Genomic DNA, 63,446 nt, shown 5'->3' on the forward strand with positions numbered 1-63,446 from the left:
CGCAGGGAGTGCTATCTAAAGGAGAGCACTATGCGGGTGCAGGCAGGGGCGTAGCTGGGGGGGGGGAGTTTAGGATGATTCCAAGGGCCCAGCACTGGGGGGGGGGGGCCCAGAGAACACTATTATTATCTTTTTATTAATATGGTTTTATTATTATCCTAAAGTAAGTTAATGTAAATGACTCAAAAGTATAATTGCCTGTATTAAAAAAAAACGTCCCAAAAGAAACAAACAGGTGCTTGTTACTCTGTTTGACAGAATGAGCACCCCTCCCTTCATTCATTGCATGGTATGGGCGCCTGAGCAATGGAGCAAGCGGAGCAGGTGCATCCCCACAATTGACCTTGGGGGAGCAAACGTGTGCTTTTGCACCCCCACTTTTTGATCATATGAAAAATATGACATTTCCCCCCCAATATATCACTGTAAACATAAGTGTGTAATTTCAATCGAATTAATAATACGCAATGAAAGAACTTGTGCTGATTATAGACACTTAATAGCGAGTTTTTAAGTTTCCAAAGATTGTGACCCCCCCCCGCATTTCGCTCACAATGGTTTGATCAACTGCCTCCCACCCACAGCAGTCCTGATGCAGGTAGGCTGAGTGTAAATCACCGCGAACAGTCTGTCATTGGTGGCAGACCTTTTCAGTAAGTTGTTCAAACAAAGAATATGTTAGACATGTCTTTACTTCTACCACTCAATACAATAAAACACATTTATAATCATCACCTTCTCTTCATTTTCGCTGCATTGAATTACAGGTCACTCTTTATGTTAGCTAGCGGTTAGCTGACGTTTGCTAGCTAGCTAGTAACATCAACCAGTGTGTGTGTTTGACTAGCTAGCTACCTGGTAGATCGAAGCCCATTAGAGTTTGAGTTTATTAGGATCCCCATTAGCTGTTGCATGACAACAACTAGTCTTCCTGGGGTCCACACAAAACATAAAACATTGCATTCGACAAGACTTTTACAGAACAGTAAATACAAAATAAAAAACTTTTCCGAAGTCCATTTTCCTTCAAGCATTGACTTTCATATTTTCCATCATATACCACTTATTTTCTGATTTCATTTCATTGGAAAGAAAATAATGATAATAAAATAAGAATAAAGTACTTATATCTATCTGCATTTACAGATGCCAGCCTTCAATTCTCTTAAGGTACAACTACCTGAAATGAAAATAAAAGAAGAATGAATTATAGAATGATAGAAGATAATATGATAGATAGCCCATCTCCTACTGTAACTAACCTGCACACTGTGTGTGTGTGTGTGTGTGTGTGTGTGTGTGTGTGTGTGTGTGTGTGTGTGTGTGTGTGTGTGTGTGTGTGTGTGTGTGTGTGTGTGTGTGTGTGTGTGTGTGTGTGTGTGTGTGTGTGTGTGTGTGTGTGTGTGTGTGTGTGTGTGTGTGTGTGTGTGTGTGTGTGTGTGTGTGTGTGTGTGTGTGTGTGTGTGTGTGTGTGTGTGTGTGTGTGTGTGTGTGTGTGTGTGTGTGTGTGTGTGTGTGTGTGTGTGTGTGTGTGTAGCCAGCCAGCCAACCAGGTAGAACATGGCAGAAAAAATAAAAAATCATGTATTCAACCCAGTTCAGTGTATTCATACGTGTATTGCTCTCCTGTGTAGAATGATGTGGTGGTGACAGTGCAGACTCAGGGAGGAGGCAGAGAAGGAGAGAAAGAGACACAAGAGTTACAGGTAATGGAAATATCAGTCAGCTTAAAGTGTAGGATAACATAACAAATTAAGACACAAATACTTGGATAATATATTCCCCCCTCTCTCCCTTTCTTTACAGACTAGCATAAAGATTGTGTATTCAAACCAGTTCAGTGTACTCATAAGTGTATTGCTCTCCTTAATGTAGAATGATGTGGTGACTGTGCAGACTCAGGGAGGAGGCAGAGGAAGTGAGAAAGAGACCTAGGATAACATCCCTAGTCAAAAAATGCTATAGGAATCTCTATACGTTTTTGGAACCCTATAGGAATCCTTTAGGATCCCATAGGATTTTGAGACAGTTCTGTGCTCTATATTGCAGGAAATTGCACGTACAGGTGTTCATTAAATTAAAACAATTCTGCCATGGAGGTGGTCGTGCCTGACCCACTCCAAACCACCCCTTGCCTGCCAGTTACTAATCTTGCACCCCCACTTTCAACTATAACTAGGCGGCACAGCAGTGCACCAGCAGCTTGCAGCTTGAACAGACTGACAGGAAAATGTCCTCTACAGCTCATGAATCAGGATCTCAGAAACGAAAGAAAAAACGTCAGCAAGAGGAAAATAATAAAAGAGGTCGACAGATAGTCACCAAGTATTTTCACAAGAAAGGTATTTATTCACAGAACTTGTTTTGAAGCCCATAACAGCTTAGCCAACATTTTGTGGCTGACGTTAGCTACCTGTTGCTATCAAACATTAGATGAGTGTCGATGAGCCCAGTGAATTTGTATCCAGCAGCTATGCCCTTTTGCTATGGCTAGCTAACCTAACCTGTATAATGTTACATGCTAATCACATCTGCTCTAATGCACAGATGCGGCTTCAGGATCAGTACCCCTTCCCTCAGGCCGGTTCCCAGTTGAAGGAGAGGGAGGTAAAGCAGCAGGGCTTGGGGTTAACAAACAGATTTTAAATATGCTTACCATGCATTGAATACAACTTTAGGTAATATTCACATTTAGTTACTCTAGTTCTTCCAGTAATTGCAATACCATTGACCACTGGCACATTAAATTGAGGTTGTTACAGTAGCTATAGCTAGATTTGAGCAATTGAAAAATATCTATACAAATGATTATTATTATTATTATTATTATTATTATTATTATTATAACAATTAAGAGATAGCTCGAGCTGTACTGTGTTATTACTATTATAGGGCATTTTATAAATTATGTACACTATGGATACTCTAGAGCCAGGGCCTTCGAGCAAGGCAGCCAACGAGGAGAGCAGAGGTGAAGAGGCAGAGGTACCAGTACAAGAAGAGGTCGAGGACCATGAAAGCAGCACAGATGAGGAGGAAGCAGCTATGGACAGTCAATGTCAGGGACAAAGTGAGGCTCCGACACAGGATGCCACAGATACTGAGCCACCTGTAGTGGTGTCTGAGGTAGAAGATCTGCTATCACTTGACCCAGGGTTGTTCCCAGCTAGGATGAGTGACAAGGACAGGGCAACTATTGTAAAGAAATTAGCAATGCGAGAAACAGATCAAGAAATTCCACATGATTCAAAGGGAAAGAGATTTCCAGATTACTTGAAATACACCAAAGCAGATAAGGGTAGGGGAAAAGTGAAAAGGGACTGGTTGATTCACAGTGAAAGTGCAAATGCACTGTTCTGCATACCATGTGTTCTTTTCTCCAAGGAGCAAAAAATACCCTCTCTTAGTGCTTTGAGTAGTGACCAGGGATACAAGATGTGTGACGTCGAGTGGCGTCGCATGTATGATAAATTCCCAAGCCATGAAACAAGTAGGAATCACAGGGACTGTTATTTGCGATGGAAACACCTACAGTGTTCGGTTATGACTGCATGTGGCGTTGATCATCAGTTGCAGAGAGAGCTACAGTCTGAAATTGAGAAAAACAAAGCTATCTTGCAGAGACTCCTTGATGTCACTCTGCACTTGGCAACGAGGAATTTAGCTTTCCGAGGTAAAACGCATGCTTTGGGCGATGTCCACAATGGAAATTTTGTAGGTACGCTAGAACTTTTGTCACGATATGATCCACTCTTGAAAGACCACTTAGACAAAATCAGGACATCCAAAAAAGGAAGCCAGCTAACTCATTATCTGAGCCCAGACATCCAGAACGAGTTTATTGAATTGTGTGGGGGAAAGGTTTTAAAAACCATTCTGACGGAAAGGGAGGATGCCATATACTATGGAATCATTTGTGATGCAACGCCTGACATTTCCCACACCGAGCAAAATGTTGTGCTCATAAGATATGTACATTATAATGAAGACACAGGCGAATGGGAGATCACTGAAAGATTTATTGAATTCAAAGATTTCAACGGAAAAACAGGATGTGAAATAGCAGGCATGATGGAGAGTGTGCTTCTGGATCTAGGGATAGACATTAGTGATTGCAGGGGGCAAGGGTATGATAATGGGGCGAATATGTCAGGGAAAATCAAGGGAGTCCAAGCACAAATACTGAAAAAGAATAATCTTGCTACTTTCTCACCTTGTGCCTCCCACACGTTGAATCTGGTAGGCGTGCATGCTGCAGAATCGAGCCCTGAAGTATCCAACTTTTTTGGTTACATTAACCGCCTCTACACATTTGTAAGTGCCAGTCCATCTCGTTGGTCTATATACAAAAAGAAAACAGGTTGCTCTGTACATAGGCTATCTGACACTCGCTGGAGTGCGAGAATTGATGCTGTGAAACCTGTAGCAAAGCACCTACCTGGTGTCATTGAAGCCCTTGCTACCATACTGAGCTCATGCAGTCTCACAGGTGAGGCCAGATCTGAAGCTGTTGGTCTGAGGAACTACCTCATGTCATTTGATGCCATTGTCCTTCTCACCATTTGGGTGAAAGTATTGCAATCTATTGATGACAGAAATGTGATACTCCAGTCAGGGAAAATATCAATAGAGGTGGAGGCAGGTAATGTTGCTGCACTAAGAGATGAGATGCAGACTCTCAGAAATGGATGGGATGCTATTCTGTCTGAGGCATCAATGGTAGCTAAGGAAATGGAGGTTCCACCTCATTTCAAAAAAGAACTTTGCCGTGAGAGGAGGAGGAAGAGGTTTCATGATGAAACTGCTGAAGGAACAGGTCAGGAGGATAGGCCAGAAACAACATTCCGTAACACTGTGTTTCTCACTGCCATGGACCAGATCATAAGTGACTTGGACACTCGGTTCCAAACAACAGCAAATATTGTTGAAGAATTTGCTGCCATACTTAAAATTGGGAAGTTGAGTGACAGTGTCATGGCTTCTGTGTGTCAGCCACTGAGGGAGAAATACTCACAGGATCTCACAGATCAGTTTGAGAGTGAGATAAGGCATCTCAATAAAATATTTTCTGCCACTTTCCCCCCTGATTGTAGCTCTCTTGATCTACTGAATGCAATATACAAGATGGAACTCCAGAGCATTTTTGGAGACGTTTGCATTGCCCTCAGAATTTTCTTGACGCTCCCAGTTACCGTAGCTGGTGGTGAAAGATCATTTAGTAAGTTGAAACTTATCAAGAGCTATTTAAGATCTACCATGTCGCAAGAGAGGTTGAACAGCCTTGCAATGTTATCGATTGAAAGCAAGCTGGCTCTGTCACTTGATTTCAAAGAGCTCGTAAAAGATTTTGCCACCAAGAAGGTCCGGCGATTGGCGTTCGGGATTTAGGAATAAAAATCCAGTCTATGACAGGATTGTGGGATGTTTCCCTATAGTAAGCTGACAGGCTACAGCCCACATTGTGAACAATTACTATCTGATGCATAGTCCTCTCGCACTACATTTTTCATTGTTTGCTGTAAGTGTGTTCATGTCCTGAGAGTTTATTGTTTTATAATTATGTTCAAATCTTCAGTTAATTTATACTTTTGTCCTTGTGTTGTTCAAATCTTAATTTAATAAGTCAAAGAATGTTGAGATTTTTTGTTTGTTCATTCCTGTATTGGGTGTAATTTTCAATTAAATAGACAGAAGATAAAGTTGATAGTCAGTGCATGTTAATTTCTTGCAGTCCATTACAGTTCATTAACTTCAACAGGGTTTTCGAGGTTGGGTTTCATCGTGTCGTTTTGGGGGTGGACGCAAGGTTCTGACCCCACCAGTATCCAAGAATCCTGAATTGTCCTCACCAATAACTCAACACTTGTCACTCGCGCCTCCTCGAATTACTTGCGCGTGTAACAGGTAGGGCTTTAGCACTCTGCTGAGAAAGGCAGCAACCCGGCCGCTACAGCAAAAAAGCTAGTGCTCTGCCCGCGACAGTTCAAAATCTGCTTCGTAAAAGGTATATCCAAGCAGGGAACGATTGTATACTACAGAGCACATCAAAATGTAAGTGTCTGTCAACCTAATAGTGTGCTTGAGTAGACTATTTGTGTTGGAGATGGGATTACAGAGAGACAGGACAAGTAACAGCTTTTGTATGTTGAGTATCAGAAAACATTGTCACAAGAATAGGGGAAAATATGCCTAGCTAGTGCAACTCAAGGTTGTTTGGTAGACTATTGCATTGGTCCATTCATTGAAGATGAACGCAATGCGACATCCTGAACTGGTGCTGAACTGCTGATCCGAATGTATAGGTAAAAACCATATTATGCGTTTTCATCAATAAATAAATGGCCACATTTTTTTTAGCGTGCGCGCTAATGCGCACTCGCATGGATTGGGGGCCCACAAATAGATTCTTTCATGGGGCCCAGAATTTCCAGCTACGCCCCTGGGTGCAGGGACATTATGGCCGGCGTATTGCTGTCAGAGAACACACTACGCCTAGAGCAAAGACCCCAATTAATGCATTTTTCCATAGTGGTAAAGGCTGCATTATGGCGGAGCCCGCACTCACACAAGAGCGCGTGGCGTTGCGTTCAGGGACCTCTGTAGAACACACTACGCCTATAAAGACTCCCATTAAATGCTGTTTACCGTAGTGGTAAAACAGCATTATGGTGGAGCGCGCGCTCACACAAGACTCGAGCGCACGGTGGTGCGTTCAGGGACCTCAGTAAATAATCGGCCCTTTCTGTGTTGACCCTCCATGGGCAAATCTTCCCTTCACGGGGAGTTTTGCGGCGTAACGGGTCACCAGAGAGCAGTGTTGGGCAAGTTACTTCCAAAATGTAATATATTACATATTACTTATTACTCTCTTTTGAAAGTAATAAGTTACATTACAATATTACTGTCTCTGAAATGTAATGAGTTACACTACTTTAGTTACTTTTTAGTTACTTTCACCAAAATAACCGCAAAAGAATGGCTAGGTATTTTAAATGCTAAAATGTAGTTATTGTACATCCAGTGAAGGGCAATGTGGTATAGCATAACAACTGTAGGTCCTTAAGGCTACTAACAACTTGTATTACACGGCTTAGTTGAATACTCGATTCTGATTCTAAATTCTTAACATGTGACACGTTGTTAATACAGCAGTGCAGACCACTATCAAGGACTATAATGAAGATTTCTAAGGAGGATCAAGAAAGAGAAAGGAAAAGAGGTTAAAAGACGAAGCGCTGGACGTCAGATAAATCACCAGAAGAAGGCAGACAGGAAGTAAACCATAACAGGACACGGAATGGGCTCTGTAGTTTGTTTAGTATATGGCCGTGTACAGGCCCGGTTCCAGAACAAAATGACTCAGGGTGCCTCTGAGATTACAGGGGCGCAGCAGTAGTAGGTTTACATGAGCAATAGTGGCCGGCAACAGCAATGAAAAATAGCATTGATGGTCCCCAATGAACATATTATGGCCTTTGTTATGTTTTGAAAGCAAGCAAGTGAGAACATTTCAAGTGAGTTAAAAGAGCAATCCTGAAATATTTCATATAGTCTAAAGCTTCAAAGTGGTACTGATAAAACAAATGAGAACATATTGTAAATCAAGGCAAATATTATTTGAACCAGCTCATGGTTTGAAATGGCAAACATTGAAAAGCAAAAGTATTATTAAAACCATGTACTACATCATCACCTTGGTCCCATCTCTGGGAAGAGGATATTTACTGTGCTTAAAAACTGGTATCACATCATCATGTGAGGTTGACTTTGTGACCTGGAGAACATTTCAGCTGCAACATCAGCTCGTTGATGAGCTTAGGATATGAGATCTTTTTGTAGCCATTCGTGGTGAAGGCATCTGTGCTATTGTCTGCATTATGTTTGACCCAACATTTCTACAGGCATGGCAGAATATGGCTCTATTTTCACATGAATATTCCATTGTCCATTTTTATACCACGAGCTGCAAAATGACTTGGTGCATAACATTCAACTGCCCCGAAGATCCCGACGCGAAGCCTGAAGGGTAAACACACCAGGTTTACTAATCTACCCGCACAATTTGTCTGGTGTCGGAATGTCTCGCTATTTTAGTACATTCAACAAAACACCATTTAATTTCGGGTTAAAATGTGTTGTAACTGAGTTACTGAGCATTGTAACGGGTAATATATTACCCAAATTTCATTAGTAATGCGTTACATTACTTCGTTACAGCAAAAAGTAATATATTACTGTAACTCCGTTACTTTTGTAATGCGTTACACCCAACACTGCCAGAGAGTATCACAGCTTCATAGCTGCGGCCCCACAGCTGAGGGCTTTCCATTAACACAATGTTATGGGGAATGGAAACTCAGCTGTGTGCTAACAAAGTTGATGGAGAGGATGCTGAAACAGGGCTATTCACTCCAGTTTTGCAGCGTCCCACCTCCTTTTATGGGCATGCGAGAGGAAATCTGTCTTCCCAGGAGGAGATTGGTTTCCTCTCAGCAGAGATTCAGGCTCTGGTGCAGAAATAGGCTGTGTCTGTTATGAACCCTCAGCACAGAGAAAATGGTCTTTATTCCATGTACTTCCTGGTTCTCAGGAAGACAGGGGAATTCAGATCTATTCTAGATCTCAGCAGCCCGAATCGCTACATTACCTGCAGAAAATTCTGCATGTTAACTATAAAACAGTTAATGGGGCTAGTGCAAACCGGGCGATTGGTTGACCACCATCGACCTGAAAGACGCATACTTTCATGTGGAAATTGCTCCGGAGCACAGAAAGTGTCTGCGTTTTGCCTTCCAGGGAATAGCTTACGAGTACAGCAGATTATCGTTCGGCTACTCCCTATCCCCATGCACATTCAGAATGTGTGGCCACTGCACTTCAACCGCTGCGCGCCCACGGCATGAGAGTTTTTCTTTTACCTAGACGACCTCATAGTATGGGTCTCATGGCGGCTGCTCACATTTTGGTCCCGCTGGGGTTACTGCATATGCGCCGCCTGCACAGATGGTTCTCCAGCCTGCGTTTGGATCCCAAGAGGCACAAACGGCGGCTGGTGACCATCCCCCCCTCAGTGGAGGGCAACCTCTGGTTCTGGGGGTCTCCCGGGCGCCTCCGGAGGGGGTCTCCACTGGGACGGGTAACCTCCTACATCACAGTGTTCACAGGAACAAGATGGGGAGGGACCTGCCTGAAGAGGGCTATAGGTGGGCGCTGGTCTCTAACAGAAACACGACACAGCAACCTCCTAGAGCTACGGGCGGTACTGTTAGTCCTCCAGCATTTCATGCCCCTAATTCAAGGGAGACATGTAATGGTCAGGAGAGACAACAGCACCACAGTGGCTTATATCAACAGGCAGGGCGGAGTAAGCTCCGTCACCTTGTTGGCCACAGCGGAGAGGCTGTGGTTATGGGCTTCAGAGGTGGTGTTATCTCTGAGAGCCCTCAATATCCCGGGACTGGAGAACAGGGGGGCCGACTTCATGTTGCCAGGCGAATGGACACTTCACCCAGAGGTGGTGAAGCAGATCTGGGCCCAGTTCGGGAAAGCGGAAGTGGATCTGTTCGCCAGCCGGCGCAACAGCCACTGTGCTGTGCCCTGCGGTTCTCCATGGCCCTGAGCGACGACCCGCCTTTAGGGGTGGGCGCGTTTGCACACGAGTCATGGCCAAGGAAGCTGCTATACGCCTTTCCACCGCTGCGTCTCATTCTCCCTCTCCTGGGGAGAGTGAGGCGAGAACGTCTGGCAGTCATTCTGGTAGCGCCGGATCGCGTCGGGGCTCCGTGGTACTCAGAGATGACACAGATGAAGGTGGGCCAGCCCTGGGCAATTCCCCAGTTCTGGGGGGCGATATCTCAAGAGGCAGGTGCAATCTGGTCACAGAGCCATTTGAGCCTCTAGAGCTCTCCTCCCTGAAAGCACTTTCGTGGAAGACAGCGTTGCTACTTGCCTTAACGTCAGCCAAAAGAGTGTCCGAGTTAACCGCTCTGTCGGTGCACCCGAGCTGTTCACTGATTCGGGGTGACCGGAGCGGGGCGACACTCAGACCGAACCCCTCCTTTGTGCCCAAGAGCCTGAAGTCTGCGTTGTGGCTGAGGTAAAGTGTCAGTGGGGGTGGGGTGGGGGGGGGGGGGGGCCTTGTTGAGGTGGCGAGTGGTTTTGGTCCTGATGGAGCGCGGAGGGGAGGGGGGTGAACAGTTTGTGTCCAGGGTGGGAGGGGTCGGCCACTATCTTTCCGCCTCAGGGTTCTGGAGGCGTGCAGGTGGTGGAGGGATGGCAGATTACAGCCGATCACCTTCTCTGCAGAGCGGATGACACACTGCAGCCTGCCCTTATCCTTGGCTGTGGCTGCAGCATACCAGATGGTGATGGAGTATCCTCGGCTGTGCTATTTTGGTGAGGGAGCAGATGTTCTGCTCCCGTTTGAGGTCCTGGGCGATGATGGTGCCCAGGAAGCGGAAAGACTCCACAGCAGTTACTGGGGAGTCACACAGAGTGATGGGGGCGGGTGGGGCTGCGTTCTTCCTAAAGTCCACAACCATCTCCACTGTCTTGAGAGCGTTGAGCTCCAGGTGGTTGTCCCTACACCAGGTCACCAGATGGTCCATCTCCCACCTGTAGGCAGACTCGTCCCCACCAGAGATGAGTCCGATGAGGGTGGTGTCGTCTGCGAATTTCAGTAGCTTGACAGACTGGTGACTGGAGGTGCAGCTGTTGGTGTACAGGGAGAAGAGCAGAGGGGAGAAGAGCAGAGGGGAAAGAACGCAGCCTTGAGGGGAACCAGTGCTGATGGTCCGGGGGTCAGAGACGTGTTTCCCCAGCCTCACGTGCTGCTTCCTGTCAGACAGGAAGTCTGTGATCCACCTGCAGGTGGAGTCGGGCACGTGCAGCTGGGAGAACTTGTCCTGCAGCAGAGCCGGGATGATCGTGATGAAGGCGGAGCTGAAGACCACAAACAGGATCCTGGCGTAGGTTCCTGCTGTGTCCAGGTGCTGGAGGAGGAAGTGAAGTGATTAGTAAACCATAATGATGGATGTTATTATCAGCAGCTGCCAATAGATCCCCTACATCTTGTATGATGGACCTTTGAAGCAGGGTTACACAAAACACACACACACACACAAAATTGTAAAACAGCTATTGAGAGCATCCCAAGGGCATTGATCCTATGCTAAACCTTCCAGAACACCAACTTTCTAATACCTTAGAAACGACAACTAGCCGTTGGCACGAATGTAATGCTTCAGCTTCCTACAACTTTAAAGCTGTGTGGACGTGGCTCTATGAAGAGTCGTTCATATTTTTCTCATTATTTCATACGTTTAGAAGGGGGGAACATAGTCTAACAACAGTTACCTTTTGTTCATTTTACCTCGAGCCAAACTTGTGCGACTTGTTTCTGAAATCCCTTTCTCTTAAAGTGAATACATAAAATAAAACAACAGTGGAGCTTACCCTAAAACGAACCACTGGATTGCTTGTCTAACATGACCTTGTCCATAAATGTGTTACGGGTGGGAACCATTAAACGCACCCTCCCAAGCACTGCGTGTTAGCGAAGTACAACTGGGATTTCGAAGAGGAAGATATGCTAGGTCAATTCTTAATAAAAAAGAAAAACCAACAAATGGAGCACTTGAGTTTTCATTAGCAGCGCCTAGCTACAGCTGCGGAGCTTCGGTCAATACCACTAACAGTCTATTTCCTTAAAATGGTACATATCGCTGAATCTATATTTTCATCTTCAGGTGATTAGATCTGCATAATGTCCCTGTACAATAAGATTCGAGCATTTTGTAATCCAGTGAGGAAATTCAAGACCAGTAAATATTGATTGATTAAACAACACTAAATAACATTTTAGGGTTTTCTTCAAACTCAGACTCTCTGCTGCTTGTCTGATGATCTTTGTTGAACAAGGTCTGATTGTCCTGTACATGTACAATGTGGGGTATTTTGAAATACTTTACTAAACCACATTCAGTGCTTCCCCTACCATAGTCTTGGAGGGGATCTGCGCCCCGCCAATGGAGCCCCGCGGCCCCCTCCCTGAAATTCAAGGTGTTTAAAAAAAAAATTATATATATTTTTTTATTATTATTATTATTATTTTTATATATATATAGCGCGAAATTGCAACTAATCTATATCTACGGTCACTTTTCACATTGAACATGAGCTCTTTTATTAAATAAACTAAACGCTTTCATTTTAAGTTGAGTTTAGTGTTTTTGACCCTAAGAAACACTGATGCATTAATCAATAACAATAATCCACAGCTCCTCTCTCTGCTCCAGAGGATTTAAAGAATATATCAGCAGTAAACCTAGGGGAAACACTTACATTCAATATTATGTTAGACACAAGTTAGTTATTACTCACATATCAAAGTCTTTTCATCTGCAAGATGGAAGAATAGCCGGGTGCTGCCTGGAGAGACTGATGAGGAGTCACTGGCCGGCTTCAGCAGCTTTCCACACAAAGCCATCACATCTGCTGTTCGATAGTCTTCAGTGTCCACTGGTGCTCTGTCAAAAGAGTGAACATCACAGCTGTCATGGTAACCCTTTGTTACACAACATACAACCAACATGCGTCAAAAGTGACCCGAATTAGTTTAAATTGTAAATATGTTTGCAATAAATTACTTCCAGGAATTCCTCAATTAACCTGTTTTTGATCAACACCAATTCTAATTTTCATTTTAACTTTCTTACTTTTTTTAATAAAAATCATGTTTGTATCACTACACTTCTAAAGGCACAACATGGGTAAAAAAGTACCCGTATTATTTTCCTATGTTATTTCACGCATGGCTGAGTGTTTCTTTAAATACATTGTTTTTGATTACCACAAATCATTATTTTAATTTTCCCGCTCTTATTGATGAACTAAAATAGTTTATGCCAAGTGTGATACAAATGCAAAAAAATAAAGATACTTTAATGATCATTTTGTTAAAAATAATAATTTTAGCAGAGATTTGGACCAAGCATGTATGATGTAGTAATACAACAACTATTTTAGTTCACACAGTGTGACATTAGCTAGTCATGTTAGCTTGTAATATATAGAGCAAGTTAGCCAAACGTTAGTGGTTAGCAGTTTATGCTATGCTAGCTGTTGGCTACTGAACATTAACAAACTGGATTCCGCAGTAAAAAAGCTGTGCAACTTTACAATAAGATTGGCGACAACACTGTGACACCCTGCTGCACGTTTATGTGTAATCGTCCCGCGTTGGAGACGAGAGGGTGGCGGCAGCACTGCAATAAGCTGTAAGCTAACGTTAGCAGCCACCTTGTTAACCTGTATAGCCCGATTGTCCCGCCGGTGGGACATCTTGCAAGAAACAGCATCTCAGGACTTCTTAAAATGTAACAACCTATTAATGATGCTTACCCACTTAACGGGAAGAAACTCAGCTAACTGACGATATTAACAATTTTTAACTAAACAAAACACAAGTCTAACGGCTAACGGAGCTAACGCTACTTTAGCACATAACTGGCAAAAGTCTTTTTTTTACTTCATGCTATCTGCACAAACGTATCACATGAAAGCTGAGATTCCACAGATTTCCTTAAAGTATGTCTCATCACTCAAAACTCACTGAACTAGAAGACGAAACGTAACCTTAAATACACAATTAAACATTCACAAACTAAGGATTATCTAAATACATGTTTAACTCCATTAAAGTTGCAGGACTCACCAGATCTCAAGTCTTCTGTTCTCTGTTGACGTCCCGATGCTCATATTTAACGTGTAGATGTAAAACTATCCCGATATTAGTCCATAAACTCTCGAGAAGACACACAGACAGCTTTAGCTCCAGCAGGAGGAGACGGAGACCCGCTCAAACTGACGCGGAAGTTTCAAATAGGATTGAAAGGCGCAGACAGTGCTCATTGGCAGGTTTTGTCGATGACGTTTATATCAACCAATCAGGAGTGTTGTGGACTCATTCCAATCCTGCTTGTCTTGTCTGCCGTTGTATGGCTGGATTCCATTTCAAGTGCCGTAGCTTTTTACATACATTTAACGTTTTTTTTATTTGCTTTTAACTATTTTAGTATACTATGAAAACTACTTTATTTACACAAAATCATTTTTGGGTATTTATGCAATAATATTACATTTTTTGTGAAGATGTATACATTTATTTAATATTTTAGAGATGCTTTATAATAAGATTTATTTGTATTCTACAACAGTACAGAATACAGTTATTTTTTTGTTTTTTTACATTTTGTTAAATTAAATTTAAGGTTTTACTGCAACAAAAAAAAGAAAGTTGCCTTCATTTTGAATCCGTGTATCTACCGTCCAATTGTTTTTCTTTATTAAACACGTAAACGGAAGAGCGTTCGAGAGGCCTTTTTGCTTTTTACCTTACTAAATGCTCTAATGGTCATTGGAGCAAGGGGCGGGGCGAAACTCACGGAAGTGATTTCAAAACAAAAGCACTCGTTTGCTAAAATCACACTTTGAATCACTACAGTATCCTGCTGAAGGACCGGTGATTATTATAAACAAGGGGAATTTAGCGATCACAGCGAAAACATCCAAGACACTTATTGAGCCCAGAAAATGAATGTTATTAAGGTCTGTAAATATAATAGGCCTTTGTCTAAAATGGACAACATTGTTAGGAGATTTAAACTGTACAGCGATTCTGCACTGCGGTCACTCAGCCGTCTCTCGCGTTTGTTTTTTCAAATCAGCTGCTCTTCATTATTCCTGCTATATTTGACGAGTGATACAAATATTTGTTACCACAAGTTCCAGTGTCTCCTTGACTCCCCTCCTCGACTCCTATCCTCAAGACTTAGTCCCGCCCACAGGAGATGCGAGTCGAGGAGCCGAGGAGGGGAGCCGAGGAGAGAGGAGGGGAAGCAGCAGGCGGTTAGAGAAATGAGAACTCCTCTCCTCTGAGCGGTCATTTTAAAGAGACGTCCATCAATGATGACAGGAGGCACAGCAGCCCTCTGTCTGATGGACAGATGTGTTCATGACCACTTATTTATTTACTTTGATTCATTCACAGTGCGGTATAATGAGACAATAACAGGCTGCAGATGCGGACACACACACACACACACACACACACACACACACACACATATATATATATATATATATATATACATATATACAGAATCAAACAGATCACTCTCATAATAACGTAACACTATCAGAGACTGGATATATCCCCCGTCCCCGTCCCCCGTCCCTCTCCCCTCTCTGGTCGCTACAATGAGGAACAGTGGCGGCCGGCTCATAGGGGCGCTAGGGGCGCCGCCCCCCCTCTTCCCACATGTTTGATAGTCATTATTTTTTATTTAATTTTTAATGAACAAGGTAAATATTATATAGTTGGTATCAGTAAAATGTATAATCTACAATAAAATCTTGTTTAAAATTGTTTTACGATGTCTAAAGTTACTGATACGTCACATGTTTCCTGCCTGGCCGCAGCGTGTATCATTACCCTCTCTCGTCCGGGCGGTAAGAACCCCACCCAAAATATTTTCCACCAGCCGCCACTGATGAGGAAAATAAATGAGGGGCCAACATTTTATTTACAAGTATTAAAAGTAAGCAGAGGACACCAAACCAACTGAGACCTGTCTGTCCGCCACATCTACGCACACACTGTACCGCACACACCTACACCACACACAGGCACAGCTCATAAAACAGGCTACAGCCGTTATGTATTTTATCATGTGAAGCACTAAATGGTTCTAGAAAAATATCGACTCTTTGTTTGTAGATATCTACTAAACTAAAGCAAACAGAGAGTAGGCCTGTTACACTGATTGATATATATTATACACACTGGTCTGCTTTCTGCACGGACCTCACAGCTGTTCACTGTAAACATTGTGTCCCGATGAAAGCAGTTAATAAAATAATATCCAGGGGATGCATGCAGAGCAAGAGATAAGTCCGGCCGTGTGTCACGACTCTTTGAAACATCTCTGTTCCCGGAAATGCATCCACGAAGGAGACGCGAAGGACCGTGGAGGACCCATCAGTGTATCCTCGGTTATAGCTCCTCCAGAGAGCTTCCTCGACGCTCGATCCTCGGTCCTCGAAGTGCATTTAGAGAAGTGAGATGTCCTTCAACATGGCGCGCTGAAATTCATTTACGGGTCACTACCGGAGGACCGAGGAGTCGAGGAGTCGAGGAGGGGGATTTGATGAAATGAGAAAGGGCCCTTGTTTCCCCTTGTTCATAATATTATCACCGTTCCAAGCAAACGAGGGCTTTTGTTTTGAAATCACTTCCGCGTGCCTTCCCGCGGAAGTTGAGTGTGAAGACTGAGAGCGTGTAGCTCCCGTAGCAAACTTTTTGAGAAATCAGGTTATGATCAGATGAGCAAGTTGATCACTCAAAGTTTATAGCGGAATATGATGTGGGGAATGTAATGCCACCGAATAAATCAAACAAAAAGGCTAAAGTGCAATTGAATGAGAGCAGCGGTCTTTCGGGAGTGAGTGACACACAAGCAGCAGAGGAGAACGCCATGGAGAGCAGGGCCTCGCAGGTGAACCACTCGGAGCGGTCGGTACCAATACGCTCCATAATAAGAGAGGAGATAGGGGCTGCTTTCGAGAAATTCCAGTCGCAGCTTGATGCTTTAAAGGGAGAACTTGACTCATGTTGTCAGAAGCTCGGTGATATGGAGGAGGGGATAACCAACATGGATTGTAGGGGTGCTATACTCGAAACCGCAAATGGCAATCTAATGAAGGAAAACAAAGAGTTCAAAGACAAAATAGAGAGGATGGAGATTCAATGCAGAAAGTTTAATCTACGTGTGATTGGACTGAAAACGGACATTGAGAAGAGCGATCCCATTGCCTTTGTGACAAACTTTTTAAAGGAGGTGTTCGGAAGTGAGCTCTCATGTGAACCGGCAGTCGAGATTGCATACAGGATTGGGCAGGGGACTGATTTGAGACCCAGACCTATGATTGTCACTATGCAGAGATATCAAGCTAAGGAAGCTATCTTGAAGCTGGCAAGAAGCAAGGGAGAGATTATTTTCCGTGCGAGTGAAGATATTTCCTGATATTACTCCGGATATTGCCAGGAAGAGAGCCCTATTTAATGACGTCAGGATGAAGCTGCGCAAGGCTGAGGTGAGGCATGGACTATTGTTCCCCGCAACGCTCATCGTAACCTTCAATGGACAAACCAAACTTTATCGGGACTGTAGTGAAGCAGAGCATTTCTATAAAACAGTGATAAGCCCGGTTTCAGTTCAAACCAGAAATGAAGGTGGGAAATGACTGATTGACATGACCTGATAGATGGTATGATTATACATATAGGAGAAGAAATTAATTGTATTATGAAAATGGAAATTGTTGCAGTTTTGGTGATTTCCACAATTGGTTTGATTTCTTGTAGGCCAATATTCACTGGTCTATGAGTTATCTACTAATTTATTTGAAGTTATTTACTTCATCATCTGCGAGTATGAATTTATGTTTATTAGATTTTGAATAGAGACAAATTTCAACTTGTCTCTATTGTTGTTCATTCCTCCTGAAATGTAATTTTGATGTATTGATTAGATCTAATGTTGCGAGACATTACCATGAATCTATTTCATACTATTATTTAAAAAATGTGTGGGAGCTACCGGGAGGCTCGTCTAATTGAGTGAGTGTGTATGCACATTTATAGCAATCTATGTGCAGATAAATGTTGGGTTATGTATGTGATGGTGTGTGTGGTTGAAATTGTGTTACATGTATGTTTTAGTTCAGCTCTTATTTTGATAGGAAGTGAAAAAGAGATAACATTTAAATTGCCTTCTTAATGTTGAATAAGTTACCAAGTGAAGGGTTTAAATTGGTTCATATAAATATATGTAGTCTAAGAAATAAAGTGTCTGAGATACAGGAAATATTATCATGTGGTATTCATTTGTTAGCAATATCTGAAACTCAGTTAGATGACACATTTAAAGACGCTGCTGTGGATATTGATGGATATAGAATATTTAGAAAGGACAGGAATGTATATGGAGGTGGGGTGGCAGTATACATTCAATAGCAAATACCAGCTAAAGTGAGATATGATTTGATGTCTGCTGATATGGAAGTACTTTGGTTGCAAATTAATTTACCTCACTTGAAACCTTTGTTGGTAGGATGTTGTTAAAGACCTCCAAATGCAAACTTCATTTATTTAGACAAATTATGTGAAATATTAGACAAAGTTTGTGATCTTGACAGAGAGATTTATTTTATCGGAGATTTAAATATTAACTGGAATATGTTGCACTGTGACCTTAAAAACAAGCTGCAGACAATAATGAATACATGTAACTTGCTACAAATGGTGACTAAACCTACTAGGATATGCATAAAGAAAGATGGGTCAAAAAGTGCTTGTATTGATCATATATTTACTAATTTTAGCCATGTATGTTCTCAGGCAATATCAATTCCAGTAGGGTGTTCTGATCATAATTTAATAATTATTGTGAGAAAGACAAAGGTGCAAAAAGCTGGACCAAAAGTAATTGTGAGGAGATCAATGAAATATTTTAGTGAAGAGTCATTTATACAGGATGTTCAAAAGATATGTAGGAAACATGTTTTTGAGAAAGTCGATCCGGATGATGCTCTTGATGTCTTTAATTTGTTATTTATGCAGGTGATTGATAAACAGGCTCCACTTAGAAAACAGACTGTAAGGAACTTTAGAGCACCCTGGTTAGATGAGGAATTAAGGGATCTAATGAAACAAAGAGATGATGCAACAAATGTAGCTCTCTCATCAAGTTTTGAGTCAGATGGGCAAATGTATAGATGGTTAAGGAATTATGTTACAGCATTAAATAAAAAGAAAAAACAGTTGTATTATGGAAATAAAATTAAAGAGATAAAGGATGACAAGAAGAAACTGTGGAGTTTAGTGAATGGCATGATGGGCCGTAAGCCGAAATCCACCCCAACATATCTTGAGGTGGACATTTTTGACAAAACCAGCACAAATTGCTGATCATCTGAATGATTATTTTCTTGATAAAGTAAAAGATTTGAGGAGAAATATGAATCAAACTATAAATAGTAACTCCATATTTCTAATAAAGGATTTAATTATGAAAAATAAGAAGTGTACATTTAAAATAGAAAAAGTGACAATTACAGATGTTGAATGTCTACTAGGTAAATGTAATGATAAACCACCAGGAGTGGATCAGTTGGTACATTTCTTAGATATGTTGCTAATTTTGTTGCAGAGCCTATCTGTCATATTATAAATTTGAGTATTGATAAATGTATTTACCCACAGGCATGGAAAATAGCAAAAATTATTCCACTTGAAAAAAATCCAGCTGGACCATTTTCTGGTACAAAAAGCCATCCAATAAGTTTATTACCAGCATTAGCAAAGATAATGGAGAGAATAATTTTCAATCAAATACAAAAATACTTTGAAGGTAACAAACTTAATACTGTGTATCAACATGCTTACAGACCTGGCCATTCCACATGCACCGCTTTAACACAAATGACAGATGACTGGAAGGGCGAACTAGATAATAGGAAGTTAGTGGGTGCAGTACTACTTGATTTTAGTTCTGCTTTTGATGTCATTGACCATTCTTTGTTGTTACACAAGCTGTAACAATATGGTTTTAATTTTGAAACGCTGAGGTGGTTAGAAAGTTACCTGACAAATCGAAGTCAAACTGTTTTTTTTAATGGAAGTCTCTCAAAGATGAAAACAGTCACTTGTGGAGTACCTCAGGGTAGTTGTTTGGGACCACTTTTATTTTCTATTTTTACAAATGACCTACCATTAGTGTTAGAAAAAGCTAGAATTTTAATGTATGCAGATGAATCAACAATATATTGTGCAGCATCAACTACAAGAGAGTTGACAAATGTTATGAATAAAGGTCTACTACTGATATCAGAGTGGGACATAAATAATAAGTTGGTACTTAATGCGGGAAAAACAAAATCGTTATTAATAGGATCAAATCATCAGTTAAAAGGTGAACCAAAATTGCAACTACATTTAAACCATATTGAAATTGAACAGGTCAAGGAGACAAAATTGCTAGGTATAACCCTGGATCATAAATTATCTTGGTCTAAACAAATTGATAATGTTGTATGTAAAATGGGAAGGGGTGTGTCAGTTGTAAAAATAATTGTAAAATATTTGCCTATGGATGTCAGTAGACAAGTTTTGGATGCTTCGGTTCTGTCGCAGCTTGATTATTGTTTGGTTATATGGTCGAGTGCTGCTGAAAAAGATTTAAACAAACTACAAGTAGCACACAATAAGGCAGCACGATGTGCACTGCAGTGCTCCTACAGAACCAGAGGCACTGAAATGCTGGAGACATTGAAATGGTTAACTGTCAGACAGAGGTCAACTTATATTTTATTACATTTTGTGAGAAATATTACACTGACTCACTCACCAGATATATTATCACAAAGGTTTATAGCGCAATATGCACAACATAACTATCAAACACGACATACAATAGAAGGAAGGTTTGTATTACCCAAATCTAAATCAAATATGGGACAGAAAACAGTCATGAACAGAGCCATGATCAGCTGGAACTCTTTACCGGTTCACATCATTCAGGAACATTCTCAAATACATTTCAAAAGGTTGCTAAAAAATTATTTAAGTATTATAAAGTAAATTTGAACTGTGCCTGTGGCTGTGCATGCATATATTATGATGTAAACTTATTTGTATTTACTTTTGTTTGGCCTTAGGATGGCGATGATTGGATGACCATTTTAGTTTTCACTTCATTTCACTGTAAATTGCATGCAATGATGAGCTGTTTTGTTTTGTTTTAATTTAATTTTGTTTTAATTTTGTTGTATGTTTATGTATGTTTAGAGTGTGTGAGGACCCCAGGAAGAATAGCCAATGCTCATGCTAGTGCTAATGGGGATCCTAATAAAGACAAAGACTTCCGCGAGTTTCGCCCCGCCCCTCGCTCCAATGACCATTTAGTAAGGTAAAAAACAAAAAGGCCTCTCAGACGCTCTTCCGCTAACTTGTGTAATAAAGAAAAACAAATGGACCGTAGATACACGGATTAGGGCGACACCATCTGGGGCCTGTACTACGAAGCAGGATTTTCGCATAGCCGGCTAACTTCAGGGAAAACTCTGGGTTTCCGGTCCTACGACGCTGGTTCTCTTTTTAGCAGGCTAGATCTCCATGGTAACTTGTGCTGTGCGGCTAAACTGCCCCGGAGCAGGGGCCTATACTACGAATCAAGATTTTCGTTTAGCAAGCTAACTTCAGGGATTTCCGGTCCTACGAAGCTGGTTCCCTTTTTAGCGGGCTCGATAACTTATTCTGAACGGCTAGCCTGCGCCGGAGCAGGATAGGTTCCAGGATAAGTTCCAGGATAAGTGATCAACTTTGCGGAGTTCTTCTTCTTCTTGCCTTATTGGCGAATCGCTTCCACTTGGAGAATATCGCCACTATACTGTTAATTTATTTAATGTATAAACTGCCCATATTGTTCATGCAGAACAATGTCTGCACATTGATTTTATTTATCATTGAATGTAACCATTTCAATAAGGATAAATCTATTCCAGGTTGAGGTAGAAACCATGGTGGAACAGCTGATAACAACAGTGTGCAGAGTTTAAAGCGATCCAAGTCATATTACAGGATAAAGGAAATACAGTTTAAACTGCCGTTGCAGTTCAAATCACCGACTGTGTGAACTTGAAAATGAATAGAATATCACATCCCATCTTCAGAGCAATCTGACTATTATAACATTAGTGTTAAGAAAGCTTACTTAAATATCTGCCACAACATAAGTAACCGGATCAAAGTAACATTACGTAGCCTACAGTCCGTGGCACTGAGTGCAGATATCGATGTGTCCCATTATCATTCATATCACATCATAATGTATCATATATTTCCTTATCTGAGTCAGCCGAGCCGTATCTGGCCGTGCAACACTCACAGTGTCACATACTGTATGCAGAAGTTTTATTTTAAGCAACACATTCAGTTGAGGAAACACTTGAGTCAAATGTAATTAAAGTCAGATCCACTCGTGTCTTAGACGGGGCAGTGATATCATAAACCTGTTAATGTACGCATTCAAACACTTGTTCTGTTACCAGCTGTATTCACCTTGCAGGTGCAGCTATGTGGCTTTGATCCTGGATAAAGTGTTTAAGTCATGGATGTTTAAAGTTTAACTTCTTCATATGTCTAATATTATAGTTTACTTTTCATTCAGGAAGTATGACGATGCGCTGTCAGTACGCTTCTCCATGTTTGTGATTGGTCGAATGCTCCGAATACCACCCCTTGTGAACGCGCACTTAACTAGATAGGACACGGCTGGCTTGAGCGAAGGAGTTGAAAGCCAGCGTCGTAGGACAGTTTAGTGGGAGCGGGTTTATTTTGGATTAGGCCAACCGGCTAACTCACACATATCCAGGTTAGGTTGAACCAGCTTCGTAGTACAGGCCTCTGGTCACAACTTTAAATATTTAACCATGTTTATGTGCAAATGAAGAACTCTCACTGGTTCAGAACCTTTTTCCTTAAGTGAGTCTCTTTTCTTTTCTGACTTTATGGGTATTTGAATTTATATTAAATACATAACAATAAGAGTGCAGAACATCTAATACTCTTCACTCTGAATCCAGAACAATACAACTGCAGGAGTATGGATAAAGCGAGATGTTTGCATGCATTTTGAGCCGATTTGGGCAGAATCCAGCAGAGTGGATCGTGCTGTTCATCCTATGTAATCTATATGTAAAGAAAACAGTCTAAATATTTAACATAAAGCTGTGAAACAGTCTCAATAATTGGCAGCACAAATGTAAGATTTAATTTGAATAAAAGGATACATATTGAGATAGGAAGTTCTAATAACTTAAGAGAAGAGCTTGAATATAAAAAAATACAAACTCTTTTGGCTCCTTCCTGTCTTTCTACTGGGTCTTTCTTGGCTTTGTACTGGCTATCTTCTAGCTCTATTCAGGGTTTTGGATTTTTTTTTCTAGCTCTATCCCTGATCATTTTCAGAACCTGAAGGCTCTATACGGACTCTCTTCTGATTCTCCTCTGGATCCATCCACTATCTCTTGTCTGTCCAGTGAATTACACTTTGTTACTGGAGCAGGTAAAGCATACAACAGATACTTTCAGCATTATCTGAGCACGAAGTGGAAGCTTGGATGAAACACAGCGGACTTCTAAACAATGAACACCCGAAACTTGGAAGAAATAAAGTTGGGTTTTATGCGTTCTAATATTGCAATGCAAACCCATGATGTAATGACAGTAATTCAGAAAAATGTAGTCATTGAATGCTCATTTCAGTAGATTTAATCAAACTAAACATATTGGACATGGCCTCAAGACTGTAACCACATCACATTCTGTTGAAATAGTCAATTACTAGCCATATCTGACACATTGCTGTTTTGAATCATGAATGTGTGGATGACAGTTGAACTGGATGATGTAACATTTATGCCATCTGCTGGAAAGAAGACGTATCGCTCTGTTGGCGTCGTTTAGACAACAAAAACAGAGTGAATCTCTCATTTCATCAACAATCTTTGAGTACAGACACCGTCCTGCAGAGAGCACACAGCCCAACAGCACGTCTTTGGTCTAGCATCACTTTACAAAACGTTTGCATTAAGACACTAAGACTAGCTGGTCCCTTGTATAGGTCAGTCCACCTTAAATGAGCAGTGGGTGATCAGCAGGTGAAAGGCAGGACACGGGAACTTGGTCCTGAGGAGATGTAACGATTATTAAACAAGAAAGTTGTCGAGTCAAGGGGTCAAAGAAATGAACATTTGTGATTATTAGTGAATCGGTTGCAGGTGGGTGAAATCAGGCTTAGGGAGTAACGTATTACATGTAACGGCATTAGGTCATCAGGATACAAAATAGACAAATGTATTCCCTTACAGTTGCAGACGCAGCTGACGGCCAACACACTTGTGTCTTTTGAAACGATTATGCCATTTTAATCTTTTGTCACAAACATTGCAGCTCTAATCTTCCTCTCCTGTGTGGACCCTCATGTGTGCCTTTAAACTTCCACTCTGTGAAAAAGCTTTCTTACAGACTGTACAGCTAAAGGGTTTCTCTCCTGTGTGGACTTTCATGTGTTCCTTTAAACTTCCACTATGTGAAAAAGCTTTCTTACAGACTGTACAGCTGTGTGGTTTCTCTCCTGTGTGGACTCTCATGTGTTCCTTTAAACTTCCACTCAGCGCAAAAGATTTGGTACAAACTGAGCAGCTAAAGGGTTTCTCTCCTGTGTGGACTCTCATGTGTTTATTTAAACTCCCACCCTGTGTAAAATATTTGGTACAAACTGAGCAGCTAAAGGGTTTCTCTCCTGTGTGGACCCTCATGTGTTTATTTAAACTTCCACTCTGTGCAAAATATTTGGTACAAACTGAGCAGCTAAAGGGTTTCTCTCCTGTGTGGACCCTCATGTGTTTATTTAAACTTCCACTCTGTGCAAAATATTTGGTACAAACTGAGCAGCTAAAGGGTTTCTCTCCTGTGTGGACTCTCATGTGTTCCTTTAAACTTCCACTCTGTGCAAAATATTTGGCACAAACTGAGCAGCTAAAGGGTTTCTCTCCTGTGTGGACTCTCATGTGTTCCTTTAAACTTCCACTCTTTGAAAAAGCTTTCTTACAGACTGAGCAGCTGAATGGTTTCTTTTCAGCACTACGTCGTGGATCACTGACAGATTCATGTCTATTTTTCAGTGAGTTTGAGCCTGATGCAGGTTCTCTGGTCTCTTTCCAATCAGCACTGTCTTCAGTGTCAGGTTCAGAAGAGTCTCCAGTGTCGTCCTCAGTCTTTGGTTGTAAACTGCTCTCTGGATCTGAGTTCCTGGCTGGTTCTGGTCCTCGACAGTCATCTCCATCAGCTTCTGTTTCCAGGTGTTCAGTTTGTCTCTGATGAGGCTGAGAGGACTGAGGTTTCTCTTTGTCATCTTCACTCTTCACTGGGTCAGGAGTGAAAGTGGACTTGTTGATATCAGCCTCCTCCACCTCCTCACTGACCCCGAGTTCCTCCTGTTCCTGCTTAATGTGTGGGGGGGGCTCTGGGTCCTCCTGGTCCAGACTGGTGCTCCACTCCTGCTGGTCAGGGAGAAGCTCTTCTTTAACCACCACCAGCTGCTGGACGTCTGCAGGAAACAGGAAACACACAGTAAGAACAAACTGTTAAGTGTTAGCATTTAAAAATCTAATCACCATTACAATGGGAGACATTTTTCAGCCCTAATTAATGCCTTTGTTTTTATATTTTCACATTATCTTTCTTTGTCCCACTTAATATGTATTTTTGTTGTCTCCATTCGACTTATGTAGCCCAGCCCCTTTGAAAATGAAAAAGGGTTTTTTCTTCTGGCGTAGCACTAGCTGCAATAAACAAGGAATTGTATTTGGGATCGTTCACAGATACACTACACCTACAGTATAGAATTAAAATACTCTGTTACAAATTAAAATCCTGCATTCAAACCAAGCGGCAAACTCTGGGCAAGAGCCGGGACGCCAATACGGAAGTGCCACACACTGCAGTTCATCTAGTGGCCAGTAGGAGCAGTCTGCAGAAGGGAGCAATTTCCTTAGACCCCCATGTTAAAATGCCCAACTTTACAGCAGAAATAAACATGTTTACATCGTGGTTCAAAAAACCATATTCTCCGTATAGTTAGATCCCCCCCCTTCGTGAATATGGATTGGGGGGGGGTGAATATTTTCTCAACTCATCTGTTTAATTAATATTAAGCCTTAAAGTTATGCATATATTAGGGTGTGGTCACATTGAGTGACGGCTCTGTCAAGTGACTGCTGCTGCTAGCTTCTTGTCTCTCTGCTAGCTGCTCCGTGAAGCTAGCTACAGGGACTCTGCCTGCTCAGTTCATCCAGGGAACACAACCTGAAGCCGGCCGTGGTTGTTTGTTCTTCATGCTTATATATCGGACTATTGTGACTCGCTCTGCAGTTGAAACAGACGGTGCATGAATGCGGTTTTGCGGTAAGTGAAATTTGAGTACTTTATTTATGTGTTAATGATTTTAATCAGCTACGTAATGAATGTTAAGGCTTGGGTTAGCGTGTAAGCGAGTGGTAGCTACATCGGTGCTAACGATGCTAATAGTAGCCTCCAAGTTAAAATCATAGACGAAAACAGGCAAGTGTTAAGCGTTAAGTGGGATAATACTGTAGAACAGCGGTTTTCAAAGTGTGAGAAGCGCCTCCCCTGGGGGGCGCCAGAGAGCTTCAGGGGAGGCGCAGCGGGAGACACAAAAGAACGAGAAAAAGACGAGTAAAGGGACACTTGCCCACTTGTGGCTGTATGTGGAGACCGAGTTCCCCCACCTCGCCAAAAAGGCTGTAAAAGTGCTCATTCCCTTCACCTCCACCCACCTGTGTGAGTGCAAGTTTACCGCATTGACTTTGATCAAAAGCAAGTACCGGTCATTGTTCCCACTAAAGTAGGGGTGAGTGTAATAAGGAGGCAAAGTTGACGTTCAGTGTGTTACCGGGAGCATATAAGGATTTATCCACCATGTTGAAAATGTAAAAAAAAATATGTCTTGAGAACACGGCGTGTGGAAATATACGGGTCGTGCTGCAGCTAGATGTGCCTGTCCTCTGTAAGAAGGTGTCGGCGACTGACATGCAAGGAAGAACGGCTGTCCACAGGCTGTTCCAACTTTAACAACTGTATTAACTTCCAGGGTAGTGAATTGAACATGCAATTGTAATTGGGTGTGTGGTATATTTTCATGCACAGACACGCATGTTCCACAACACACAAACTGAACAACAATCAATTTCCCGATAGCTACCAGCGTCCTTGCGATCTTGTTATAATAACAAGTGCACGTTACTGATGCAATATGGTTGAGACCATTCGGGCTTATTCTAGAGGGGTGCAAGGAATAGTCCAAGTAGTGGGGGAGTTTTATACAATATGTTTAAAACATAAAAATAAAAAGGTTTAAAAAAGTTATTGTTTAATGTTTTAAGGAGGTGACGCTACTCAGCCAATCAAATCGGTGCAGTCAGCACGATAGATTCAAACACACACACACAGAGAGACACGACAAGAGGAGAGAAACAGTCGGAGTAATTTCAAATGGCGGAAGGTAGACAACAAAAACAGAGCATTTAATTACATTTTCTCTTACTGGACCTCTTTGAAATGCAATCTAATACCCCTGCATTATAGCACCAAGAACAATAATAATAATAACAGCAATAATAATTGGGAGGGGGGGCGCGGCTGTTCTTATGTTCTCTGAGGGGAGGCTCACCTACCCACACTTTGAAAAACCCTGCTGTAGAACAAACGGCTTCTGTTTGAGGTTGATAAAATAAGGTCATCCTTGTAACTTAGAGAGATATTTTATTATGTAGGTAGGAACTGTATGCATCGTTAAGGTTAATTTAAATCGGCTATTCTCAAGTATGGAGACAAGCTAACGTTGAAGTAGTGTATGTGAAATCCACCTCACAATAAGATGTGTGTATATTACAAATAATAATGTCATATTTCAAGATGATTAGTTAGATATTACAATATGGTTGGTTGAGCTGGAGTTCATTATTGAGCTTGCACGCTAACGTCACAGTCATCTGAAGAACAAACCCAAATATTGCGGCAGTAATCTTAAACAAAGTGCCGCGAGGGACTAAACAAGTGAAAAAACACTGGACGCGCAAAAACTCAGTCTTTCCAAAAGTATGCATTTGACCTTTTATTTCCAAAGCAAAAATGCAATATTCCATATCCATATGCGTATATCCTTGTATGCGTGCATGCGGTCAACAAAAAATGTCCTTCTCTAGCTCACTCCCCCATCTATTACCAAGTGCGCGGGTAAAAGCAACCGGATATAAGCACAAACGTCACCACACAAATCCAATGACACACCCACCACCTATAGTGACTCAAAAACCATGTATCGTAACAAACACAGAAATGGCTTCATATGTGGCTCCTACATTCCGGCCCCTAATTATATCAACATAATAATTACACAACTGGAAAATGATGTAGGAGACAATCAAGGATAACAACGTCCTTTGTTAAAGTGTCCTTTTCTTCTTTAGGCAAAAAATAGAAAATAAAATAAAAAATATATAGTTTGTTAGTAAAGATCCTTCATAGGCTATCACTTAGTAAAAAGTTTTCCATCTTCGACGAGCATATATGTCTTCTTTATGAAACAGTCCAGGTGGAAAAGATGGCTTGGTTTTTAGCAGCAAAAGATGGTTAGGGGTTAGTGCTTCCAAGTCATTGGGATCTGTGGAGGCTCTCGTTATGAGACGGCTGTTGATGATGGATTCGGCTTCACAAAGAACAATGTGAAGACGCTCTTCATCAAGGTTCTGTGCCTTCAGGCTGGAATTCAGAACCTTCCTCACAGATCTGATCAACCTTTCCCATACTCCTCCATGATGGGATCCAGTAGGGGGATTGAAAGTCCACTTTATTCCTTTCTGAAGGAGGGTGTTGTTGATTTTTAGCAATATTCAACCTTTCTATTGCCTTTCTCAATTCAGGCTCAGCTCCGACGAAGTTGGTTCCATTATCTGAGCGTAATTCCAATACTTGTCCACGTCTTGCAATGAAGCGTCGAAGAGCATTAACAAAGAAATCTGTATCAGTGGCGTAGCCAGGAATTATTGTGTGGGTGGGCCTGGAGAAATGTAGGTGGGCCAGGGGGAGACATATTAAGCGTGGGGTCTGAGCTGAAACTTCATTAAGGATTTTAATTATTTTGTAATGCACTAATAGAACATAAGCATAAATTAGCAGTGAAAATAAAAACATAGGCACGGCGGCCTCAGAATTTGTGTAAAACTGACAGGGATGGGTATCGTTAAGGTTTTAACTTTTATCGATAGCGCTTATTGATCCGGTCCTTTTAACCAGTGGTGTAGTGGGCGTTGGACGCGGGGGTACGACGTACCCCCACTTATTTGAAGCATGATTTCTTTTTTTAATAGTCTAATACATCTAAAATCATTGCCAGTGTTATCAGTTGCAAGTGTGTGTTTGTTGTATTAATGACGAAAACATAATAGGCAGATTTCACAATAATTATAATAAAAACGTAGCTCAAGCATTTATGCAACTTGATTTGAAGCTTGTGTGTGTGTTAGGGGCAGAACCGTGTGTGTAGGGTGACCAGGTGTCCTGCACTGTGCGGGACTGCACACACAGCATTTTTATTATTTGTCCCGCGTCCCACACATTGAGACTATGTCCCGCATTTGAGTGATAGTCGCACAGAAAGGCCGGATCGGTTCGCCGACAGCCGGCACCGCCCTTTATTATTATATTGTCTAAAGGGCATCATGTAAGTTGCGCTGACAGGCGACACAGAGGTCCCCCAAGCCCCCTTCCCAGTTGACAGTTCACAAGCGTGAGTGTCTCCCGTCCACCCACCACCCCGTCCACCCAGTAAAAAAATCCCCACTACACCACTGCTTTTAACGGTACTTTTATCGGTTCTTTTGGAGAAAAAAATAAGGTAAACTTACTAAACAAATTGTGAACAAAACTAACATTGCTTTTTATTTAAATTAAATACATAATATTTCACATCAAAAGAAACAACAATGTTTTAACAAATCGTATTAAATAATCTGATGACAGAACTGTAAACAGAATAGCTGAAACTTTAACAAAATAAATAACTCAGTTACCTCTAATCATTAACCCATGTTTGTATCATGTAGTTAACTCCGTGTTTGCTGCTAGCATACATAACACCTGACGTGGAAAAGTTACTCGTGGATGGGGCTACAGAGCTACTAGACAGACAGTCGAACCCGGTGCATTCCTCCGTCTGAACGCGGTGCACTTTTGCTAAATGTTTAGACAAATTGCTCGTGTTACCGCCCTTACATGCTAAACTCTTATTGCACTTTTGGTAACGAGCATTGTCCACATCGACACGGCTATAGTTTAACCACACCTCGGAGCGCGTTCTCTCCGCCATCTCCTCCGTGTGTGTGTGTGTGTGTGTTGCATGCATGTACCAGAGCGTGTGTGTAAACCGCCCCGCCCCCTCGCACACAGACGGGGGAGAGAGATCTCTCGTCTGGAAAGATCTAAAAGACGCATGTTGCTGTCTTTTTGCATATTAGAAACGGAGTTGGCAACACTACAACTGCAATGTAATGTTTGTGTAGCAATAATACTTATGACAATATATATATATATTGTCATATATATATCGGCGGCCACAGGTTGTTTATCCTTGACAGTCGCACATGGGCACACACTGAGTGTTTTCATATTCAGCAAATGTGTACACGCTAAACTGCAGACTTGAAGAACAAATAATACTTTCATTCACTAACGGCAAAACTTACTTTACTTACTATAAAAACTAACGGTAAAAAAATGCACTCCCTGTTCCATTGTCATGAAGGTGGAATCTAACTATATCCAGAATAAGTTTTATTGGATCCAGGCTAGAAACATGTTTATTTCTGCTTTAAATTTGGGCATTTTAACATGGGGGTCTATGGGAATCGCTCCTTTCTGCATCCATCCCGTGTCGGCCACTAGATGAACTGCATTTTGTGGCACTTCCTTCTGGGCTTCCCGGCTCTGCGCTATGAAGCGCTGATTGGCTGTGGGTGGGCCAGACGTGCATGTGGGTGGGCCCAGGCCCACCCGGGCCCACCCACAGCTACGCCACTGATCTGTATCCAAGGATGAAGCAACTTCGATGTGGTTGGCTCTTACTGTTAAGCATGTGAAGAGAACACCATACTTTTTAACTGTACTCCTTCCTCGCTTGGCCTCAAAAGGTCCAAAATAGTCAACTCCAACACAAGTGAATGGAGGTTCATCTGGAGAAACTCTGTCTCGAGGTAAATCTGCCATCTAATGCATTCCTGGAGCTCCATTTAGTCGCCGACAAACAATACATTTTGACAGGGTTTTCCTTATAGCCACATTAGCATCAGGAATCCAGTATCTTTGTCGCAGGCTAGATAGCATGTGGTTACAACCACCGTGTCCCACATCTTGGTGTACTTGCCGTAGAATGATGTCAGAAATGTGAAGATCTTTTGCCAATATAGCTGGATGTTTAGATTCTTCAGACATTGCTGCTCTACTGAGACGTCCTCCCACTCTCAGAACACCATCTTCAAGTACTAGGCTGAGCTTGTAGATAGGGATGGGTATCGTTTGAAATGTATCGATTCCGATTCTGCTTATCGATTCCGGTTCTTATCGATTCCCCGTTTCGATTCCAAAATTGTAAAAGAAAGAGGTCAAACGTTTAGATAACAAAAATATCTTTATTCTTTTAAGCTTTAACTGAAATTGTTACAAATGAAAAAAATATACATGAAATACAAATGTATTGCACAATAGATGTGCTTTATTTTAACTGAGCTATGCCTGTGGCAAGCTATTAACAGGCATTACACTGTGCCTTGTCTTTTTCTTTTTTAGTGTAGTGGAGCCTCACTTCAGAGCGTTTACCGTGACCCATCTTTGGTGTTATGAAGTAACTGAGCTCGTGAAATGTCTGCGGGAGGGCGGGGGGAGCCTCGCTGCGGGACAACTGTGGACCTCTGTCGCCTGTCAGCGCAACTTACATGATGCCGTTTAAAAAAAATAAGGGCGGTGCCAGCCGTCAGCGAACCGAGCCGGCCGTCAACGGCCCGCTGAGGAGCGGTCGTTCTGTGATTCTCCAGGTCCGCCCTGTATTCCACCGGGTCACCGCGGCGCCGCGGTGCAGACGGACCCGCTGGAATACAGGGTCTACCGCGTTTAGGAACCGTTAAGCAGAACTGAAATTGTGTATTTTGTATGGGTACTCGGTATTTTGTTATCGGTTCTCATCTGGAACCGAGTTTCGGTTCCCAACCCTACTTGTAGATGTGACTAGTATTTTTCACACCTTCTCCCTTTTGCAAGCCTTTGATTTCATCAGGAAACCTTTTTCTTCGGCAAAAGCAGATAATTTCTTTCGCAGTTTTTCGGAGATCCTCAATAGAAAGAAAACCAGAGACCACCTGAGCCTTGATAGTCTGCATTTCCTTTTTTATCGCTCGGTCTTGTTGTTCCTTATTCAAGCCAGACTGAGCAAGAGTCAGACTCAATTGCTTCCTCTTCCGACTAAGGCACAGCAGCAGGTTTTTCAACCTAAGGATCCAACCAACCGTCTTCTTCAGGTGGATCCAAGAAGATAAGTGATTGATCAATCGGGTTACAGCATCCATCTCTTTTTCAACCTGCACAGCGTTCACATTCAGACTTATCTTGACCTCAGGGTCTTCTGGTGCCATTTCAGAGCCATCAGGGTTCACAGGCCACTGTTCATCAGGTCCAGTGAGAAACTGAGGTCCAGACACCCATGTGTCATCTTTCAGGAGTGTTTCCACTTTGACTCCCCTGGAAGCCCAGGCAGGATTGCTTGCGGTGGGAACATATCTCCACTGAGATGGATTTGATACGCTGCATATTTTTGAAACCCTGTTTGCGACGAAGGTTCGAAACTTTAAGGTCTCATTACTGATGTACTTCAGTACGGAAGTACCATCAGTCCAAAAGATGGAGTCTTTAAGTTGCATTTGCAGCTCCTTCCTACACATCTTGTCCATACGACTTGCAACCACGGCAGCCGTCAATTCCATTCGAGGGATGGTTATTGGTTTTAATGGGGCCACTCTAGCTTTTCCCATAATGAAGACACAGTGAGCTTGTCCTTTGATGTTATGTAATAACAGGTAAGTCACTGTTCCATAGCCGTCTTCACTTGCATCTGCGAAGTGGTGTAGCGGAGCAGAGGTCACTTCCCCAAAATCCACCGACTCAACACACCAATGTACGCCCAATGCTCTTTCCATAGGGAGTGTGTCATTATCCAATTTCAGATCCTTAACTTCTTTCACTCTCTCCATCGAAGGTATAACAGCAAGCATGATACGTCTGTTGCTAATCCACTTTGTGAGATGAAATCCCCCTTGAGCACAAAGTGCACAAAGGTCATGATAGAGTGCCACTGCCTCCTTCTCTGAGACCACAGATGTTAGACAATCATCAACATAGAAATTGTGCAGGACAGTGTTGATTACTTTGGGGCTGAACTGCTCCCGATGGTCCTCTGCACACTTTCTAAGGGCAAAACTAGCACAACTTGGCGACGATGTAGCTCCAAACAGATGTGCAACCATTCTGTGCTCTTCTAAGTTCTGATGATGATCTCCATTTGGCCACCAGAGAAACCTCAGCAGATCTGAATCCTCAGCTGGTACTCGAACCTGATGGAACATGGCTTCAATGTCTGCCATGATTACAACAGGTTCCTTTCTGAATCTTGTCATGACTCCAACCAGTGTGCTGGTAAGATCTGGTCCCTGTAGGAGCTGCGCATTCAGCGATGTTCCCTGGAATGTAGCTGCACAGTCAAATACGACCCTGATCTTTTTCTTCTTTGGGTGGTATACACCATGGTTAGGTATATACCATACCCTGCCGTCACTGCGTTCCAGATCCACAACTGGCACTTTCTCTGCATAGCCCTTCAAAGGATGTCATTCATGAAAGCGGTGCAATCAGCATTAAATGAAACATCTTTATCAAACCTTCTCTTCAGGCTCAGTGTACGTTGTTCTGCTACTCTCCTGTTGTTTGGCATACTAACATCCCTTTTCCTTAAAAGGTAAGCCAATACAGTAATGGCCATCCATCAACTTAGGAGACTTTGTGACGTACTCCATAAAGTGACAGTCCTCTCTTGACGGTCCCATCTGCTCATCCTGACTGCATTCAGGGAAATCAGCCTTTAGCTGCTGCTTCCACAGATCTTCATGGTTTGCAACAGATATCCTATTGACAGTGACATCTGGCTGTCCACAAGTAATTTCACTACTCCTGTCTCCTCTGAGAGGTCCATTGACAGTCCAACCCAGCATAGTTTTGACTGCATATGGGCCCCCGTCTACACTCTGAATAACTTCCCATGGCTCCAGTGCCTCAGGTACATTAGTCCGAATCAACAGGTCCACATCTGAATCAATCTCAGTAATCATTACATGTTTCAGGTGAGGCCATCTCTGGAGGTCTTTCTGCCGAGGAATGTTGCCTCGATGAACTGGCATAGTTTTCTGGGTGTAGGTGTCAGGCAGCTCACAATAATCACTGCTGTCTAATCCAGCCACATGCAGGTCAGAAACAATGTGACTTCCAACTATTTTCACCTGACCCATTGTCTGAAGGAGAATGTCTGTTCTTCTTCCCCTGAGATTCAGTTTGTTCATCAGCCGCTCCGTGCAGAATGATGCTGAGCTCCCAAGATCCAGGAAGGCATATGTTATGAAGGTTTCATGTCCCTTCTTAGACTTTACTTGAATAGGCACTATGGAGAGAGTACAATCTGGCTCACCGGCCCATGTAAGATCACTGGACTGAACGGAGATCAGAGCACTGCTTATAGCTTTTCCTTTAGCTTGCATTGTTTCAGTTTCTTTCTCTTTCTGCAGGGCTCGACATTATAAATGGCCCGCTGGCCCGGAAGCACCATTTAGACCGCCCGGGCCAGCATAACGTACTTTCCACTTGCCTGCTCGGCTCACTAAAAATATTGTTTAAAAAAAAAATGTTTCCTGTGGTATTGGTATTTTGACTAGCAATTTTGTTAAATTGTTTCGTTTATTAACGCTACAACATAGCTTTTCGTGAGTCGCTTGTCGTTGTTGGGTGAAAAGCAAACAGCTGTTTGCTGCGGAGCGCAGCGTGAGTAGGCTCCCGCTCCTTCACTACAGACTGTCGCGCCACCTAACCATTCGCCAAAATGTTTTTAATACCAGCGATAACCGGCCAAGCGCCGGGCAAAAAACTATCTTTAAATAAAAGAAAGTCACCGGAGGAGTTAAAGGAGAGTGACAGGTAGCATGAGAAGAAGAGGGAGAGAAAGTTTCAGCCAGCTTGATCGATGGAGTTGGCTTCTAGTGGTGCAGTGACGCGTCCTAAAACCCTTTATAATCTATCGATTAGATTTATGATTCGAAAATTATAAAAGTAGGGTAGACATGTGGAGATTATCCGGCTGAACAAAACGTGCATTTATCAAACAGGTTTGTTTTCCACAGACCTTATTTCTAGCTATTTTCCAAAATCCTGTGGAGAAATCCCATTGCTTTTTGTCGAGGGAACCAGGGGCTTACTTCCTGGTTTTATGACGGGTCACTGGCTGCACCTCTCAATATGATGCCAATATAAACAAGGTCTTCTGTCGGCTCTGTACATCAATGCCGACCTATGTTGTAGGAAAATGACTAGTAAGTGAAGAGTAGAAAATATAAAAGGTATTGGCTTTAGGGAAATGTCCCAGCAGTTTAGGATAATGAAGGTTCTAATATAATCTATAGCCATTACATTTCTAACTCCTGATGACAGGAAGGCAGAAAGTGCATTATACAAATAATAATAGCAGACATTTTTTAACAATGACCACAATATCATTATTTTAATAAACCAAATATGAACAATTGAGGAAAATTAGGAAGAACTGATGATTCAAATGTTGTAGTACAAGTAGTAATGTAGTTAGTGCATAAATTACTATTGCAACAAATGTGTTCATTTTCTCTTTCTCCACATTAAGTGTTAGACACAAGCTGCAAACTCTGGGGAACAGCCGGGACGCCAATACGGAAGTGCAACACACTGCAGTTCATACATGGGCCACTAGGGACTGACTGCAGAAAGGAGCAATTTCCATAGACCCCCATGTTAAAATGCCCAACTTTACAGCAGAAAAAAACATGTTTCTACCCATGGATGAAATAAATATTATTATCGATATAGTTAGATTCCACCTTCATGATTATGAATCTGTGAGTGAATTGTTTTCTAACACGACCCTTTAATTTATATTAGGTCTTAAAGTCTTTGCATAAATTAGGGCGTGGTCACTTTGATGGACATGTAAATGCCTCACTGTCAGCTAACAGCAACTTGTCCACTCTGCTAGGCTACAACCATAGGCTACAACGTTAGTTAGTTGTAGTTACTGTACTTGACCCTTTAGCTTTAGCCGTGTTCGTGGTGATTGTGCCTTTTAGGGAATATTGTTACAAATACCAGACAATTAAAATGTTGTGCTGTGCGCTTGAATGTACTAACAGAACTTCCAAGAAGTCTAAAATGATAATATTATACATGTTAATCCCGTTCACAGGTGTTTGTGTGCTTGGTAGCTTAGCTTGTTACTTATTAGCCAGCTAAGGACATAACCCTTTATACATACATTTTAGTTTATGATTCAGCCTTGGGTAAGACTTTTATAGTCTATGGCCATGACGCCCATAATGCTAAACAGGAGCAAATGTTAATAGGGGACCCAATTATCCCAGTGGTGGCCGGTGGAGCTAACGGAGCCGCAGGGGGCTAGCTCCAGCCGGCGTCCCGGAGCTAGCCCACTGCGGCTCCGGGACGCCGGCGATGGAGTCTGTCGTTATAGCTGGAGATCAAGGAATGCAGCGAAACGCAGATTTGGTTTGCCTGCTGTAGTATTAGCTAAATAAATGATGTTGAACAAGGCTTATTAAGCTGAACATCGCCACAATTGTTCTGCTATGTATCGGTACTTCTTTTCTTAACGTGTGAATGACAAGCATTAAGAATAACAAAATATAGCTAATTCTCTTGCAGATTGTCTCATTTGATTATGAATGTAACGTTTATATAGGGGAACTACACTGTTAGCAGTGACTTGGTATGCATGTATTTCATGTTAGCTTAGCTTCTTAGCCTGAGCTAACTCTGTTTACTTCCAGTTCGGAGGCAGCAGGTCCCGCCTCGGCAACGCCTCTTTGCCCTTATTTGGAGCAGGCGGGATTAGACTCTGACGTCGCTGTCGAGCCGTTAGTGGCCGACTCCGCCTACTAAGGGCTTCTCGGCAACTCTGCAGAATCCTATGGGTGACGTCACGGACACTACGTCCATTTATATATACAGTCTATGGTTAGACATTAGAATTGACTATTCTTGTCTGTCACATAAGTGGTGCAAGTTGCGCAACTGATGCGGTATTGCGCTAAGGCAGGGGTCGGCAACCCGCGGCCCACGGGCCGCATGCGGCCCTTTAAGCCCTCTGCTCTGGCTCCCTTGAGCTTAGACAAAAATAAGAAGGAAATAAAATAAAAGTATTTGTAGGACTATTTATATTTTGTTGCATGGTTGAAAATGTTTCGTATCTTTTATTTTGAGGTGATACTGTGACACATAAATAAAAAACAAAACGGTTTTAATTAGGTCAACTAAAATGTGCGTCACATCCTGCTACGGTCCCGCGCGAGCGCCTTTTCTTGGAGGCGAATAACCTGACCCCCGGCTCGATGAGCGAACTATGGATAACTCAAAGAAAAGTACCGGAGGAAGACAGGATTTAATTATGTGTGGACAGAGTTATATGCTTTCACAGCAAACGATGCTGGTTTACCGGTATGTTTGATATGTAGAGAGAAGTTGTCAAAGGTGCTGCAGCCTTTAGGTATCGAGGAACAACAAGGGAGAGGAAGACAGCTGACGTTCTTCAGTCATAATTCAATGGGGTATGTAATTTATTTCAGAAAACACTTTTTGTTATATTCCATGGAATGCTCTTAACGTCCCGATAGCAATGAATATATTAAATGCTTTGACAATAAATACTTACAAAAATGTAATCTGTGGAAGCCGTAGCGCTGTAAAAAGCACGACCAATCATTTTAGCCGGCCCGGCTAAAATAACTGGATGGCCTCCCTGCCTGTCAGCCTTCCACCTGTGCACAAACTTATCTCGTGGCCTCATTGATGATGCGCGTTCGTGTGTGTTGGAGGAGGCATATTTTTTCCGGTTGTGTATTTTCAAATTCTAGCGCACTCGAGCTGGTTTCTCCATTCTTACCTACCTAGTCGTTACTTACTCATTACTTACCTAGTCGTAGTCCGGTAATTACCGGCTAACGGGAACTCTCTCACTCTCACACACACACACACACACACACACACACACACACACACACACACACACACACACACACACACACACACACACACACACACACACACACACACACACACACACACACACACACACACACACACACACACACACACACACACACACACACACACACACACACACACACACACACACACACACACACACAGTAATGTTCAGAAGGTTGTTGTGTTTAATATTCATGAGAATATTTGTCATTGTTCAAATGATAATAAACATTTGCATAAAGCATATTTGTCCACTCATATGTTGATAAGAGTATTAAAAACGTATTCCTCTAAGGTACATTTAGAACAGATAAAATATGTGCGATTAATTTGCGATTAAATCGCGATTAACTATTGACAATCATGCGATTAATCGCGATTAAATATTTTAATCGACTGACAGCCCTAATATATATATATATACATATATAGAATATATTATAAATATATGTTGGCAATAATTGATAGAGATTTTACATTAATTTATATTAGCGTTTTAATTACTTAATGACCTTTGTACTAGTTCCCCTATTCTTTATCAAGTAACATTTTAGATGTGTTTAATTTATTATTGAACATATTTATTGATTGATTTATTTATGAATTATTCTCGCGCCATTTCAATTAATCCAAAGTATTTGTTTTTATTTGCTTTTACGCATTTAAAAAGAAAAAGTGAATAAAGAAGCACATTAAAACTAAAGTATGAATGTATGTCACATTTAACCAACTAGTGCCTACATGTATGGGTAATATTTAAATCAGTACATTAAATGGCATATTATTCAATCCATGTATTTTTATAAATATATTTATTTTGGTAGGTTTGCTCTTCCGTAATACATTTTAATTTTTATAATAAACTACATGTGTCTAATAATACTTACATAATTTTACTTAAATAAGATAAACTTAAAGATATGAAATGCTTTAACTTGTAATGGAGGATTTTCACAGTGTGGTGTTTGTACTTTTACTTACCTGCAGCAAGTGCTGCTAAATGGTCTAAAGTGTTATTAATGTGATAATAAAGTGCGACTGAAGAGTGTAAAGTGTTAATTAAGGGTAAAGGGAACAGACCTGCTCTGTGTATCCGAAGCTGAGGCTGTAAAACAGCGTCCAGTAGTTTCTGGAGTCTCTTGTTCTCCTCTTTGGAAAGAGACAGCTCCTCCTCGAGCTCTGCTACTGTTTGTTCAAACAGAGCAAATATCTCTTCAGCAGTGAGTCGCTGCTTCTTCAACGACAGCAGCATTTGGACTTTACTCATGTTTCCTAGATCACCTTTTCCTGCAGACTCCGTTAAACACACCGTTTCTCTCTCCGTCAAACTCTCAATCTGACTAGCGTTGCTAACGTGTTTCCAGCTAGCATGCTAAGCTAGCTCCTATAGTCCGAGGTAAACGCTACAGAAAAAAGAGCACAGAGTCCATTCGGAGGTTTATCCAAACACAGAGATGATGGATCAGTAGAGCTGGAGCTCACACACAGTTTCTCAGGAACACAGAGATGATGGATCAGTAGAGCTGGAGCTCACACACAGTTTCTCAGGAACACAGAGAGAGAGAGAACCGTAGCGACGATACGCCACCTCGATCCAGGTTAGAAAGAGCTGGGAACTTCACTTCCGGTGCGGTTTGAGGACGTCAAAATAAAAGCGGGAAGGATTTCTTCTTTTTGGTTTTAAGAACGATTTGCATCCGGACGTTGCCTTCTTCTTCTTCTTCTTCTTCTTCTTCTTCTTCTTCTTCTTCTTCTTCTTCTTCTTCTTCTTCTTCTTCTTCTTGGCGGATTGCAAACAACTTAAAAGGTGCATACCACCACCTACTGTACATGAGAATGAATCATCACATCATTTCAACTCTTTACCCTATGTTATAATACAAATAAATAAAAATAAATCAATAAAACCATGAAATAAACCAAAAAAAAAATACAAATCTATGTTCTTTCCTGACCTAATGTTAAATTATTTTTCCTACCCCGGTTTCACTCAAGAATGTAAACAGTGCCTTTCTGGTAGCTCTTACTCCCTCTCCTTTTGTTCCCAAAACACCAACCACACTCAGGTATGGTGTTCTTTGAATGCAACTCAGCATTCTTTCTCCTCCAAACACGTCTAGATTGGAGGAGAAAGTTTTAGGCAACGTCAGTATGCCAATCGTTCTTAAAACCAAAAAGAAGAAATCCTTCCCGCTTTTATTTTTGACGTCCTCAAACCGCACCGGAAGTGAAGTTCCCAGCTCTTTCTAACCTCGATCGAGGAGGCGTCTCGTCGCTACGGTTCTCTCTCTCTCTGTTCCTGAGAACGTTTGTGTGAGCTCCAGCACTACTGATCCATCATCTGTGTCTGGATAAACCTCTGAATGGACTCTGTGCTCTTTTTTCTGGAGCGTTTACCTCGGACTATAGGAGCTAGCTTAGCATGCTAGCTGGAAACACGGTAGCAACGCTAGTCAGATTGAGAGTTTGACGGAGAGAGAAACGGTGTGTTTAACGGAGTCTGCAGGAAAAGGTGATCTAGGAAACATGAGTAAAGTCCAAATGCTGCTGTCGTTGAAGAAGCAGCGACTCACTGCTGAAGAGATATTTGCTCTGTTTGAACAAACAATAGCAGAGCTCGAGGAGGAGCTGTCTCTTTCCAAAGAGGAGAACAAGAGACTCCAGAAACTTCTGGACGCTGTTTTACAGCCTCAGCTTCGGATACACAGAGCAGGTCTGTTCCCTTTACCCTTAATTAACACTTTACACTCTTCAGTAGCACTTTATTATCACATTAATAACACTTTAGACCCTTTAGCAGCACTTGCTGCAGGTAAGTAAAAGTACAAACACCACACTGTGAAAACCCTCCATTACAAGTTAAAGCATTTCATATCTTTAAGTTTATCTTATTTAAGTAAAAGTATGTAAGTATTATTAGACACATGTACTTTATTTTAATAATTAAAATGTATTACGGAAGAGCAAACCTACCAAAATAAATATATTTATAAAAATACATGGATTGAATAATATGCCATTTAATGTACTGATTTAAATATTACCCATACATGTAGGCACTAGTTGGTTAAATGTGACATACATTGATACTTTAGTTTTAATGTGCTTCTTTATTCAGCTTTTCTTTTTAAATGTGTAAAAGCAAATAAAAACAAAGAGGTTGGATTAATTGAAATGGCACGAGAATAATTCATAAATAAATAAATAAATAAATATGTTCAATAATAAATTAAACACATCTAAAATGTTACTTGATAAAGAATAGGGGAACTAGTACAAAGGTCATTAAGTAATTAAAACGTTAATATAAATTAATGTAAAATCTCATCAATCAATTATTGCCAACATGTATTTATAATATATTCTGTATATATACAGTGCATGACATTAAGGATTTTGGGAGTGGCCCTGTGGGCCATCTAAGCTAATTAACAGATGGCCCTGAGCCCAATAGAGATTGCCCTGAAAAATGCGCACGGCTGAAGGGTTTGGGGGGCCTCCTAAATCTAAATCTCTTCGGTCAAAATAATTTACCTTTAGCGCAATACAGCTTAAATTGCGCCACTTATGTGACAGACAAGAAGAGTATGTGACAGACAAGAGTAGTCAATTCTAATGTCTAACACTTAATGTGGAGAAAGAGATGTCCTGTATGGGTTGATTGTGCGTTGATCTGTTGGTAATGCCTCGGGGTTCCGGTGGGCATGTAAACAAATGTCGAACCCTGTAAAGTGATGATGGACGGTCGGTCGTTTCTCTTTACTGGGTTGAGTCGTTCTTGCCATGATATGGATTACAACAGCAGTCAAATAGGGCTTTCCACTGTGCACTAACTCTACCTCTGTACAACACAACTGATGGTCTCAATCACATTGTGAAGGCAAGTCCAGTGTTTCCCCTATATACAAATAGTGGCAGCGCTGCTGCTGAAATATGAGCGCGGCTGCTAGGGGGCGCTAGCCAGTTACCAAAAAAAAAAAAAATCTTTTTTTTACTTTTTTTTTTTTTCTTAAAATAATAATAAGTGGCGACCCTTTTTCATTTTTGATTGTTTGTTATGTGGATTTGTAGTATTTGTGTTACTGTATGTTCAATAAAGGTGTATTTTTGCTAAATCTTGAGACTAGGATTGTAGGATGTACTAGGTAGGGCCAATTTCTGGCATAGTGTAAGATAACAATAAAAATGTTATATTAATTCCGATGTCTGGTAGCTTTTACTGGGCGCCAGATCTGGGGGGCGCTGCGCTGGTAGCTCTGGGAGGGAAAAAACATTTTTGACCTTTGGCGCTCATCCAAATGTTCGACCTTGATGTAACAACATTCATAATTAAGTAAATGTAACACCCTTTTCACCCCGGTTACACGTTTAATTTGCCCTGTACGGTAGGTGCTGTAAGTTATGAAAGTGGGGGATGTTGGCTTATCTGGCACCCGCAGCTCACAGCCAAAGTGCGAGCGTGGTAGCGAGAGAGCGAGCAAGGGAGAGGGCGCACCAGTACCGGCGTTGTTGTTATTAGAATCTGGAGTTAGCTGCGCTAACGGATATAAGAAGTAGATTTTTCTACAACCAGGGTGGAGGAGAGCTCTCCTGTCAGACTGAGAGGCTCAGTGAGGTAAAGGACTCTCTGAGTATTTAGATAGTTCACTTTAGTCTCAAACGTTTTGACCACAAATTATGTAAACACATATTTCCAAGGCACTCCTTTATAATTATTAGGATAAATAAAAACAGGTTTGAAATCATTCCAATGTATACTATAGGATAGTTAACCAAAAATATTGTTTAAAGTTGGAGAGATACAAAAATATGCATAAATAAATAAATGTTAACTAGGTAAAATAAGATATGAATGAACAAAAAAAATTAAATAAGCTACATTTATTTGTTATTGGCTATGGTAGGTTATTGGTTATGTTCACATACTTATTTGATTATTAAAATGTAAACCGATCTTTTTCATATGGGGGTTTGTGCCCCCTAAATCAGGTCTCTAGTAATTGTGTGCTCAAAGTGCACCGGATTGAAGCATTTTACTGTAAAATGTTCAAAAAAATATCTTCCCGGGGGGGCATACCCCCGGACCCCCCTAGAGGATGTGACGTCCACCATCCAATTCAAACATGTTCATCTAATACTGAATACATTTGAAGCCATTTTGACGTCTATTACCTATGTCAATAAGTTTCTGTTTTTGCAGTGTATTTGTCTTTTGTAGAGATTTTTCATTTATTCTTTACATATAAAATGTCGGCTAAAATCTCACCTAGGGCAGCAAATTGTCTAGAACCGGCCCTGGTGCTAGGCCTCAATAGCCTTTCTTGTGCTGACACATAGAAACAAATTGGCGGGCACACTTCGCACGCACTAAAAAATTCCACGCGCTCCGCACTCACATTATTCTTGTCCCACGTGCCTTAGCACCGCTGCTATGACTCCATCCTAGGGGAAACACTGATCCACACATTGACTCTTGAAAAGGCGCACGTGTTAATTGAAAGCCATTCCAGGTGTCTACCTCATGAAGCTGACTGAAAGAAGCCAAGAGGGTGCAAAGCTGTCATCAAGGCAAAAGGGGAATACTTTGAAGAATCTAAAAATAAAAATCATATTCTTGATTTTTTAACACTTTTTTGTTAACTAGATAATTCCATATGTGTTCTTTCATAGTTTTGATGTCTTCAGTATTAATCTACAAAGTAGAAACAAATTAAAATAAACACAAACCATTGAATGAGAAGGTGTCCAAACTTTTGACTGGTACTGTATATAAAAAACACACATATTTTAATATTTAGCAGGTTCCTTCATCTATAATCATTTATACAAGCAACTTTGAACATGTACAGCAGTAAAATGCAACATACGAAATAATCAAGAAACATCATAAATTAAACACTGACAGGGAACATTTTACTGCACCATCATTACTGTTACATAAGAAGGTGCTGTCAAATGTTCTGATGATACTTGCATACTTTTACTTAAATAAGGTTTGAATGCAGGATTTTAATTTGTAACAGAGTATTTTAATTCTATACTGTAGGCGTAGTGTATCTGTGAACGATCCCAAATACAATTCCTTGTTTATTTCAACTAGTGCTACGCCAGAAGAAAAAACCCTTTTTCATTTTCAAAGGGGCTGGGCTACATAAGGTGAATTGAGAGAACACAAATACACATTAAGTGGGACAAAGAAAGATAATGTGAAAATATAAAAACAAAGGCATTAATTAGGGCTGAAAAATGTCTCCCATTGTAATGGTGATTAGATTTTTAAATGCTAACACTTAACACTTTGTTCTGACTGTGTGTTTCCTGTTTCCTGCAGACGTCCAGCAGCTGGTGGTGGTTAAAGAAGAGCTTCTCCCTGACCAGCAGGAGTGGAGCACCAGTCTGGACCAGGAGGACCCAGAGCCCCCCCCACACATTAAGCAGGAACAGGAGGAACTCGGGGTCAGTGAGGAGGTGGAGGAGGCTGAGATCACCAAGTCCACTTTCACTCCTGACCCTGTGAAGAGTGAAGATGATAAAGAGAAACCTCAGTCCTCTCAGCCTCATCAAAGACAAACTGAACACCTGGAAACAGAAGCTGATGGAGATGACTGTCGAGGACCAGAACCAGCCAGGAACTCAGATCCAGAGAGCAGTTTACAACCCAAGACTGAGGACCACACTGAAGACTCTTCTGAACCTGACACTGGAGACTCTTCTGAACCTGACACTGAAGACAGTGCTGATTGGAAAGAGACCAGAGAACCTGCATCAGGCTCAAACTCACTGAAAAATAGACATGAATCTGTCAGTGATTCACGACCTAGTGCTGAAAAGAAACCATTCAGCTGCTCAGTCTGTAAGAAAGCTTTTTCACAGAATGGAAATTTAAAGAGACACATGAGAATCCACACAGGAGAGAACCTATACAGATGCTCAGTCTGTACGACATTTTTTTCACGGAGTGAACATTTAAAGGCACATATGAGAGTCCACACAGGAGAGAAACCCTTTAGCTGCTCAGTCTGTAAGAAAGCTTTTTCACAGAGTGGAAGTTTAAAGGAACACATGAGAGTCCACACAGGAGAGAAACCACACAGATGTACAGTCTGCAAGAAAGCTTTTGCAATGAAAAGAGATTTAACACGACACATGAGAGTCCACACAGGAGAGAAACCCTTTAGCTGTACAGTCTGTAAGAAAGCTTTTTCACAGAGTGGAAGTTTAAAGGAACACATGAGGATCCACACAGGAGAGGAAGAATAGAGCTGCAATGTTTGTGACAAAAGATTTAAATGGCATAATCGTTTCAAAAGACACAAGTGTGTTGGTCGTCAGCTGCTTCTGTAACTGTAAGGGAATACATTTGTCTATTTTGTGTCCTGATGACCTAATGCCGTTACATGTAATATGTTACTCCCTAAGCCTGATTTCACCCACCTGCAACCGATTCACTAATAATCACAAATGTTCATTTCTTTGACCCCTTGACTCGACAACTTTCTTGTTTAATAATCGTTACATCTCCTCAGGACCAAGTTCCCGTGTCCTGCCTTTCACCTGCTGATCACCCACTGCTCATTTAAGGTGGACTGACCTATACAAGGGACCAGCTAGTCTTAGTGTCTTAATGCAAACGTTTTGTAAAGTGATGCTAGACCAAAGACGTGCTGTTGGGCTGTGTGCTCTCTGCAGGACAGTGTCTGTACTCAAAGATTGTTGATGAAATGAGAGCTTCACTCTGTTTTTGTTGTATAATCGACGCCAACAGAGCGATACGTCTTCTTTCCAGCAGATGGCATAAATGTTACATCATCCAGTTCAACTGTCATCCACACATTAATGATTCAAAACAGCAATGTGTAAGATATGGCTAGTAATTGACTATTTCAACAGAATGTGATGTGGTTACAGTCTTGAGGCCATGTCCAATATGTTTATACTTTATTTGATTAAATCTACTGAAATGAGCATTCAATGACTCAATTATTCTGAATTACTGTCATTACATCATGGGTTTGCATTGCAATATTAGAACACATAAAACCCAACTTTATTTCTTCTAAGTTGCGGGTGTTCATTGTTTAGAAGTCCGCTGTGTTTCATCCAAGCTTCCACTTCGTGCTCCGATAATGCTGAAAGTATCCGTTGTATGCTTTACCTGCTCCAGTAACAAAGTGTAATTCACTGGACAGACAAGAGATAGTGGATGGATCCAGAGGAGAACCAGAAGATAGTCCGTATAGAGCCTTCAGGTTCTGAAAATGATCAGGGATAGAGCTAGAAAAAAACCCAAAACCCTGAATAGAGCTCGAAGATAGCCAGCACAAAGCCAAGAAAGACCCAGTAGGAAGACAGGAAGGAGCCAAAAGAGTTTGTATTTTTTTATATTCAAGCTCTTCTCTTAAGATATTAGAACTTCCTATCTCAATATGTTTCCTTTTATTCCAATTAAATCTTACATTTGTGCTGCCAATTATTGAGACTGTTTCACAGCTTCAGTTAAATATTTAGACTGTTTTCTTTACGTATAGATTACATAGGATGAACAGCACGATCCACTCTGCTGGATTCAGCCCAAACCGGCTCAAAATGCATGCAAACATCTCGCTTTATCCATACTCCTGCAGTTGTATTGTTCTGGATTCATAGTGAAGAGTATTAGATGTTCTGCACTCTTATTGTTCAACACACTCTCACTCCATAATCGTCCAGGAGCGACGTTTGGTCAGGGTCCCGTGGCGTGCAGTTGTGACGCTCCTAGGCTCCTTCAGCTTCATAAAGGGACGCAAATAGCTTTCAACTGATTGCAATGTATTCCCATCTGCGGCGGGATTTGACGCTCATGGAAGGACGGCATTCGTTTGTGTCAACCTAAGGCACACCTGTGCAATAATCATGCTGTCTAATCAGCATCTTGATATGCCACACCTGTGAGGTGGGATGGATTATCTCAGCAAAGGAGAAGAGCTCACTATCACAGATCTTTTCAGATTTGTGAACAATATTTGAGAGAAATGGTTATTTTGTGTATGTAGAAAATGTTTTAGATCGTTGTGTTCATCTCATGAAAAATGGGAGCAAAAACAAAAGTGTTGCATTTATATTTTTTGTTCAGTGTATGTAGCAGTCAGTAGTATATAAGCAGTCAGTAGTATATAAGCAGTCAGTAGTATATACCTAGCAGTCAGTGATATATAAGCAGTCAGTAGTATATAAGCAGCAGTCAGTAGTATATAAGCAGCAGTCAGTAGTATATAAGCAGTCAGTAGTGTGTAAGCAGCAGTCAGTAGTATATAAGCAGCAGTCAGTAGAATATAAGCAGCAGTCAGTAGTATATAAGCAGCAGTCAGTAGTATATAAGCAGCAGTCAGTAGGCTAGTATATAAGTGGTCAGTAAGCAGTCAGTAGTATATAAGCAGTCAGTAGTATATAAGCAGTCAGTAAGCAGTCAGAAGTTTTTAAGTAGCTGTTCTCCCTGACACCTAGGTATCTAACCTTTTTGCCCTTTGACGTTTATGACCAACCCTGACGGCTGTTATCTCCCATAAGTAATGTGCTGCTCCAGCTATGTTGATATTCCCAGTTTATGACCGGTCAACTCTCGGTCACAGATGGTTTATGGTTGTGAGCACGCTGGCTTCGAGGCCATTAAGGGTCAGACATTTAATTCAGTGCCCCCAGATGTTTAGGCTATCTCCAGTGTTCCCAGATGTTTACGTTATCTCCCCCAATATGTTGATTCATTTCAAACCTTTATTTACCCAGGTGTATCCCATTGAGATCATTGATCTCTTTTTCAAAGGAGACCTGCTCAAGTAGTTCCACATGAAACATAAAAACATAAACAGAACAACAAAAGGACAGCATCATTACAGGGATTATAATTTACAATAACCATCCACATGAGCAGGTACCAACAGCTTCCGATTGAGTAGCATCCAACCGAGCTTTAAAAACATTTATTGGAACCAGATTGCTCAGTTTCCATTTCAATTGCAGACTGTTCCAAGACAGAGGAGCTGCTCATCTAAAAGCTGTCTTCCCTAAGACAGTCCTAGCAGTTGGACATTTAATAAAACCACAGCATGCGATCTCAGGCAGTAGCCACTTACAATTCACCGTGAGATCAGGGAGCAGATATAAGATGGAAGTTTACCCAACATGGCTTTGTATATGAAAATGTACCAGTGACTGAGCCTCCGTACAGTTAGTGAAAGCAAACCAGCCCTTGCACACAGGGTACAGTGATGTGTTACTGCTTTACAGTTTGTCACACATCTCAGTGCACTGTGATACGCAGCATCTAACTTGACCAGGCAATGGGCAGGTGCATTCATATACATCAAATCACCATAGTCCAGCACAGGTCAAAAGGTCACAGTGACTAGCCTTTTCCTGGCTTCAAGCGAGAAACAGGACTTGTTCCTGTAGAAGAAACCTAGCCTAACCCCTCAGTTTTAAGCAGGTTATTGACCTGACGTTTAAAAGAGAGACAATCATCAAGCCAGATACCAAGGTATTTGTAACAGGCAACAACTTCAAGTACTTGTCCTTGCATGGTAACAATATCTAAAACAGGCTCTGGTGTCTTTTTAGTTTTTGAAAAGAGCATTACCTTGGTTTTATCAACATTTAAAAGAATCTTTAGTTCAGAGAGCTGAGTCTGAATAATGTTAAAAACTGCTTGCAATTCAACAACAGCCTCCTTAATGGAGGGACCTGCTCAGTACATCACGGTATCGTCCGCATACAAATGTAAGGTTGCTCTCTGTAAACCATTTAAAGGTCTAGCAGGAGAGAGGCGCGGCAGAATTGATGTGGCAACTCTACGGGCAGTCAGAACCTCTGGCTGCTGTGACTTGTGATGTGAATCCACCGGCCGATACTTATAAACCATCAGTGTTTGACATCGAAGCTCCAACTCTCCTCGTGTCTCTCTGAGTCCTGATTCTCCATTGCTACAGAAGTTTCCCCTTACACTCTCCACTTTTGTAATCGCTCTAGCTATATTCTCCATTACGTGGGGCATGTCTTCCCCTCATCCAAATAGCCCCATCATCTGCTTATAGAGCCCATTGGATGCATGTGTCTAAGCATTCAAATATATCATTAACCACTTACTTATTTATTTTTTACTTATTTACTTATTTACTCTATTAACTGAAGGGTTTACTCTATTAACTGAAGGGTTTACTCTATTAACTGAAGGGTTTACTCTATTAACTGAAGGGTTTACTCTATTAACTGAAGGGTTTATTCTATTAACTGAAGGGTTTACTCTATTAACTGAAGGGTTTACTCTATTAACTGAAGGGTTTATTCTATTAACTGAAGGGTTTACTCTATTAACTGAAGGGTTTATTCTATTAACTGAAGGGTTTACTCTATTAACTGAAGGGTTTACTCTATTAACTGAAGGGTTTATTCTATTAACTGAAGGGTTTACTCTATTAACTGAAGGGTTTATTCTATTAACTGAAGGGTTTATTCTATTAACTGAAGGGTTTATTCTATTAACTGAAGGGTTTACTCTATTAACTGAAGGGTTTATTCTATTAACTGAAGGGTTTACTCTATTAACTGAAGGGTTTACTCTATTAACTGAAGGGTTTATTCTATTAACTGAAGGGTTTATTCTATTAACTGAAGGGTCTCTCTATTAACTGAAGGGTTTACTCTATTAACTGAAGGGTTTACTCTATTAACTGAAGGGTTTATTCTATTAACTGAAGGGTTTATTCTATTAACTGAAGGGTTTATTCTATTAACTGAAGGGTTTACTCTATTAACTGAAGGGTTTATTCTATTAACTGAAGGGTTTACTCTATTAACTGAAGGGTTTATTCTATTAACTGAAGGGTTTATTCTACTAACTGAAGGGTTTACTCTATTAACTGAAGGGTTTACTCTATTAACTGAAGGGTTTATTCTATTAACTGAAGGGTTTATTCTATTAACTGAAGGGTTTACTCTATTAACTGAAGGGTTTACTCTATTAACTGAAGGTTTATTCTATTAACTGAAGGGTTTACTCTATTAACTGAAGGGTTTATTCTATTAACTGAAGGGTTTACTCTATTAACTGAAGGGTTTATTCTATTAACTGAAGGGTTTATTCTATTAACTGAAGGGTTTATTCTATTAACTGAAGGGTTTATTCTATTAACTGAAGGGTTTATTCTATTAACTGAAGGGTTTATTCTATTAACTGAAGGGTTTACTCTATTAACTGAAGGGTTTATTCTATTAACTGAAGGGTTTATTCTATTAACTGAAGGGTTTACTCTATTAACTGAAGGGTTTATTCTATTAACTGAAGGGTTTATTCTATTAACTGAAGGTCTATAACTGAAGGGTTTACTCTATAACTGAAGGGTTTATTCTATTAACTGAAGGGTTTACTCTATTAACTGAAGGGTTTACTCTATTAACTGAAGGGTTTATTCTATTAACTGAAGGGTTTACTCTATTAACTGAAGGGTTTATTCTATTAACTGAAGGGTTTACTCTATTAACTGAAGGGTTTATTCTATTAACTGAAGGGTTTACTCTATTAACTGAAGTGTTTATTCTATTAACTGAAGGGTTTACTCTATTAACTGAAGGGTTTATTCTATTAACTGAAGGGTTTACTCTATTAACTGAAGGGTTTACTCTATTAACTGAAGGGTTTACTCTATTAACTGAAGGGTTTACTGTTCTATTAACTGAAGGGTTTACTCTATTACTGGTTCTATTAACTGAAGGGTTTACTCTATTAACTGAAGGGTTTACTCTATTAACTGAAGGGTTTATTCTATTAACTGAAGGGTTTACTCTATTAACTGAAGGGTTTACTCTATTAACTGAAGGGTTTATTCTATTAACTGAAGGGTTTACTCTATTAACTGAAGGGTTTACTCTATTAACTGAAGGGTTTATTCTATTAACTGAAGGGTTTACTCTATTAACTGAAGGGTTTACTCTATTAACTGAAGGGTTTATTCTATTAACTGAAGGGTTTATTCTATTAACTGAAGGGTTTATTCTATTAACTGAAGGGTTTATTCTATTAACTGAAGGGTTTACTCTATTAACTGAAGGGTTTATTCTATTAACTGAAGGGTTTATTCTATTAACTGAAGGGTTTATTCTATTAACTGAAGGGTTTATTCTATTAACTGAAGGGTTTATTCTATTAACTGAAGGGTTTATTCTATTAACTGAAGGGTTTACTCTATTAACTGAAGGGTTTATTCTATTAACTGAAGGGTTTATTCTATTAACTGAAGGGTTTACTCTATTAACTGAAGGGTTTATTCTATTAACTGAAGGGTTTATTCTATTAACTGAAGGGTTTACTCTATTAACTGAAGGGTTTATTCTATTAACTGAAGGGTTTATTCTATTAACTGAAGGGTTTACTCTATTAACTGAAGGGTTTATTCTATTAACTGAAGGGTCTCTCTATTAACTGAAGGGTTTATTCTATTAACTGAAGGGTTTATTCTATTAACTGAAGGGTTTATTCTATTAACTGAAGGGTTTATTCTATTAACTGAAGGGTTTACTCTATTAACTGAAGGGTTTATTCTATTAACTGAAGGGTTTATTCTATTAACTGAAGGGTTTATTCTATTAACTGAAGGGTTTATTCTATTAACTGAAGGGTTTATTCTATTAACTGAAGGGTTTATTCTATTAACTGAAGGGTCTCTCTATTAACTGAAGGGTTTATTCTATTAACTGAAGGGTTTATTCTACTAACTGAAGGGTTTATTCTATTAACTGAAGGGTTTATTCTATTAACTGAAGGGTTTATTCTATTAACTGAAGGGTTTACTCTATTAACTGAAGGGTTTATTCTATTAACTGAAGGGTTATCTCTATTAACTGAAGGGTTTATTCTATTAACTGAAGGGTTTATTCTACTAACTGAAGGGTTTATTCTATTAACTGAAGGGTTTATTCTATTAACTGAAGGGTTTATTCTACTAACTGAAGGGTTTATTCTATTAACTGAAGGGTTTATTCTATTAACTGAAGGGTTTATTCTATTAACTGAAGGGTTTACTCTATTAACTGAAGGGTTTATTCTATTAACTGAAGGGTTTATTCTACTAACTGAAGGGTTTATTCTATTAACTGAAGGGTTTATTCTATTAACTGAAGGGTTTACTCTATTAACTGAAGGGTTTATTCTATTAACTGAAGGGTCTCTCTATTAACTGAAGGGTTTATTCTATTAACTGAAGGGTTTATTCTACTAACTGAAGGGTTTATTCTATTAACTGAAGGGTTTATTCTATTAACTGAAGGGTTTATTCTATTAACTGAAGGGTTTACTCTATTAACTGAAGGGTTTATTCTATTAACTGAAGGGTTTATTCTATTAACTGAAGGGTCTCTCTATTAACTGAAGGGTTTATTCTATTAACTGAAGGGTTTATTCTACTAACTGAAGGGTTTATTCTATTAACTGAAGGGTTTATTCTATTAACTGAAGGGTTTATTCTATTAACTGAAGGGTTTACTCTATTAACTGAAGGGTTTATTCTATTAACTGAAGGGTTCTCTCTATTAACTGAAGGGTTTATTCTACTAACTGAAGGGTTTATTCTATTAACTGAAGGGTTTATTCTATTAACTGAAGGGTTTACTCTATTAACTGAAGGGTTTATTCTATTAACTGAAGGGTCTCTCTATTAACTGAAGGGTTTATTCTATTAACTGAAGGGTTTATTCTACTAACTGAAGGGTTTATTCTATTAACTGAAGGGTTTATTCTATTAACTGAAGGGTTTATTCTATTAACTGAAGGGTTTACTCTATTAACTGAAGGGTTTACTCTATTAACTGAAGGGTTTATTCTATTAACTGAAGGGTTTATTCTATTAACTGAAGGGTTTACTCTATTAACTGAAGGGTTTATTCTATTAACTGAAGGGTTTATTCTATTAACTGAAGGGTTTACTCTATTAACTGAAGGGTTTACTCTATTAACTGAAGGGTTTATTCTATTAACTGAAGGGTTTACTTCTATTAACTGAAGGGTTTATTCTATTAACTGAAGGGTTTACTCTATTAACTGAAGGGTTTACTCTATTAACTGAAGGGTTTACTCTATTAACTGAAGGGTTTACTCTATTAACTGAAGGGTTTATTCTATTAACTGAAGGGTTTATTCTATTAACTGAAGGGTTTACTCTATTAACTGAAGGGTTTACTCTATTAACTGAAGGGTTTATTCTATTAACTGAAGGGTTTACTCTATTAACTGAAGGGTTTATTCTATTAACTGAAGGGTTTTCTCTATTAACTGAAGGGTTTACTCTATTAACTGAAGGGTTTACTCTATTAACTGAAGGGTTTATTCTATTAACTGAAGGGTTTATTCTATTAACTGAAGGGTTTATTCTATTAACTGAAGGGTTTACTCTATTAACTGAAGGGTTTACTCTATTAACTGAAGGGTTTATTCTATTAACTGAAGGGTTTACTCTATTAACTGAAGGGTTTACTCTATTAACTGAAGGGTTTACTCTATTAACTGAAGGGTTTATTCTATTAACTGAAGGGTTTATTCTATTAACTGAAGGGTTTATTCTATTAACTGAAGGGTTTACTCTATTAACTGAAGGGTTTATTCTATTAACTGAAGGGTTTACTCTATTAACTGAAGGGTTTATTCTATTAACTGAAGGGTTTACTCTATTAACTGAAGGGTTTATTCTATTAACTGAAGGGTTTATTCTATTAACTGAAGGGTTTATTCTATTAACTGAAGGGTTTATTCTATTAACTGAAGGGTTTATTCTATTAACTGAAGGGTTTATTCTATTAACTGAAGGGTTTACTCTATTAACTGAAGGGTTTTACTCTATTAACTGAAGGGTTTATTCTATTAACTGAAGGGTTTACTCTATTAACTGAAGGGTTTACTCTATTAACTGAAGGGTTTATTCTATTAACTGAAGGGTTTATTCTATTAACTGAAGGGTTTACTCTATTAACTGAAGGGTTTACTCTATTAACTGAAGGGTTTACTCTATTAACTGAAGGGTTTACTCTATTAACTGAAGGGTTTACTCTATTAACTGAAGGGTTTATTCTATTAACTGAAGGGTTTATTCTATTAACTGAAGGGTTTACTCTATTAACTGAAGGGTTTACTCTAACTGAAGGGTTTACTCTATTAACTGAAGGGTTTATTCTATTAACTGAAGGGTTTATTCTATTAACTGAAGGGTTTACTCTATTAACTGAAGGGTTTATTCTATTAACTGAAGGGTTTATTCTATTAACTGAAGGGTTTACTCTATTAACTGAAGGGTTTACTCTATTAACTGAAGGGTTTATTCTATTAACTGAAGGGTTTACTCTATTAACTGAAGGGTTTATTCTATTAACTGAAGGGTTTATTCTATTAACTGAAGGGTTTACTCTATTAACTGAAGGGTTTACTCTATTAACTGAAGGGTTTATTCTATTAACTGAAGGGTTTACTCTATTAACTGAAGGGTTTATTCTATTAACTGAAGGGTTTACTCTATTAACTGAAGGGTTTACTCTATTAACTGAAGGGTTTATTCTATTAACTGAAGGGTTTACTCTATTAACTGAAGGGTTTATTCTATTAACTGAAGGGTTTATTCTATTAACTGAAGGGTTTATTCTATTAACTGAAGGGTTTATTCTATTAACTGAAGGGTTTATTCTATTAACTGAAGGGTTTATTCTATTAACTGAAGGGTTTATTCTATTAACTGAAGGGTTTATTCTATTAACTGAAGGGTTTATTCTATTAACTGAAGGGTTTACTCTATTAACTGAAGGGTTTACTCTATTAACTGAAGGGTTTACTCTATTAACTGAAGGGTTTATTCTATTAACTGAAGGGTTTACTCTATTAACTGAAGGGTTTACTCTATTAACTGAAGGGTTTACTCTATTAACTGAAGGGTTTATTCTATTAACTGAAGGGTTTACTCTATTAACTGAAGGGTTTATTCTATTAACTGAAGGGTTTACTCTATTAACTGAAGGGTTTATTCTATTAACTGAAGGGTTTATTCTATTAACTGAAGGGTTTATTCTATTAACTGAAGGGTTTACTCTATTAACTGAAGGGTTTATTCTATTAACTGAAGGGTTTATTCTATTAACTGAAGGGTTTATTCTATTAACTGAAGGGTTTACTCTATTAACTGAAGGGTTTACTCTATTAACTGAAGGGTTTACTCTATTAACTGAAGGGTTTACTCTATTAACTGAAGGGTTTATTCTATTAACTGAAGGGTTTACTCTATTAACTGAAGGGTTTACTCTATTAACTGAAGGGTTTATTCTATTAACTGAAGGGTTTACTCTATTAACTGAAGGGTCTCTCTATTAACTGAAGGGTTTACTCTATTAACTGAAGGGTTTACTCTATTAACTGAAGGGTTTACTCTATTAACTGAAGGGTTTATTCTATTAACTGAAGGGTTTATTCTATTAACTGAAGGGTTTATTCTATTAACTGAAGGGTTTATTCTATTAACTGAAGGGTTTACTCTATTAACTGAAGGGTTTATTCTATTAACTGAAGGGTTTATTCTATTAACTGAAGGGTTTACTCTATTAACTGAAGGGTTTACTCTATTAACTGAAGGGTTTATTCTATTAACTGAAGGGTTTATTCTATTAACTGAAGGGTTTATTCTATTAACTGAAGGGTTTATTCTATTAACTGAAGGGTTTACTCTATTAACTGAAGGGTTTATTCTATTAACTGAAGGGTTTATTCTATTAACTGAAGGGTTTACTCTATTAACTGAAGGGTCTCTCTATTAACTGAAGGGTTTACTCTATTAACTGAAGGGTTTACTCTATTAACTGAAGGGTCTCTCTATTAACTGAAGGGTTTACTCTATTAACTGAAGGGTCTCTCTATTAACTGAAGGGTTTACTCTATTAACTGAAGGGTTTACTCTATTAACTGAAGGGTCTCTCTATTAACTGAAGGGTTTACTCTATTAACTGAAGGGTTTACTCTATTAACTGAAGGGTTTACTCTATTAACTGAAGGGTTTATTCTATTAACTGAAGGGTTTATTCTATTAACTGAAGGGTTTACTCTATTAACTGAAGGGTTTACTCTATTAACTGAAGGGTTTACTCTATTAACTGAAGGGTCTCTCTATTAACTGAAGGGTTTACTCTATTAACTGAAGGGTTTACTCTATTAACTGAAGGGTTTACTCTATTAACTGAAGGGTTTACTCTATTAACTGAAGGGTTTACTCTATTAACTGAAGGGTTTATTCTATTAACTGAAGGGTTTACTCTATTAACTGAAGGGTTTACTCTATTAACTGAAGGGTCTCTCTATTAACTGAAGGGTTTACTCTATTAACTGAAGGGTCTCTCTATTAACTGAAGGGTTTACTCTATTAACTGAAGGGTTTACTCTATTAACTGAAGGGTCTCTCTATTAACTGAAGGGTTTACTCTATTAACTGAAGGGTTTATTCTATTAACTGAAGGGTTTACTCTATTAACTGAAGGGTTTACTCTATTAACTGAAGGGTTTATTCTATTAACTGAAGGGTTTATTCTATTAACTGAAGGGTTTACTCTATTAACTGAAGGGTTTATTCTATTAACTGAAGGGTTTATTCTATTAACTGAAGGGTTTATTCTATTAACTGAAGGGTTTATTCTATTAACTGAAGGGTTTACTCTATTAACTGAAGGGTTTATTCTATTAACTGAAGGGTTTATTCTATTAACTGAAGGGTTTATTCTATTAACTGAAGGGTTTACTCTATTAACTGAAGGGTTTATTCTATTAACTGAAGGGTTTATTCTATTAACTGAAGGGTTTACTCTATTAACTGAAGGGTTTACTCTATTAACTGAAGGGTTTACTCTATTAACTGAAGGGTTTACTCTATTAACTGAAGGGTTTATTCTATTAACTGAAGGGTTTATTCTATTAACTGAAGGGTTTACTCTATTAACTGAAGGGTTTACTCTATTAACTGAAGGGTTTATTCTATTAACTGAAGGGTTTACTCTATTAACTGAAGGGTTTATTCTATTAACTGAAGGGTTTACTCTATTAACTGAAGGGTTTACTCTATTAACTGAAGGGTTTATTCTATTAACTGAAGGGTTTATTCTATTAACTGAAGGGTTTACTCTATTAACTGAAGGGTTTATTCTATTAACTGAAGGGTTTACTCTATTAACTGAAGGGTTTATTCTATTAACTGAAGGGTTTATTCTATTAACTGAAGGGTTTACTCTATTAACTGAAGGGTTTACTCTATTAACTGAAGGGTTTACTCTATTAACTGAAGGGTTTATTCTATTAACTGAAGGGTTTATTCTATTAACTGAAGGGTTTACTCTATTAACTGAAGGGTTTACTCTATTAACTGAAGGGTTTACTCTATTAACTGAAGGGTTTATTCTATTAACTGAAGGGTTTACTCTATTAACTGAAGGGTTTCTCTATTAACTGAAGGGTTTACTCTATTAACTGAAGGGTTTACTCTATTAACTGAAGGGTTTACTCTATTAACTGAAGGGTTTCTCTATTAACTGAAGGGTTTATTCTATTAACTGAAGGGTTTCTCTATTAACTGAAGGGTTTATTCTATTAACTGAAGGGTCTCTCTATTAACTGAAGGGTTTCTCTATTAACTGAAGGGTTTATTCTATTAACTGAAGGGTTTATTCTATTAACTGAAGGGTTTATTCTATTAACTGAAGGGTTTATTCTATTAACTGAAGGGTTTACTCTATTAACTGAAGGGTTTATTCTATTAACTGAAGGGTTTATTCTATTAACTGAAGGGTTTATTCTATTAACTGAAGGGTTTATTCTATTAACTGAAGGGTTTATTCTATTAACTGAAGGGTTTACTCTATTAACTGAAGGGTTTATTCTATTAACTGAAGGGTTTATTCTATTAACTGAAGGGTTTACTCTATTAACTGAAGGGTTTATTCTATTAACTGAAGGGTTTATTCTATTAACTGAAGGGTTTATTCTATTAACTGAAGGGTTTATTCTATTAACTGAAGGGTTTACTCTATTAACTGAAGGGTTTATTCTATTAACTGAAGGGTTTACTCTATTAACTGAAGGGTTTACTCTATTAACTGAAGGGTTTATTCTATTAACTGAAGGGTTTACTCTATTAACTTAAGGGTTTATTCTATTAACTGAAGGGTTTCTCTATTAACTGAAGGGTTTATTCTATTAACTGAAGGGTTTCTCTATTAACTGAAGGGTTTATTCTATTAACTGAAGGGTCTCTCTATTAACTGAAGGGTTTCTCTATTAACTGAAGGGTTTATTCTATTAACTGAAGGGTTTATTCTATTAACTGAAGGGTTTATTCTATTAACTGAAGGGTTTATTCTATTAACTGAAGGGTTTACTCTATTAACTGAAGGGTTTATTCTATTAACTGAAGGGTTTATTCTATTAACTGAAGGGTTTATTCTATTAACTGAAGGGTTTACTCTATTAACTGAAGGGTTTACTCTATTAACTGAAGGGTTTCTCTATTAACTGAAGGGTTTATTCTATTAACTGAAGGGTTTACTCTATTAACTGAAGGGTTTACTCTATTAACTGAAGGGTTTATTCTATTAACTGAAGGGTTTACTCTATTAACTGAAGGGTTTACTCTATTAACTGAAGGGTTAACTCTATTAACTGAAGGGTTTACTCTATTAACTGAAGGGTTTATTCTATTAACTGAAGGGTTTACTCTATTAACTGAAGGGTTTACTCTATTAACTGAAGGGTTAACTCTATTAACTGAAGGGTTTACTCTATTAACTGAAGGGTTTACTCTATTAACTGAAGGGTTTATTCTATTAACTGAAGGGTTTATTCTATTAACTGAAGGGTTTACTCTATTAACTGAAGGGTTTATTCTATTAACTGAAGGGTTTATTCTATTAACTGAAGGGTTTACTCTATTAACTGAAGGGTTTATTCTATTAACTGAAGGGTTTATTCTATTAACTGAAGGGTTTATTCTATTAACTGAAGGGTTTACTCTATTAACTGAAGGGTTTACTCTATTAACTGAAGGGTTTATTCTATTAACTGAAGGGTTTATTCTATTAACTGAAGGGTTTACTCTATTAACTGAAGGGTTTATTCTAGGGATGTAACGATACCAAAAACTCACGGTACGATAATATCGCGATAACAAGTCCACGGTACGGTATTTATCGCGATATTGAATAATAAAGGGAAGAAAAAAAAAATCATAATTTTTTTTTTTTCAATAAAACATTTTTTTATTCGGAAAATATTTCTTTATTACATAATAAATCTGATTTTTACAGCCTTTTTGTAGGATAGCAGTATTTTAAAGTGTCAAAAACAAAGTGACAGTAACAGACTGGAACAAGAAAACCAGTGTTTTTGTACCTACTGGTACTACCAAACAAAGTAAGCATTTTCTTTATGCCACTGCATCTCACAAATAAACAAGGACATTTAATAATCAGACCCTGCAATAAAATAAATCAAGTTTCACTTTAGTTTTTCAAGTAACTCAACTCAAACTCACTAGTCACTCACTCAGCATCATCAGACAGGTTTTTAGGAATATGAGAATGTCCACATTTCCAGGTATTTATAAGCTGGGGTGTTTGGGCATTTACAATATCCCCTGCTCTGGAAACAACTCTCTCGCTTGGTACTGATGTTGCTGGGACACCAGTGGTCGCGTTAACCGAATATTTTATTTAACAATGACGGAAAAATCTGAAAGCAGTCTGTCATTTTGACAGATTAGAACAAACTCGGAACAGCGCCAACGTTTCCCCGCAGCGAGGCTCTGGTGTTATGCCGTGTTATGCATGCCCTCCAAAAGGAAATGATATAGTTCCCAAACCGTACTTTGCCGTACAGATCAATACATGTCTGGGAGGTTTTGCTTCACGCTGTGCGCGTCCCGCGAGGTGCATGCACACACGGCATAACACCGCCCCCCCCCCACCCCCCGTTGACAGTTCACGAGCATGCTCTATCGTGAACTGTTCAGACCCGACGGGTAATAAGGGATTATGACGGATATTTTACGATCCTGTCTGTCAAAATGACGGACAGCGAAAAAGTCTAACGCCAGGCTTATTGACATGGCGAGATATAACTATATGGTTGGTACTTGTCAATGTCTCTAGGTGTGTAAATGTAGCCCTGTAAATACGATGTCCTTTTGTGTTATCTGTTGTTTTATTTTCATGTTGTAACCTACTTGCTGCCATGTTGGACAGGTCTCTCTTGAAAAAGAGATCGATGATCTCAATGGGACCACCTGGTTAAATAAAGGTTTAAAAAAAAAAAAGTGTTTAAAAAAAAAAATATTTTTTTTTAAAATTATTATTTTTTAAAAATCGCGGTAGATTTTGTCAGTCTCACGACGGTATTGGGAAATTTATTTACCGCGATACCGCGATATTCGGTATATCGTTACATCCCTAGTTTATTCTATTAACTGAAGGGTTTATTCTATTAACTGAAGGGTTTACTCTATTAACTGAAGGGTTTACTCTATTAACTGAAGGGTTTATTCTATTAACTGAAGGGTTTATTCTATTAACTGAAGGGTTTATTCTATTAACTGAAGGGTTTACTCTATTAACTGAAGGGTTTATTCTATTAACTGAAGGGTTTATTCTATTAACTGAAGGGTTTACTCTATTAACTGAAGGGTTTACTCTATTAACTGAAGGGTCTCTCTATTAACTGAAGGGTTTATTCTATTAACTGAAGGGTTTATTCTATTAACTGAAGGGTTTATTCTATTAACTGAAGGGTTTATTCTATTAACTGAAGGGTTTCTCTATTAACTGAAGGGTTTACTCTATTAACTGAAGGGTTTATTCTATTAACTGAAGGGTTTATTCTATTAACTGAAGGGTTTATTCTATTAACTGAAGGGTTTCTCTATTAACTGAAGGGTTTACTCTATTAACTGAAGGGTTTACTCTATTAACTGAAGGGTTTACTCTATTAACTGAAGGGTTTCTCTATTAACTGAAGGGTTTACTCTATTAACTGAAGGGTTTACTCTATTAACTGAAGGGTTTACTCTATTAACTGAAGGGTTTACTCTATTAACTGAAGGGTTTATTCTATTAACTGAAGGGTTTATTCTATTAACTGAAGGGTTTACTCTATTAACTGAAGGGTTTATTCTATTAACTGAAGGGTTTATTCTATTAACTGAAGGGTTTACTCTATTAACTGAAGGGTTTACTCTATTAACTGAAGGGTTTATTCTATTAACTGAAGGGTTTAATCTATTAACTGAAGGGTTTATTCTATTAACTGAAGGGTTTATTCTATTAACTGAAGGGTTTACTCTATTAACTGAAGGGTTTATTCTATTAACTGAAGGGTTTACTCTATTAACTGAAGGGTTTATTCTATTAACTGAAGGGTTTACTCTATTAACTGAAGGGTTTACTCTATTAACTGAAGGGTTTATTCTATTAACTGAAGGGTTTATTCTATTAACTGAAGGGTTTAATCTATTAACTGAAGGGTTTATTCTATTAACTGAAGGGTTTACTCTATTAACTGAAGGGTTTACTCTATTAACTGAAGGGTTTATTCTATTAACTGAAGGGTTTATTCTATTAACTGAAGGGTTTATTCTATTAACTGAAGGGTTTAATCTATTAACTGAAGGGTTTAATCTATTAACTGAAGGGTTTATTCTATTAACTGAAGGGTTTATTCTATTAACTGAAGGGTTTAATCTATTAACTGAAGGGTTTATTCTATTAACTGAAGGGTTTACTCTATTAACTGAAGGGTTTATTCTATTAACTGAAGGGTTTAATCTATTAACTGAAGGGTTTATTCTATTAACTGAAGGGTTTACTCTATTAACTGAAGGGTTTAATCTATTAACTGAAGGGTTTATTCTATTAACTGAAGGGTTTATTCTATTAACTGAAGGGTTTAATCTATTAACTGAAGGGTTTATTCTATTAACTGAAGGGTTTATTCTATTAACTGAAGGGTTTACTCTATTAACTGAAGGGTTTACTCTATTAACTGAAGGGTCTCTCTATTAACTGAAGGGTTTATTCTATTAACTGAAGGGTTTATTCTATTAACTGAAGGGTTTATTCTATTAACTGAAGGGTTTATTCTATTAACTGAAGGGTTTACTCTATTAACTGAAGGGTTTATTCTATTAACTGAAGGGTTTACTCTATTAACTGAAGGGTTTATTCTATTAACTGAAGGGTTTACTCTATTAACTGAAGGGTTTATTCTATTAACTGAAGGGTTTACTCTATTAACTGAAGGGTTTACTCTATTAACTGAAGGGTTTATTCTATTAACTGAAGGGTTTATTCTATTAACTGAAGGGTTTACTCTATTAACTGAAGGGTTTATTCTATTAACTGAAGGGTTTAATCTATTAACTGAAGGGTTTATTCTATTAACTGAAGGGTTTAATCTATTAACTGAAGGGTTTATTCTATTAACTGAAGGGTTTACTCTATTAACTGAAGGGTTTATTCTATTAACTGAAGGGTTTAATCTATTAACTGAAGGGTTTATTCTATTAACTGAAGGGTTTAATCTATTAACTGAAGGGTTTATTCTATTAACTGAAGGGTTTAATCTATTAACTGAAGGGTTTACTCTATTAACTGAAGGGTTTACTCTATTAACTGAAGGGTTTATTCTATTAACTGAAGGGTTTAATCTATTAACTGAAGGGTTTAATCTATTAACTGAAGGGTTTACTCTATTAACTGAAGGGTTTATTCTATTAACTGAAGGGTTTACTCTATTAACTGAAGGGTTTATTCTATTAACTGAAGGGTTTATTCTATTAACTGAAGGGTTTATTCTATTAACTGAAGGGTTTACTCTATTAACTGAAGGGTTTACTCTATTAACTGAAGGGTTTACTCTATTAACTGAAGGGTTTATTCTATTAACTGAAGGGTTTATTCTATTAACTGAAGGGTTTACTCTATTAACTGAAGGGTTTATTCTATTAACTGAAGGGTTTTCTCTATTAACTGAAGGGTTTATTCTATTAACTGAAGGGTTTATTCTATTAACTGAAGGGTTTACTCTATTAACTGAAGGGTTTACTCTATTAACTGAAGGGTTTATTCTATTAACTGAAGGGTTTATTCTATTAACTGAAGGGTTTATTCTATTAACTGAAGGGTTTACTCTATTAACTGAAGGGTTTATTCTATTAACTGAAGGGTTTATTCTATTAACTGAAGGGTTTATTCTATTAACTGAAGGGTTTACTCTATTAACTGAAGGGTTTACTCTATTAACTGAAGGGTTTACTCTATTAACTGAAGG

The 63,446-nt window shown here is 39.3% G+C and overlaps 2 protein-coding genes across 2 annotated transcripts; one reads left to right on the forward strand and one right to left on the reverse strand.

Annotated features, from left to right (window-relative positions):
• Nucleotides 1-23,384: 23,384 nt before the first annotated feature.
• On the reverse strand, nt 23,385-39,572 carry LOC307039119 (uncharacterized protein). Its single transcript, XM_079680933.1, has 2 exons — nt 39,176-39,572; nt 23,385-25,232 (listed from the first exon to the last, which is right to left on the reverse strand). The coding sequence occupies exons 1-2, from the start codon at nt 39,360-39,362 to the stop codon at nt 24,076-24,078; spliced, it is 1,344 nt and encodes a 447-aa protein (XP_079537059.1). The 5' UTR covers nt 39,363-39,572; the 3' UTR covers nt 23,385-24,075.
• Nucleotides 39,573-40,463: 891 nt separating this feature from the next.
• Nucleotides 40,464-46,054, forward strand: LOC307022177 (uncharacterized protein). The gene is made up of 2 exons (XM_079654817.1): nt 40,464-40,808; nt 44,427-46,054. Exons 1-2 carry the CDS (start codon nt 40,622-40,624, stop codon nt 45,353-45,355), a joined length of 1,116 nt encoding a protein of 371 aa, XP_079510943.1. The 5' UTR covers nt 40,464-40,621; the 3' UTR covers nt 45,356-46,054.
• Nucleotides 46,055-63,446: the final 17,392 nt, after the last annotated feature.

This window comes from Notothenia rossii (assembly GCF_949606895.1).
Source record: "Notothenia rossii genome assembly, chromosome: 1".
Classification (NCBI taxonomy): Eukaryota; Metazoa; Chordata; class Actinopteri; order Perciformes; family Nototheniidae; genus Notothenia; species Notothenia rossii.

What these genes read in the sequence shown, in the direction of transcription:
- LOC307022177 (XM_079654817.1), top strand. Translation starts at nt 40,622, where the DNA reads ATGAGTAAAGTCCAAATGCTGCTGTCGTTGAAGAAGCAGCGACTCACT. An exon ending in GCTTCGGATACACAGAGCAG is followed by an intron (nt 40,809 to 44,426) that starts GTCTGTTCCCTT and finishes TGTTTCCTGCAG; the next exon opens with ACGTCCAGCAGCTGGTGGTG.
- LOC307039119 (XM_079680933.1), bottom strand. Translation starts at nt 39,362, where the DNA reads ATGAGTAAAGTCCAAATGCTGCTGTCGTTGAAGAAGCAGCGACTCACT. An exon ending in GCTTCGGATACACAGAGCAG is followed by an intron (nt 25,233 to 39,175) that starts GTCTGTTCCCTT and finishes TGTTTCCTGCAG; the next exon opens with ACGTCCAGCAGCTGGTGGTG.